Raw genomic sequence first — 72,089 nt, forward strand, 5'->3', positions numbered from 1 at the left:
TTTTGTCAAAAACCTAGATCTAATTTACAGTCACAAAATTATCCTAAAGTCTCACCTGCAGCCATAGCCCTAGCACAGGAAACCTTTATTTTATTTTATTTTATTATATATATATATATATATATATATATATATATATATATATATATATATATATATATATATATTAAAATAAAATCCTCATTCCAAATAAAATAAATCTTTAGAAATATTCACAGGCCCCTCAAGGGCACAGCAGGAGCCGGCATGAACCAGATTCAACGTCCACCATATTCTTCTAATCCAAGCCAACCAATCAAGTCCAGCCATGTTATCCACCCACCAACCTTCGCACTTGGCAACTGTTGCCAAGTTATCCACTGCTCTTACATGGGCCCACTTCTCAAGCGTGTCTATCATCTGTACCTTACACGTTATCTTTGCTGAGATGGCAGAGGACGTGATCTTCGCATATTATAATAATGGCAGATTGTGGATGGCGGCGGAGACTTGTTCAATGATCTCATGCTGATTTTGAATGCTCTTTTTGGTGGAGGGTGAAAGTAACAAATTCAGCACCAGCCGCCAGCTGCAAGCCCGATCGTCCATTTCGTCTTTTAAGGAAATTAATTCATCAACTACTTTAAGAATTTTTGTGTAGATTTTAAACTCATGAGAAGGACACATTTATGTAATTACAGCAATGTCTTTAGCGGAAGTTTAGATAAAATTATGTTTTTAGTCTTAATTATAAAGCAAAATTTGAATTTTTTTTAATCAAGAAGTTGTCGGATTTTTGTATTCTGAAATTTGTTTGTTTATTTGTTTTATTTAAAAAAAAAAATGTCGGATTTTCGTATAATGAATATAGAATTAGTCTTGCATATGTCTCTGTCTAATAGGACTTATGAAAGGTAATATTTTTCTTACAGCATTTTCAGGTAAGGGTGATAGTGCAGCTATAGACGTCACCCATGTTAGAGTACCCCACCTGAATTCCACTCATTTTACATATTTTTCAAATTAGCAACATATGTTGAAAATTTTCTTGTATGCTTAACAAAAACTCGGATATATTCTTCCTTCATTTTGATAACATACACAATAATAAACAATGACTTTAACTTGAGGTCTTTGAGGAGGTCCTCCAACAATCGTAAAATAACAATTCAATATCTTTACTACCTTTTATTTGATTAATAAAAAATGACTCATGAATAACTTTTCCCATCATTTCACCTAGTTTGAATCTGTACCAACGCTATGGAGCACAACGGTCTCAATGGTTAGGCCTGGCCCAAAGCCAAACAAGACACCCCAATCCAATCCTTCACCTGTTGTCGTTTTGCCTTCCTTGAGCGATTTCTTTCTCATCTCGTCCAAAATAAATAAGACACATGCACTTGACATGTTCCCATATTCACTTAGAATATGCCTTGTTGCTTTGAGTTTCTGTTTATCTAAACCGACTTTTGCTTCAACTGCGTCGAGAATAGCTGGGCCACCTGGATGAGCAATCCAGAATAAGGAATTCCAATCACTAATACCAATTGGGTCAAAAGCCTTAGTCAAACAATTCTCAATGTTTTCAGAGATCAAGGTAGGCACATTAGGCCACAAATGAAAGGTGAGACCCACTTCACGTAAGTTGCCTGCAATAGCACCTGCTGAATTAGGAATAAATGTTTGGGCTGCTGAAACAAGTTGAAAGAGTGGTCGTTCAATCGAGATATCTGGATCAGATCCAACGATTACAGCTGCAGACCCATCACCAAAAAGGGCTTGGCCAACTAAAGAGTCCAAAGCATCTTCGGAAGGACCACGAAATGTAACAACAGTGATCTCAGAGCACACCACAAGAACTCGTGCTCCTGCATTATTCTCTGCAAGATCCTTAGCAGTTCGAAGGACAGTTCCACCCGCATAGCACCCTTGATGGTACAACATCACTCTTCTGACAGATGGTTCGAGGCCTAAAAGATTAGCGAGTTTATAATCTGCACCAGGCATTTCTACACCTGAGGTGGTACAAAATACAAGGTGGGTGATCTTCGATTTAGGCTGACCCCACTCTTTAAGAGCCTTCAATGCTGCTTCCTTACCAAGCTTGGGTACCTCAGCAGTGATAATCTCTTGACGTATGTTAAGAGATGGAGCCATATAAGCACCAATGTTTGGGTGCTCCTCAAGCATTTCTTCGGTCAAATGAATGTAACGCTTCTTGATCATGGATTTGTCACCTGTATATAAATTAAATAACAATAATATGTAAGCTCAAGGCACACTAGTGAAACAAAATCAATTCAATGGGTAGATTGATTGTTCAAGATGATCAAACATTGTTCAACTGAGTGTAAAAAGATTCATCTTAATACAATATAAAAGCTTATTTTTTATTGCATCAATTAATAACGTGATCCCATGCATTATACCATGTGATTCAAAGAGCACCTGCTCATACCATCACTCATAGATGCGTTGTATTAATTTAAAATGAGTACACAGAAAGCTTGAAAAAGATGTTTCAGTGGTCGTAGGGGAATTATATGTATATGAAGGATGTTAAAATTATACTTACAAATGCGGTTGAACTTCTTCTTGAGCTCGGTCATGTGCTCGCTTTTAGTGACCCGAAAATAGTAATCAGCGAAATCAGACTGGTACAGACAGTTGTCCGGGGTAGCTGTGCCAATGGCTAGAACGGTGGCCGGACCCTTGGCACGCTGAGCATTTCTAATTTCCTCCACAGACGCCATGGATAGTGTGTGATGACTACTGAAATGGAAGCTTCAAAGTTGAAGAAGGAAAGAGAAATGAAATCTTAGGAGCACAAGTGCTTGGAGCTGTCTGGCCAAAGTTGTGTCTTGAGGTTGGTATTTATAATGACCACAAATGCTGTCTCACCAACTCTCAGCCACTTCCATGTAGGTAGGCGTGCATTTGAATAATCCAGTGCCATGGGGTTTGATTTCCAACTTGGTAGGCTTCGGTTTTCATTCTTTATTTTATTTTTCTGTCTTTCTTCTTCCTCTAAAACTCTTTTGGTCTTTTTAACGCACGTAAGGCGGTTGGAAGCTTACCCTTTTTGACTCCAAGTTGGTAGCATCACTTTCATATCCCCCGAGTACTATTTGACAAAAGACCCAAAATTTTCACGTGCTGGGCCAGCTGCTGCCGGCTGGACCAAGCAGCTGGACCAAGCCGATGATCAATATTAATGCAGAACGTTAGGAAACCTGTAATATTTCAAGTCATAAATTTAGATGTTGAATAAATAAATTTATTGTTTAACAACAATGAAGGTAAAAATTAGTTGCTATTAACGAACATAAATATTCGTTAATTAATGAGGATATTTGTTATGAAAAATATTTTTAAAAGTTTTTATATTTGTTATTATTTAGTTTTTTTTTTTTTTTTTTTGTTTTTGTTTTTAAATCCTTAATTTTTGAAGGCAGAAGCTCACCTTTTTTTACTCCAAACTGGTAGGGTCATTTTCATATTCCCAAGTACAATAATATTTGACCATTTAGTTGGGATTCTTTACTTGATCTTCCACATCACGTTGGGCCAAGCTAATTATCGGTATTAATACAGAAATTTAGGAAATCTGTAATGTGGCAGATTATATATTCAAGTCATAAATGAATATATACTTATAAATATCATTTTATAGATCAATTAAAATGTTCCTAATCACTCTAGAAGCAGTAACCTCAAAACTTAGGTGGTACACTTATTTGCCAAATCTATAATAAGATTAATCACTCTATATTGGATTGTTATAACAGATTTTATTACTCCTATCAATCAAAAGAAATCCCTCAAGCATTGGTTGTTATGACACTAAATGAAGAAGGTGATCCCAACTTCTATGCTGACTTAGGAGCCACAACCCACACAATAAGCAATCCTGATAAGATATCCAAAGTTGTTCCATATGAAGAAAATAATAATTTTTTTTCTCCTTTGTGTGCGCGTGTGTTGGGAATGGAGAATCCTAAAGGATTTCGCATATTGATGATGCTAAATTTAAAACTGGACATGGAAACTAAGATCTTAAGAAAGACTTAGTTGTTCTAGAGATCAAGAAAAATTTGTTACTCATTGGATAACTTACATATGATAATTTTTACATAGCCTAATATACCAAAATATACTAATTTTATGTCTCCTAAGCCTTTTAATATATCCAAATAAAAAAAATAAAATATTAAAAAGGAAAGAATTGAAGTAAGAGCGATAAGTACTATTTGTTTAAGTCTGACTCTTGAAATAAAACACAATGTTTTGAATGAGAAATCTCCTTGTGATTCATTGGAGAAGCTAGAAAAAATTTATATGTAAAAATCTCTAAAAAATGGGTTATATTCAAAGAAACAACTATTTGAATTGAAGATGGATGAAGAATAGATGGTAGGGATCATATAAATAAATTTAATAAGCGCATTGCCCAATTATTAAGTGTAGAGGTTAAGATTAATGAGGACGACTAACATATTATTTTTATCGGTCTCCCTACCAAAATAATATGAGACAATGGTAACTATGCTTTTAGTTGGAAAGATGATGTTAATAGTGGATAAGCCATCAATTGCTCTTTTAGAGACAAAAAATTATTAAGTAGCCAAGTAGTTCATCTCATGCAGAACAAGCTCTTGTGATGAATTTTAAATCACATCGTGGTAAGAGCAAGTCACGATAGAGATATTATGATAGAAGAGATTATCATTCCTAAATCACACTTCTAAACTGATATGGAAATTTATTACTACCCAAGAAAAGGACATTAAAAGGCACTATGAAGAATTGACAAAGCACGTAGAAACAATGAAAAATCTTGAATCCCATGAGACTCTACTAATATTGTTGATGAAATTTTTGTGGGCTCTTGGATTTTTGGTTTTGGTGTTCTTTTCATATGTGCCCATAAAAGGAGTGGTTTGATATCTATAATGAATGTGATGCTAGTACTATTTGAATGGATAATGAATCAAGCTCTAAATTGATTGGGATTGACACCATGATAGTGAAGATGTTTGATTGTGTTGTGAGGATATCATCTAATGTTAAGCATACATGTTCCTAATTTAAGGAGTATAATTTTTTGGGGGGCTTTGGGCTCTTTGGGATATGATTTTTCAGCAAATAACTAAGTAAAAAAATTAATCAAGGTACTTTGATATCTATGAAAGAGAAAAAGGTCAAATATTTATACACCTTGCTTGAGAAGATAATTTTAGGTGAAGCCACACCATGAAGAGTATTTTGCTAGTGATAAAGAAGTTATCAAAGTAGAAGAGTGCAACAAGATGATCAAGACTCCATTTTCAACTAAGGGTACTCAATGGCATAAGGATGATACTAATTGCAAAGGAATGAAGTTATATATATATATATATATATATAATAAGTTTCTCGAGTCTAGTTTGACGAGAATTTGAACTTGATACATGTTTATTATCATTAATTATGCAAGATTGAGAGAATTTGAGTCAAGGTGGAGGTTTATGGCACTTGGTTCAAATAATTTGTTCTTTAATTTTAGGATAGTCAAATATTTATAGAGTTTGTATTTTAGTAAATTACCCTTTTAAGTTTGACTAGGATTAGGAAACTATTAATTTAGATTTAAACCATAGGGCTTTGTAAATATGTGGTTTTATATATAATTTCAAGAGAGAGTGAAAAGGTTAACAAAGAGTTAGGAGAATTAGGCAAAAAGTGTCTTAGGTTTTGGGTAGATAGAGGTTGACGGTGTTTGAGTTTGTATTTATGAAGTTTATTAATAAATTTAATCTCCTTGTGTAGTGGACGTAGGCAATTAGGCCAAACTATGTAAATCTTTTCTCTTCTCTAATTTAATTTTTTTACCAACTTCATTTGGGTCAAACAAAAGGAATACAACAAGGAAGCCCCATTTCCTTGGTTTTTATGAATATATTTTTACACTAATTCAATATCAAAATGGTTTCCTTTCAAATGTTGCTTAAATCCATCCTTTTATGTAGGAATCACAAAGCTTATCTATTAAGTATGCAAGCCCATTAATGAAATTCAAGAAGGAATAGCACAATTGGTTTTAGGTTATGATGAAGCCCTTGGACCTAATGGACCTGAAACTCGCAAAAATCATACATTGAGATAGTGGATGAATTGGCAATAGATACATCTCAAACTAACGGTTCTACCCATAAGGGGTGTAAAGGCGGGTATCAAAGAAAGATAACCTTACATGTGGATTGCGATAACTTGAGTCAAAGTGAATATTGTTGGAAATTTTGACTCAAATTATTTATTTTTTAATTTTAGCAAAGTCAATATTTGTAGAGTTTATGTTTGAGTAAAATCAATTTTTAAGTTTGGCAAGGATTCATGAGCTTATCATTTAGGTTAGCCTTTAGGACTTCATAAATATGTGGTTTTTTTCATAGGATTTCAAGAGAGAGTTCGAAAAGTGAATGGAAAGTGAAGAGAAATAGGGAAAGTTGTTGGGAAAATCACAATACCCAAATACAATAGGAAAAATAAAATAAATTAGAAAAGATAAGAGATTTACATGGTTCGACCTAATCATCTAGGTCTACTATAAAGGAAGATCAAATATATAATAAAATTAAAAATGGAAAAATCACAACACCTAAATACACACAGGAAAAATAAAATAAATTAGAGAAAATGAATAAGAGAGCAATTCTTTTAGCATAGGAGTCCTGGTTGAAGAAATAAAAAACGGTTTTAGAAAATCTCATGATAAAGAGTTTATTTTAATAAAGGTTACCAAAATTGAGATAGAACCTAGGATGGCGTTGTAATGATGGGAGTGTAAACTGAGTAAAACCTAGCTTGGTGTCACAATGACGAGCGTCCAAAGAAACTAAGGATAAACTAAGATAAAAACTAGGATGGTGTCGAAATAACAAGAGTCTAAAGTAGCTAAGAATAAGCTCAGATAGAACTTAAGATAACGTTGTAATGATGTGAATTCAAAGGAACTAAGGATAATCTGAGATAAAACCAAGGATGACATCGTAATCATGGGAGTGAAAAGGAGTTAAGCATACACTTAGAAAGAACCTAGGATGGCATCACAATGATATGAGTTCAATGGAACTATGGATAAACTGAGATAGAACCTATGATGATCTCACAATGATGAGAATCCAAGGGAACCAAGGAAAAACTGAGATAGAACCTAGGATGATGTCACAATGATAGGAGTCCAAATGAACTAAGGACAAATTGAGATAGAGTCTAGAATGACATGGAAATGATGGGAGTCCAAAGGAGCTAAGAATAAACTTATATAGAACTAGGATGGAGTCATAATGATGGGCATCCAAATGAACTAAGCATAAATTGAGATAAAGCCTAGGATGGCATCATAAATAGAACATAAGATGGTGTCACAATTGTAGGGAATCAAGTCGAATTCCCAACCTGTGAGATCCAAAAATAGAGAAAACACATGCCAAAGAAAAACAATCACACACACAAGACAGTATTTACGTGGTTCGACAATTTGCCTATGTCCACGGAGTTGCAGGGATATCACTATTATCAGGGAAGAATACAGAGTACAACCTACGGCTACAATCTTTTCTCTCTATATATAACACAACAACCACACCACACTAAAAAACCCTAGTTACAAAAGGCGATTCCACAATGGGCTAAACAGGTCTATCGACCCAAGCCTTCACTCCATGGACTGAGCCTCAGTAAATCTCCCATAAAAAAAAACCATGCAATATTATTCGGGTCGGGTCATAAACCGGATCAAACAAAACTAGGCTCCACAAAGCCCAATTTTGCCCTAAATGTATGTTGTTCATGGCTTTTATCTCTAGAATCTCTTCACTTCGCATGCTGTGCGTGACTTTTATATGGAGAATTATTAGTGTTGTAGCCTTTATCGAATACCTGATTGTGAACCCTAAAAAAAAACCTTCCCCAAAAATCCTATCATTTTCCTAATTTTTCCATTCTCATTTTTTAAAAAATATTATCGTCCCACATTTTAAAACTTATCATCTCTTTTTTAAATAAATATTTTTATTTTCCAATTAATTTTTTTTTAAAAAAAAAATCCGATTCCTCAATTAAAAAAAAAAAAAAAAAAACTAATGTCAACCATTTTTTTCCATTGGTAATTTTTCTTGCAAAAACATCAAATTTATTAAATTAAATAATTGAATGAATAAATAAATAAATAAATTAGAAAACGATAAAACAATAATAAATAAATAAGTTAATTAATTAAATAAATACATAAATAAAAAAAGAAGATAACAAATGAAAATAAAAATAAATAAATAAATAAACATAGAAAAAAAATGAGCCACGCAAGCCATGCAACAATGCAAGTCATACAAGTCACACAAAGAATGCCTAAAAGATGACCTAAGTGTACTTAAGGTGGACCTATGTGAACCTAAGTGTACCTAGATCAACCTAGGTGGACCTAGGTGAATATAGGTGGGTCTAATTGGGCCTAGGTGGACTAAGTGAGCTTAGATGGGCCAAATGTGCCTAAATGGGTCTAGGTAAACCTAGGTGTGCCAGGTTTGCCTCGGTGAATCTAAGTGTGCCAAGTGTGTCTAAGTGAACCTAAGTAGCCTAAAAGTGCTTGGGTGACCTAAAAAAAAAGCTAGGGTGATCCTAAATGAGCCAAACGTGCCTAAGTAGGCCTAAGTGACCTAGGCGAGCCTAATGAGTCTTAATAGACCCAAGGGTGTCCAAATGGGCCTAGGGGTACCTAAATAAGTATAAGATGCCTAAATGGGTTAGGGCATGCCTAAGTGGGCCTAAGTAACCTAGATGGGCCTAGGTGAACTTAAATGGGCCTAAGGTGTTGCCTGATTGCGGACCTAGGTGGGCTAAGTGAGTCTAAATGGGACTAGGTGAATCTAGGTGAAATATGATGTGCCTAAGTGACCTAGGGTGAGCCAAGTGACCTAAGGTGATCAACAAGGTACCTAAGTGACCTAGGGTGAGTGTGTGTAATCTGAAAGGTGCCTAAGTGACCTCGGGCGAGTGTGTGCAAGCTAGAAGATGCCTAGGTGTGCTTGAGAAGTGTTTTAGTGAATCTAGGCAATTTAGGATGCATCTAAGTGACCTAAAAAGTGTACCTAAATAGGCCAAAATATGCTATCTTAATGGTGTACCTAAATAACCTATCATAAAAAGGAAGGAAAAACCTAAGTCTAAATCATGATTGCCAAGGTCATAATAGGGGGCCAGATAAATCCCTCAACCAGAGTCTCTAAGGTGATTAAAAAAAATAAGCTTGTGTGAGTATCAATGGACCACTAAGGAACATGCTATAGAATACTAAAAGAACACTTCAGGCATGTGCTAAGAGACAAAATGGAGGGTTTACATCGTGATTTTAATTAATCAAATAGGATTTATTTTAAGTTAGATTAAGTGACCCAACCTTTTGGTGGGCTCAAGTTACTTAAGCTCAGTTAGAGAACCTTATAAATACCTCTTTAAGGGTTAGAGTTTTCAAGATAACCGTCTTCTACCATCAAAAGAGAGAGCCATAGTCTCCACTCTCTCATACCTCTTATCAATTGTGTGTACCGGTTGTGTGTATCGGTTGTGTGCCAAGTGTAAGGTTGAGTTATCATGGTGGAAGATTGTGGGTCTACAAGACAACCTATGACTTTGTTCAAATTCTTCACTGCATGGCTTTGATTTGGTAACATCCAAATCAAGGTAATGTTTTCTAATGAATATTTTAAATCTTATTTTTTTATAAATACATGTTTTTGTTGTGCGTAGTATTTAAAAGAAAGTTGAGGAAAGTTTCACATGCACCTTGTTGGGAACCTCAAATTACTCCGTTTTGATAGCCTAGAACTTGTAGGATGCATTCATCTATCTTTAGGGATCTCTAAATCTAACATAAAAAAAAAATGGCTTAAAAAATAATAGAATAATATAAATCTAGAGATTAAAACTCATACCTATGATCTGGATATTCCCAGATCGAAATCTATTCAATGAATAGTGTGCTTGAATGATTTAAAAGTCTCATACACCCAATGTCTTTTGTCCGATGACTCGAACCATGCCCATGACACTCAAGAGTGGCATTTGGAAGAGTGGATGCCTAGACTCTCACTTTCTTTCTAGATCTAGAAGACACCAATTACAAGGCCATTCGAAAACCCTAACCTCATAAAAAGGTATTTATAGAGTTTCCTTACTAGGCTTAAGTGATTTAAGCCCACATGGGCTTGGCTTACTTAATTTAACCTAAAATAGGTCTTAATTGATTAATTACCCATATTGGGCCATCTAATTGATCAATTAGCTTAATCTAGAGACCTTATTCACTATCTGTTGTATAATATTACATAATTAACAAAATACCCTTATGCATAAGAGTTAATTAAGAGCCAATCTAACCCTCATAATTTGTGCTAGCATGGTATATGAGTTCAAAGTGGGGACTATTAGGACCCATAAGAGTATTGAATCCCTCATAATCTAATTTTGAAGTTGATTTAACATCCTACTATAGAGAATCAATTGTACTTCAATACCATATGTAAATAACGAGACAAAGTTCGGGTTTATGACCTACTATCCACTATATGCAGATCCCCATGAACTGGTATTTATAATCTAACAAGATAGAGCTGTCACCTATCAAGATTACATCTCAAATATTTGAGTTACAAATACCACTTATTATATGATCAATTGACATATTCTAACTTTAAGGAGCATATGTCAAATCTACTAAAGGAATTACTATGACCACATATTTCATAATCACATATCATTTAGATCACCAAAAAGGGGACATACTGTCTCAAACCCATGAGATATCAAGGTGCCTTTATTAATAATACCTGTTGCCACCAACCTTTATCAATAGTGACCTAATCTACAAGGATATATGACCTCTTTAGAATCTCACCTATATGTCAAAGCCTTTTGATGATTTTTAACGTATGTTCAATATCCTCTCAAGGTTGAGAGTTTATGTAGTATAGTAGCTTGGTAAATCGCTATAACTAATAGCCTTACATCATGATTCACCATAGGTCCTATCTAATATGCATCACATCACTAATACATTCACTATGGGAAACTCATCTCAACGGCCAAGACAAACCATCCTTTTAATTATGAGGTATTGCACTACAATCTCTATTGGATTTCTTAAATCTATGAATTGATTGTGGATAAATTATCTACTTATAAGAAATCTATGACTTGTATTCTTTGTGCAACTCTTAATGCACCTATGTTGTGCATAATGTAAGAGATATGAGCTGAATGCTTAAATCAATGTCAATGTATAAAAATGATAGCAATGAGATAGTCAAGTATGACTTTGTTGCATCATGTCTTATTTTTAGTGACTCAATCCTTACAAACCTAACTTGGTCATGGATAGAGACAAAGAGATCCGGGATTCCCTACACCTCATTTGTCTGTTACCGGGGGAGGGGGTAACATACTATTGACCTATTAGTTTCATTTTGTAATCCATAAATCTCACTTGATCCCTTACTACATGTTTTGTTGCTCTTAAGTCTACACTCCACTTAAGAATAGAATGAGAAACTAATACATGTATTCAAATATATGAAAAGAAATATTTGGGATTAAGGTGTACCTTCTTTGGCTCAATGCGCTTACGAGCATAGTGACTCAACTTTTCAAAGTTGTAGCATTTCATTTTGGCCTTATCCTTATTCCCATCACATTAGCCTCTCTAATGTTTTTTTTATTGCCTTTCTTTGGACCTAAGTTACCTAGACTACCATGTTTTCCTTATCTATCATGCTTAGGCTTGTTAACTTGACATTATCTTTCTTGGGTAATAAGTAAGGTGAATTGCACCCCTAGACATTTTTTTTCTAACTCAATTAAGTGAGAAACATCGTTGTCCCATGTGAGCACAAGTTTCATTTGGCCACATGATTCATGCAAGAGCATATAACAATTGTGATATGTTGCTCATTAGTGGATTTAATTCATGAATTAAGGTTTACATTGTCCTCAAATGCTTAACCATTATGAGTTTAGGATCCATGACCTATTGCTCAAACTTCAAAGTGATTGCACACATTACAGTTGCAAATATCAAACCATAGAAAATTTGGACTTATTCCATATCGCATGAAAAGTGAGGTAGTGCTCAATTTCCTTATCAAGTCGTTATAAATACCACTCGACTTGTTAAAATGTGCACAATGGTCTTTCTTAACCTAGAACTGATAAGCTTTCATATCACGATGTTGTTTGACTAAATACCTTTTCCTTAGGTTGGATCATGGGATCAAGTTAGGACCTTTAAGGCCCTCTTGTTCATTTAACAAGTATTGGGTTTTTTGTGCCACATCGTAATTATTGTTGTCTAATTCGTCTCCTATAATGAAATCATCAATGGTGTTCTTAGTGGCCATTTTACAACATTTGTTGCATAGAGTATGACTGTAGCATATATTTCTTAATTTTATACACATTGATGTTTGATATCATTACACATTCAAGACATGGTTAGCTCTAAACGAAGTGATTGTGGATCACATTTCCATGAGTCTCATGAAATCCTTTGACTAAGCCCATAGTTTGAGATGTTTATCAGGCTCATATTAGCAGTTTATGACTCCATAGATTATGATTTCAACACTTAGATTGTATTTGATAAATTAATTTAATGATTTAATTTAATTTGATTTAATAACCTAATTTAAATTATTAAATAGATTAAGTATATTTGGTAAAATAACTTAATACCACAACTTAAAATAAAAATAATTTTAAATATTAAGTCAAAATAGTTAATTTATTCTTATTTTCAAATTTATTTTTATTTTTTGTCTCATTTGCCCATGTTAGTAAGAACATATTTAAGAATTATGATTCCACGTTCATGACTCGTTTTTATAATAATTTTTTTAATATATATATATAACACTTTAAATACAAATATTTTATAAATAAATTTATTGTTTAAAATTAATGAGAATAAATATAGCTAAAATCAATGAGGATAATTATTAATTAAAATTAATTATGATAAATGTATTAATTTAATAATTTGGAATAAATTTTAAGTTAACTCTCCTTAATAGTAAAAAATAAGTATTAAGTTTAAAGTCAATAATTAAAAATAATTTAATTTAAAATCAATTTAAATCATTAATTAATAAATACTCAGTTTTAAGAACTACACACTTATTTCATTAAAAATATAATTATATATAAATTTAAAGTTTCAATTAATTAACGTGTTCAAAAAATATTTTTAAATTTTTGTTAGAAGTAAATTATTATTTAAAGCTGTTGAATGTTGGAATTAGACTCATTTCGTAAGGCAAGTGAAGTCAATTATTAACGCTCACTTATTATTAAAACCTTTACCCGATGAACGACACCTGCGCCTACTTTGAACGACACCTAGCCTCCCAAAGTCAAGTTGTTTCGTGGATCACTTAAATATTTACTTTTCCTTCTTCAATTATTTTTGGGAATCAAAGGAGTGGCCCAACTTGGATGACGAAACAGGTCAAATAAACTAAAATGAGATATTTTTGTTAAATGACATGTTACGTATTGGCTATTGGGTTGTTGAGGTTTGAAATTCGGACATTGAGTGACTTTGATTTCATTAACATTACGAAGGTTGGTAGCAGCTTCCCTCCCGTGGGATTGCCTCCTTTTCAAAAGTCAAGTGGAAAATGTATTAATTTCCAGTCAAGGGGCTGGAAAAGTCTTTATCTCTCTATATAAAAAAATGTTATAATGAGAAACCGTAAGCAGATTGATTGCTCTCTCCTTCCTGTGGGTTGCATTCATCATATATGGGTAGGTGAAGAACAGAGAGCAAAACAAATACATTAACACATGCATACATGTCTGAAAATCCAAAAATAAACTCACACACAAACTTTGAAGCCACTTGATCATTGACTGCCGATGGATGAGAGTTGGTGAGACACAGCTTATAAATACCCAACACTCACACCCAGCTTTCTCAAGCCAGCTCCAAGCACTCTTCTCTTTCCTTCCTCAATCTTCAGCTTCGATTTGAGTTCGTAGCTAGGATCAATGGCTTCAATTGAGGAAATTAGAAACGCTCAACGTGCCAAGGGTCCGGCCACCATCCTAGCCATTGGCACAGCTACTCCCGACCACTGTGTCTACCAGTCTGATTATGCTGATTACTATTTCAGAGTCACTAAGAGCGAGCACATGACTGAGTTGAAGAAGAAGTTCAATCGCATATGTAAGTATATATATTCATGCATTAATTCTTACATTCACAACATTTCTATACATATACGAGTGTGCTATTAAGTGAGGGTCACCTCCAAGTGAATGAATGTTTCAAGCTTAGAGAATAGCTTTTAGATAAATTACTTTAGGAAACTTGAAAATCATTTTACTTCAGTAACCGATATTCCTTTCATTTGACTGTAATGGCTTGAAGAGCTGTTCTTTGAATCATGTAGCATTGCTAGCTATAATTAAGAATAACCTTTTATACTTTCTTCAATGTTAAATGCATGTTGATCATCTTGAACAATATACTATATGACTAGTCGATTGGTAAAACTAATGTGTTCATGTTACTTCTTTTACAGGTGACAAATCAATGATCAAGAAGCGTTACATTCATTTGACCGAAGAAATGCTTGAGGAGCATCCAAACATTGGTGCTTATATGGCTCCATCTCTCAACATACGCCAAGAGATTATCACTGCTGAGGTACCTAAACTTGGTAAAGAAGCAGCATTGAAGGCTCTTAAAGAATGGGGTCAACCAAAGTCCAAGATCACCCATCTTGTATTTTGTACAACCTCCGGTGTAGAAATGCCCGGTGCAGATTACAAACTCGCTAATCTCTTAGGCCTTGAAACATCGGTTAGAAGGGTGATGTTGTACCATCAAGGTTGCTATGCAGGTGGAACTGTCCTTCGAACTGCTAAGGATCTTGCAGAAAATAACGCAGGAGCACGAGTTCTTGTGGTGTGCTCTGAGATCACTGTTGTTACATTTCGTGGGCCTTCCGAAGATGCTTTGGACTCTTTAGTAGGTCAAGCCCTTTTTGGTGATGGGTCAGCAGCTGTGATTGTTGGATCAGATCCAGATGTCTCGATTGAACGACCCCTCTTCCAACTTGTTTCAGCAGCCCAAACCTTTATTCCTAATTCAGCAGGTGCTATTGCGGGTAACTTACGTGAGGTGGGACTCACCTTTCACTTGTGGCCTAATGTGCCTACTTTGATTTCCGAGAACATAGAGAAATGCTTGAATCAGGCTTTTGACCCACTTGGTATTAGCGATTGGAACTCGTTATTTTGGATTGCTCACCCTGGTGGCCCTGCAATTCTTGATGCAGTTGAAGCAAAACTCAATTTAGAGAAAAAGAAACTTGAAGCAACAAGGCACGTGTTAAGTGAGTATGGTAACATGTCTAGTGCATGTGTCTTGTTTATTTTGGATGAGATGAGAAAGAAATCCCTAAAGGGGGAAAAAGCCACCACAGGTGAAGGATTGGATTGGGGAGTACTATTCGGTTTTGGGCCAGGCTTGACCATTGAGACCGTTGTGCTGCATAGCGTTCCTATGGTTACAAATTGAGTGGAAAACGGTAAGAGAAATGATATAGGGGACATGTCCTATTGTACTACAGAGGAGGTGCTACGAAAGATATGTACATGTATCTTCAAAGTTAATAATAGTACTCCTAAATCTTTTATTCCTATCCTAACATTGAGGGATTGTAATTTAGTGATTGTTGGAGGGTGCAGTCACGTCAGGCAAGTGGATGAAACTGCAAGTGCTTGTCATTCTGTTATCGCGAAGTTTCCTGAAAGTTGTAATTTTTTGTTCTCATAAATGCCACTGAAAAGAAAGAATGAATTAGATATACAGCACCAGTTCGAGTTTTGCTTGTGTAAACCAAGAAAATTTCAATGTAACGTTTTTACTTTCATTAATTTGAATTTTGGTTAAATACAAATATGATAAAAAAAAAATATATGCTAATAATCCAAAGCGTCATTTCCCTAAGTACAAAGAATTAGTTGTAGTGTAATTTCCCGCTGAATCGGGTGTCAAAGCACAGGGAGATGATCATCAAGGTGCAAGGGAGATAATCTCGTGGATGAATAGAATTTTTTGAGGTAAATTCTCGCTCAATTTTTTGAAAATGGGGTTGATGGATTTTGTTGAAAATAGGCCAGCAATTGAAATGAGCAACAGCTGAAATTTAATCAACAAGGCTTTTGCAAAATTGTTGAGGCTTAGGGATCCCTTGGGGCGTCTTTTTTTCCTTGAAATGACCCTCAATCAAGTTAACACAGGTGCTGTGAGAAAAATATTACCGAAGGTTTAAGATTCCACTTTTCATAAGTCTTATTAGACCAAGACATATACAAGAATCATTCTGTATTAATAAAACTGTGGATTATTAATAAAAATTTTAATTATCACCAACAAATACGACATGCTGATGAGTTATTCTTTTCTAAGATTACCCTTTTAACCTAAAGTTTTTACATAGCATAACATAACTCAAAATAAACTTCTTGCACATGAATGTCATCCTAAAGTGTAAGCACCAAAATTTGTATCACTTCACAAGTTAATTTTGGAGCTGAGGAAGATTTTCACCTAAAAGAAATTTGCATATTAATTACTATCATATACGAAATTTAGATAAAAATAATGCCGCAATTATAAAATAAAAAAGGGTTGGTTATTGTTGAATTCTCCTTCTCATAAGTCTAACACAAAATCTCTTAAGTGGATGAATTAATTTCATTAGAAGACGAAATGGACAATCGGCTTGCAGTTGGAGGTTGATGTTGAATTTGTCATTTTCATCATAAAAAAAACCCATGTGATTGAACAAGTCTCCGCCACCATCTATGACTTCATCAGCCTACCAGCTGCAAGTGGATTGGAAGTTGGTGAAAGTGCATGAATCAATTACCCATTAAAAATTTGAGTTAAGATATTGCTTATTAAATGTAAGCATCCTTAACGTTTACATTGATTTACTTTGTTGAGTTGTGGGTTAGTGAAAAAAGTGATTTGTAAGTTGAGTTTGTGAAACTTAATGTTTTTAACTTGATGATTTAAATGGGATTTAAGTTATTCTTAAATTGTAAGTTGTAAATAGGGGTTTCCTCTTCATTTGTAAGTTGTAAGCACCTTTGTCAAAAATTAGTTCAAAGCTTTTTGAGAGGAATCTAGGGTTTTTAATTCAATCCATAAGGTAGAGAGTATTTGATTAATAAATTTAATGACTTCATATAATTTGTTAATTTAATTTAAGTAATTAAAAATTGATTAAATATGTTTAATAAAATAATTAAATATTACAACTTAAAGTTAAAAATAATTTTTTATATTAAGTTAAAATGACTAACTTATTTTAAATTTCAAATCCCCTTTTGCCGATGTGGAGCCGATGACTCCACATCTCTAATTGATATTTCATGATAAATACTTTATAGTTATTTTATGTGTTTATAAAATTTTGAATATGGATGTTTAACAAATAAATTTATTGCTTAAGGTTAATAAAAATAAAAATTAGTTACAACTAATCAAAATGTGTTGTAAATACAATGGTGAATGACCACATTGATGGTTATTTATGAACTCCATTTACTCATCTTTAAGATGAGTAATGGGAGTTCATATTGTGAAGCCTATAAAAGGCTTCTTACACCCCATGTAAGATCCATCCTGAGCAAAAGAAAGATATTCTCTTCCTCTCATTCTCTTTCTCTCTTTCTTTCATTCTCTCAACATTTCTCTTCTTTGATTTCTTTCTCCTCTCTCTCTCTCTCTCTCTCTCTCTCTCTCTCTCTCTCTCTCTCTATATATATATATATATATATATATATATATATATATATATATATATATATATTATTAAAGTAATACATAGCTATCTCTACTTTTATTTGAGTCACATTTATTTTCATTTTATAACACATTATCCGCACGAATTACTCTGAAGGTAAATTGATAGTCAGACCATCTTTTACTAAAATCATATCTGAGTCACCGGTCTTTTTAGAAATAATACATGGGGACATATGTGGGCCTATCCATCCACCATGAGGACAATTCCGTTATTTTATGATCTTAATAGATGCTTCTACTAGGTGGTCATATGTTTGTATCCTTTTTACATGTAACGTTGCCTTTGCTAGACTCCTTGCACAAATAATCAGATTACGAGCACAATTTCTAGATTATCCAATTAAGACAATACGTTTTGATAATGCTGGCGAATTTACTTCTCAAACATTCATTGACTATTGCATGTCAGTAGGGATAAATATTGAGCATCCTGTTGCTCATACTCATACCCAAAATGGTTTAACAGAATCCTTCATCAAACATCTCCAATTAATAGCTCGACCATTACTAATGAAAACCAAATAACCTACTTCCGCTTGGGGACATGCTATTATGCATGCTACAACTTTAGTCCGTATTCGACCTACAACTTACCATGAATGCTACCCTTCACAACTTGTGCTTGGAAAACAACCAAATATCTCTCACTTACGAATCTTTGGTTGTGTAATATATGTACCAATTGCACCTACACAACACACTAAAATGGGTCCCCAATGAAGACTTGGGATTTATGTAGGTTTTGATTCTCCATCTATCATAAGATATCTTGAACCTTTGATAGGCGATGTTTTTACAGCCCACTTTGCGGATTGTCATTTTAATGAGAGTGTTTCCCGTCATTAGAGAGAGAAAAGTCGATTCCTGAAGAACGACAAGAAATTAGTTGGAAGGCATTTACTATGACCCATCTTGATCCTCGTACAAATCAATGTGAACTAGAAGTTCAAAGGATCATTCATTTGCAAAATCTTGCAAATCAATTACCAGATGCATTCATTGATACAAAGAAAGTGACAAAGTCACATATCCCGACTACAAATACTCCAGCACGGATTGATGTTCATGTAGGACAGTTAATAAATGAATCTAAGATACGTCTGAAGTGTGACAGACCTGTCAGCTCAAAGGATGTAACTCCCCAGAAGAGGAGAACCCAAGAAAAACTTGACACTCTAGAAGAGGCCATCAAAATGACTGATCAGTTTAAAATTAATAAATCTATAGCCCTAAAAGAGGCACAAATAATGCAGAAAGCCCCTGAAGAGGCACATATTGAACAAGAAGCCCCTAAAGAGACACATATTGAACAAAAAGCCCCTGAAGAGGCACATATTGAACATGAAGCCCCTGAAGAGGCACATATTGAACAAGAAGCCCTTGAAGAGCCACATATTGAACGAGAAGCCCCTGAAGAGACACAGGTACCTGAAAATTGTGAGATCTCAATAAGTTATGTACACATAGGAGAAAAATGGGATTGAAATAACATTGTTATTAACAATATTTTTGCTTTCTAAGTGGCCTTTGATATCATAAGAAATAATGAAGATCCCGAACCACAAAATGTGGAAGAATGTCGGCATAGAAATGATTGGCCAAAATGGAAAGAAGCTATATAGGCAGAGTTCAACTCATTAACAAAACGAGAAGTTTTTGGACCTGTAGTCCAAACACCTAAAGATGTAAAGCCTGTTGGGTATAAATGTGTATTTGTACGAAAGCGCAATGAAAATAATGGGATCATAAGATATAAAGCGCGATTAGTAGCACAAGGTTTCTCGCAGAGACTTGATATTGATTACGAGGAAACATATTCTCCTGTCATGGACGCAATGACATTTTGTTTCTTAATTAGTTTGGCAGTCTCAGAAGGACTGGATATGCGTCTCATGGATGTTATTACAATATATTTATACGAATCCATGGATAATGATGTATACATGAAAATCCCTGAAGGATTTAAATTGCCTGAAGCAAATAGTACAAAGCCTCGTAGCATGTACTCAATCAAGTTACAATGATCCTTGTATGGATTAAAGCAATCTGGACGCATGTGGTACAATCACCTTAGCGAATACTTGCTAAAAGAAGGGTATGTGAATAACCCTATATGCCCATGCATCTTCATTTAGACATTAGAAACCGGATTTGCAATTATTACAGTGTATGTTAATGACTTAAATCTTGTTGGAACTCCTAAAGAGCTCATTAGAACAACAAATTACTTGAAAAAGGAATTTGAGATGAAAGATTTTGGAAAAACAAAATTTTGTCTCGGCCTACAGGTTGAGCATTGTCCAAATGGAGTTTTAGTACATCAATCAACATACATTAAGAAAGTTTTGAAACATTTTTATATGGATAAAGCACATCATTTAAGTTCTCCAATGGTTGTCCGATCACTTGATGTGAAAAAGGACCCATTTCGTCCTTAAGAAAAATATGAAGAGTTACTTGGTCCTGAAGTACCATATCTTAGTGCTATTGGTGCACTTATGTATCTTGCCAATTGTACACGTTCAGACATTGCTTTTTTCTGTCAATTTATTAGCAAGATACAGTTCCGCTCCAACTCGAAGACATTGGAATAGTGTCAAACATATATTGTGTTATCTTCGCGGAACTACTGATATGGGTTTATTTTACTCAAAGGAATCAAAGCAACAATTGCTTGGATATATAGATGCAAGATATCTTTCATATCCACATAAAGGTAGGTCACAAATAGGGTATGTGTTTAATTGCAATGGTATTGCCATTTCACGGAGATCTGTCAAACAAACAATGGTGGCCACATCATAAAATCATTCAAAAATACTGGCAATTCATGAAGCAAGTCGTGAATGTATATGGCTAAGATCTATGATCCAACATATTCGGGAATCATGTGGACTCTTCTCTATCAAAGGTGACCCGACAATATTATTTGAAGATAATGCTGCATGCATTGCACAAATAATAGGGGGTTAAATTAAAGGAGATAAAACTAAACACATTTCACCAAAATTCTTTTATACACATGAACTCTAGAAGAGTGGTGAAATTGATGTGCAACAAATACGCTCAAGTGATAATCTAGCAGATTTATTCACAAAATCATTGCCAACCTCAACATTCAAGAAGTTAATACACAGGATTGGAATGCGTCAACTCAAGGATATCGACATGAGGAGGAGTATGCTTGTAAAAAGGTGTTAGTGTATTGTACTTTTTTCTCCTTCGTCCAGCTTTTGTCCTATTGGGTTTTACTGGCAAGGTTTTTAATGAGGCAGTCCTAACATACCAAGAAAAGAATATTGTACTCTTTTCCTTCACTAGGTTTTTCCTATAAGGTTTTTCACTGGCAAGGTTTTAATGAGACATATTCTTTTAATATGGTGGTCATATAAGAGGGAGTGTTGTAAATACAATGGTGAATGACCACATTGATGGTTATTTATGAACTCCATTTACTCATCTTTAAGATGTGTAATGGGAGTTCATATTGTGAAGCCTATAAAAGGCTTCTTACACCCCATGTAAGATCCATCCCGAGCAAAAGAAAGATATTTTCTTCCTCTATGTCTTAGTCTAATAAGACTTTTGAAAGTGGATTCTTAAACCTTAGGTAACATTTTTCTTGCAACATGTTCAGGTAATGGTGGTATCAAATCAGCAATCCTCCACTTTTAGCCCCCGAGTTGGATGAGATTGTATCCAAAAAAGAAAGGAAAACTCAGGCACGTTGGTTTTCAAGCCGAATTCAAAGTAGATCAGCACGAGAATATTTGTTGAAAATTTTCTTACATTCACCCATAAGAAAAACTCAAATCCATTCTTTCATTTTATTTTCTTTTGATAGCATACACAAGAATAAACAATGATTTAACTGACAATAACTTCATAGATGTATATTTTTCATATAGCGCATGCCCCACCAATCATACTTCCTACCTTTTCATTCAATTTGAATCCATAGGAATGTTGTGCAAGACAACCGTTTCAATGGTTAGGCCTAGTCCAAAGCCAAACAAAACACCCCAATCCAATTCTTCACCTGTGGTTGTTTTTTTTGTTCCTTCAATGATTTCTTTCTCAACTAGTCCAAAATAAACAGGACACAAGCACTTGACATGTTCCCATATTCACTTAGAACATGTCTTGTTGCTTTGAGTTTTTGTTCATCCAAACTCAAAATAAACAGGACAACAGTTTCAATTTAATAATATTAAGTATTAAATTGTTAGTTTTTCTATTATTTTATTTTTGTTGAGTATTAAGTATCAATAGGGGTGAGAGTCATGTTAAGGTTATATTTTGATTGTTTTAAAAAATTATTTTTAGCGTTCAATAAAATGCCAAATATTTTATTTTTTAAATTTAGTAAAAAAGCATTTTAAAAAAGTAATAAGTAAAAAAAAAAAAAAAATATTAACAAACTATCTAAAATATGAAAATAAATTGCACTTAACATTAAGTTTAAAAAATAAACATAATTTGGATTTATATCAATCGAACCAAATTTTGATACAATATTGAACTATCAATTTTCATAAAAACTTAAGCTTCCTAGATTTAGGATCAATATGAATATCAACCTCCTTCACATGAATATGATAGATGATTAAACTTTCTTTAGAACTTTTTTTTTTCTAAAGCATTTTTTATTGTTTAAATATTTTACAAGTTTAATTAATAAGGAATCTCAACTTGAATTCCTAATTTTTGGCAAACAATTATATTAATAAGAAATAATTATGTTTGTATTCTTATTTTAAACCAATTTTGTTTTAATATTCAAGAAGTCATCGAGATTTTTGTACTCTGAATTTTTTTCTTCAAAATTTGGCAACATTATTTTGAGGATACACTAGTCTAAACATGTTTATTTAAATTTTTTTAGAACTTTTTAAATATTTGAAATAAAATAAAAAAGTATAACATTTTCCAAATGGTACCTTGATGTAGAGGTTTATTGTGCATCCATTGGTAAAAGTTTAAATTTTATTGGACTTATAAAAGAATCCATAGTCTTTTTAGTTTTGGTTACTTTCTCAGAAAAAAAAAAAAAAAAGAAAAAAAAAAAGGCTTGTTTGACAACTATTGTTTAGAACAAATTTTTTGTTCTTCAAAACAAAAAAAATTAGGAAAACATGTTTGCCAATAAAAAATTTAATATTTTATATTTTTAAGAACAAAAAATAAGGTGTTTTCAAATAATATCTTTTAATTATTTTATACTATTTTTACTTGTTTTTTAAATGTTATTTTAAAAAAAAAAAAAAATAGAATGATAAAAAATAAAAAGTAGATATAATTTTTTTAAAAAAATAATTAATATTAAAAATAGATTAAAAACATTTTAGGCTTTCAAACAGGATTTTATTTTATAAAACATTAAAGAACATATTTCAAAAACTATTCTCATAAATTGTTTTTAGAACTGTTTTTTAAAATAGTTACCAATAATCCCAAATAAAAATTTTGAAAAAAAAAAACTATAATTATCAATACAAAAGCAATTTTCTTGATGAAGTGTGGTCAGATAAATATTGATGTTTGGATAAAAGTTATGCAAGCTCTGGATGTATTCTAGTGCAGCCAAACTAGACGTCACCCATGTTCTGGTGGTGGCTATCTTAATTAATTTATATATACTTTAGACCCCACATGGTCTCCACCCATTTTATGTATTTTTCAAATCAGCAATACTCAACTTTTAGCCCGTGGGTTGGATTAAGACTATTTGAAAAAGGAAAAGAAAAATGGGGCACGTTGGTTTTCAAGAAAAATTCAAACTAGATCAGCAGGGGAAAACGCCATATGTCGAAAATTTTCTGACTTACACTCATAAGCAAAACACAGATCCATTCTTTCATTTTATTTCCTTTTGATAACATACACAAGAATAAACAATGATTTTAATTTAAGGTCTCCAAGGAAATCCTCCAACAATCCATAAATAACAATACATTAATTTAAATTTCGATAACTTCGTTATTGTATATCTTTTTCTACCTTTATTTGATTAATAGCACATGGCTGATGAATCATATTTTCTACATTTTCACTCAATTGGAATCCCTAGGAATACTATGGAGGACAACAGTCTCGATGGTTAAGCCTGGTCCAAAGCCAAACAAGACACCCCAATCCAATCCTTCACCTGTTGTTGTTTTTTCTTCCTTCAATGATTTCTTTCTCATCTCATCCATAATAAACAAGACACAAGCACTTGACATGTTCCCATATTCACTTAGAACTTGTCTTGTTGCTTTAAGTTTTTGTTTATCCAAACTCAATTTTGCTTCAACTGCATCAAGAATAGCTGGGCCACCTGGATGAGCAATCCAAAATAAGGAATTCCAATCGTTGATTCCAATTGGGTCAAAAGCCTGAGTCAAACATTTCTCTATATTTTCGGAGATCAAAGTTGGCACATTAGGCCATAAATGAAAGGTGAGACCCACTTCACGTAAGTTGCCTGCAATAGCACCTTGGGTATTGGGGATGAATGTTTGGGCCGCTGAGACTAGCTGGAAGAGTGGTCGTTCAATCAAGAGATCTGGATCTGATCCAACAATTACAGCTGCAGAACCATCACCAAAAAGGGCTTGGCCAACTAAAGAGTCCAAAGCAGTTTCAGAAGGCCCACGGAATGTAACAACGGTGATCTCAGAGCACACCACGAGAACCCGTGCTCCTGCATTATTCTCAGCAAGATCCTTAGCGGTTCGAAGGACAGTTCCACCTGCATAGCACCCTTGATGGTACAACATTACTCTTCTGACTGATGTTTCAAGGCCTAGGAGATTAGCGAGTTTATAGTCGGCACCGGGCATTTCTACACCCGAAGTTGTACAAAATACAAGATGGGTAATCTTGGATTTGGGTTGACCCCACTCTTTAAGAGCCTTCAATGCCGCTTCCTTACCAAGCTTGGGTACCTCAGCAGTAATAATCTCTTGACGTATGTTAAGAGATGGAGCCATATAAGCACCAATGTTTGGGTGCTCCTCAAGCATTTCTTCAGTCAAATGACTATAACGCTTCTTGATCATTGATTTATCACCTGTATATAAATTATTAATAATACTAATATGTTAGCTCAAGGAACCAGTTTGATTGTTCAAGTGAGTATATGGATACACAATTATATGTATGAAAAGGATGTTAAAATTAGACTTACAAATGCGGTTGAACTTCTTCTTGAGCTCGGTCATGTGCTCGCTCTTAGTGACCCGAAAATAGTAATCAGCGAAATCAGACTGGTACAGACAGTTGTCCGGGGTAGCTGTGCCAATGGCTAGAACGGTGGCCGGACCCTTGGCACGCTGAGCATTTCTAATTTCCTCCACAGACGCCATTGATAGTAGGATGACTGCTGAAATCGAAGCTTAAAAGTTGAAGAAGGAAAGAGAAGTGAATGTTTCGGAGCACAAAGTGCTTGAAGCTGGCTGGAAAAAGTTGTGTCTTGAGGTTGGTATTTATAATCATAAGGAATGCTATGTTTCACCAACTCTCATCCACTTGGACGCTATTGAAATTGAATGGTGTCCTGCCCAGTCAATGGATACTTGATGATACATAAAAGGGCAGGGACTTGCATGTATAGGCGTGCATTTGAATAATCCATGCTGCAGTGACATGGGTTTTGATCATTTCCAACTTGGTAGGCTTCGGTTTTCATTCTTTAGATCTTTCTCTATAACTCTAATCCTTTTGTCTTTAGCCCATGTAAGGTTGTTGGAAGCTTACCCTCTTGTCTTTAGCCCATGTAAGGTGGTTGGAAGCTTACCCTCTTTGACTCGAAGTTGGTAGGACCACTTCCTTATCCCCCGAATGCTATAATTTGACCATGGAGTTGGGCTTCTTGACTTGCAATAATAAAAGACCCAAATCTTTCACATGCTGAGCTACCTGCTGCCGGCTGGACGTTCGGAAATCTACAATGAAGTAGATTATGTAGTCAAATTTACTATTTAAAATAACGAATATAAAAATGTTAATTTAGTCATTTAAAATAAATTTTAACTTAACTTTATTAAATAAGTTAAGTGCTTAAAGTAAAATTTTAATAATGAGTTTTAACTCAATAATTTAATTTAAATACAACTTAAATCATCAAATAAAAAACATTAAGTTTTAACCGGTCAGCTTGGGAATCACTTTTTCAATTGACCCACAGCTCGACAATTTAAAACTTATATTAAGAATTTTACATTTCATAATTAATATCTTAACTCAAATTTTTAGTAAGTATGGATTCATACACTTTCACCCGCTCCCAATCCACTAGCAGCTGGTAGGCTGATAAAGTCAGATGGTGGCGGAGACTCGTTCAACAATCTCATGCTTATTTAAATTATATCAGATGGTTTTTTAATGCTCTTTTGGGAGGAGGGGGAAAGTGACAAATTCAGCATCAGTCGACCGGGGCTGCAAATTAATTCATCAACTTAAGAAATTTTGTGTAGAACACATTTCTACATTTTAAACTTATGAGAAGGAGAATCCACACATTTCTATGATTAAACATATTTATTTATTAAGTAAAATAATTCATAACTTTTTCCCTTTTAGTTGGCTGCAAAAGACGATGAAGTCATATTCAACAAAGGAAGATTTTTCTATTGAAATTACTCAAGTCTGAATTATACGGAGTCAAAGTTCTCTGGAAATATGTATGAAAACTTCACTGAAAATTGGGACTTAAAAACAGGCTGCAAAACACAAAAAGGAAAAAGAAAAAGAAAAAAAAAAAGAGTATAATTCTTAAATATTTTTAATTGTTTGAAAAAATTTTGTTATTTGATTAAATGAGCTTTCTCAGCTCCAAAAGTGACTTCTAAACAAAATTTAGGTTATGTTATCTTATGTAAAAAGTTAGGTTTAAATGACATAATTGTAACAACATCATAAGATTTTGAATAATAATTGAAATTTTTGTTAGTATAGAACCAGTCTTGTATATGTCTTAATCTAATAGGACTAATGAGAGGTAAGACATCACCCTTGTTTCGATGGTGGCTATCTTATTTAATTTATATGCACTGTAGAACCCAACTGGTTTCCATATTATTCAAATTCCTAGTCTGTCACTTTTAGGCCTTGAGTTGGATATGATTTTTTGGAATTTTCAAGCAGAACTAAGACTAAATCAGCGCAGGAAAAGGAATATGAAAATTTTTCTCACTTGCATGCCTAAACAAAATAGAAATCCATTATTTCTTTCATTTTGATAACATACACAAGGATAAACAATGATTTTAACTTGAGGTCTCTGAAAAAGTCCTCCAACAACGATAAATAACAAATAATAAATTCTGAGTAAAGATGATTTCATGGTGATATACCTTTACTACCAATATTTGATTAATAGAACATGGCTCGTGAATTGTTTTTCCTATCATTTCACTTAGTTTGAATCCATTTGAACGCTATGTAGCACAACGGTCTCAATGGTCAAGCCTGGCCCAAAGCCAAACAAAACACCCCAATCCAATCCTTCACCTGTGGTTGTCTTTCCTTCCTTGAGCGATTTCTTTCTCATCTCGTCTAAAATAAACAAGACACATGCACTTGACATGTTCCCATATTCACTTAGAATATGTCTTGTTGCTTTGAGTTTCTGTTTATCTAAATTGAGTTTTGCTTCAACCGCGTCAAGAATAGCTGGGCCACCAGGATGAGCAATCCAGAATAAGGAATTCCAGTCACTAATACCAATTGGGTCAAAAGCCTTAGTCAAACACTTCTCTATGTTTTCAGATATCAAACTAGGCACATTAGGCCACAATTGAAAGGTGAGACCCACTTCACGTAAGTTGCCGGCAATAGCACCCGCTGAATTTGGAATAAATGTTTGCGCTGCTGAAACAAGCTGGAAGAGTGGTCGTTCAATCGAGATATCGGGATCTGATCCAATGATTACAGCTGCTGACCCATCACCAAAAAGGGCTTGGCCAACTAAAGAGTCCAAAGCATCTTCAGAAGGACCACGAAATGTAACAACAGTGATCTCAGAGCATACCACAAGAACTCGTGCTCCTGCATTATTCTCTGCAAGATCCTTGGCAGTTCGAAGGACAGTTCCACCTGCATAGCACCCTTGATGGTACAACATCACTCTTCTGACAGATGGTTCGAGGCCTAAAAGATTAGCGAGTTTATAATCTGCACCAGGCATTTCTACACCTGAGGTGGTACAAAATACAAGATGGGTGATCTTTGACTTGGGCTGACCCCACTCTTTAAGGGCCTTCAATGCTGCTTCCTTGCCAAGCTTGGGCACCTCAGCAGTGATAATCTCTTGGCGGATGTTAAGAGATGGAGCCATATAAGCACCAATGTTTGGGTGCTCCTCAAGCATTTCTTCGGTCAAATGAATGTAACGCTTCTTGATCATTGATTTCTCACCTGTATATAAATTAAACAGCAGTAATATGTGAGCTCAAGGCATTCATTGTTCAAGATGATCAACATCGTTCAAGTGAGTGTAAAAAAATTCATCTTAGTACAATATAAAAGCTTATTCTGCTCATACCATCGCGCACAGATGCATTGAACTAATTTAAAACGAGTACACAGGATGTTAAAATTGTACTTACAGATGCGGTTGAACTTCTTCTTGAGCTCGGTCATGTGCTCGCTCTTAGTGACCCGAAAATAGTAATCGGCGAAATCAGACTGGTACAGACAGTTGTCCGGGGTAGCTGTGCCAATGGCTAGAACGGTGGCCGGACCCTTGGCACGCTGAGCATTTCTAATTTCCTCCACAGACGCCATTGATTAGTGTGTGATGACTACTGAAATCGAAGCTTCAAATTTGAAGAAGGAAAGAGAAATGAAATTTGAGGAGCTTGCTTGGAGCTGGCTGGCCAAAGTTGTGTCTTGAGGTTGGTATTTATAATCACCACAAATGCTTTGTCTCACCAACTCTCATCCACTTGCATGTATGTGGGTGTGCATTTGAATAATCCAGTGACATGGGGTTTGATTTCCAACTTGGTAGGCTTCCGTTTCCATTATTTTATTTTTCTTTTTGTCTTTCTTCTTCCTTTATAACTCTTTTCTCTTTGTCTTCAGCTCATGTAAGTAGTTGGAAGCTTTCCCTTTTTGACTCCAAGTTGGTAGTGTCCATGTGGGCCCCAAGTACAATAATTAATACTTGGTCATTGAGTTGGGATTCTTGACTTGCCGGGACAAAGACCCATATTTATCACATGCTGGGCTAGCAGCTGCCGGCTGGACCAAGCTAAAGATCGATATTAATACAGAATTTTAGAAAATCTATAATGACGTAGATTATATATTCAAGTCATAAATTAATAATTTTTTAATCAAAGTTATTAATATCGGAACTTCTTTGAATAATGTTGATATCAAATGCCACTTGAGAGAAAAATATGATTGATAAAAATGACACTTTCTAATTAATTTTTAATTTCCTACATTTTGAATGAAAGTTGTTTTAGTGTATAATTTTTTAAGCCATATAATACCTATTTGAATTTTCCTTTTTAAATTATGATTTTTCACCAATTATGATTTTAAAAGAATTATGAAAATCAGATCAAATATGTAATCCAAGAGGATACACTAATTACTGAGTTGTAATTATGGAGAATCTTTGGCGATGATGGCCTTTGTCACAATCAAAGATCCATTTAAATAAATAAAAAATCAAAATTTATAAAAATATTTAAAAAAAAAGCTTCAATAAATTATAAAATAAATAATAATACAAATATTAAAGTTACTTTATTAAAAAAAAAAATTTACAATAGTACTTGAAATAAGTTTATTTCATTTATTACTAAAATAATGATCTATGTAGTTTAAATGTATTTAAAGATATAAAAGAAATTATGATATATGTATAATTATTATTATTTGTTTGAAAAATATATATATTTTATTTATTTATTATATAAAAAGATATAAAAAAATATTAATTTATTAAGAAAATTACCATGATTGCTTTTATATTTTCAATAATGAGTCAAATGAAATGTAAAAATAAGATAATTAAAATTAATCTATTTACTAAAATTAAATTAGTATATATGAAACCTAAGTACATATGGGCCTCCCTGTAGAGATGGCAATAAGGTGGGTTTTTTCGGGTACCTACCCCTAATGGGACGGGTTTTAATTTTAATAAACGGGTTTGGAACGGGTATGAGATTTTTTTTTAAACCAGGGGCGGGTTCGGGTATTGCCCCATCCTGTCCCACCCCGCACTAATTATATATAAAATTTAATTTTACTATTTTTAATATATAGATAATAATAAAAAAAATTAATAAAATAAGTTATAAAAAATATAATAATTTTATTATTTATAAAATATATTTATTTTAATGTAATTAAAAATTTTAAAAGTAATTTAAAAAAAAAAAAAGTTAAACTGGGCGGGAATGGGAATTGTTTTTAATAAACGGGGTGGGGTTGGGATGGGGGTGATCCGTCCCGAACCCGCCCCGTTTCCGTTCCTACCTCCCTGCTTGGTGAGGGTCATACTAATGACCCCTTTCCCTTTTATGCCTTAAAAATAGAGTTTAGGTGTTGTGCCAATGTGATACCATGGAAATCCTGGAAAAAAAAAAACAATGAAATTATTCCAAAATTCACCTCTCCACCAATTATCTCTTCCTTGTATCATAATCGTCATAGTCGATATACTTAAAAATATTTGATATTTCAATGACTTTTTGTGATATTTTAATCTATGATCAACTACATTATTTCTTATTGATATTTAGATTGAATTGAGACAATGTAGGAGTATTAACTTAATTAGATCAAGAGTTTTATAACGAGCAATACTTTGTTGATGTCGTTTATAAATTAATAAGTTGGATCATCTCTCTTATTCATACATAATATTCACATACATTTACCTATATATTATTTTGGGTTAATTATGAACTCAAGATCTAAAGTAAAGAAAGAGATATAAAGAATTTGTTTAGAAGCATTTGAGAATACACTTGCTATATTATTTGAAAGTCAATAGAATGGGCCTTATGTGTTGGTAATTTTGACTCAAATTTTTTATTTTTTTATTTTTACTAAAGTCAATATTCATAGAGTTTAGGTTTTAGATAAATTATCCTTATAACATTGAGTAGGATTCGAAAACTTATCGTTTAGGATTAATCTATACAACTTTATAGATATGTGGTTTTATATAGGATTTCAAGAGAGTGAAAAAGTAAACGAAAAATGAACAAAGATAGACAACGTGTGTATCAGAGTTTGGGTAGAAATACGTTCAGAGAGTTTGGTTGTGTATTTTTTAACTTTATTAATAAATTTGATTCCTCTTTCCCATAGATGTAGGTGATTATGTAGAACCATGCATATCTTTTGACTTTTCTATTTCACTTTATGTTTCTTAGTGTGTTTGGGTGTTGTGATTTCCTAACAAGTGGTACAAGAGTCATGTTGTGAAGATCATGGGAAAATTATTTAGAAAATGATGTTTGACATAATGTATGATATTGAGTACTTTGATGGAAAGAATAATTTTAGTATCTAGCATGGTACTGTTAGAGATAGTTATAATCACCATGGAAATCTATTTAGAAAATGATGTTTCACATAATGTATGATATTGAGTATTGATTACTACTCAAAAAGTGCTATTTCATAGCTTGTAATTAACTCTTATAAACACTTTTGAGTAGTAGTTATCACCTTTTAACCCAATTAACATATTAAGGACCCTTGCAATCAATTCTAATCAAATTGTGTTAAGTTTTGGTGTTTTGATAGCTTTTTGATCACCAAAGCAATCAGAGATTGAGGAGAGTTCTTTGGAATCCATGGCAAAGCAATGGAAAGCTCAGAAACATGAAGAATCGAAGCTTTGAAGTCCTTTGCCATAAGCAAATCTGGAATGCAAGGAGTAAAAGATGTCCGGACAGTCCATCCGGACAGGATGGCGGCGGAACATGGTCTGTGGTAGGCTGTCCAAATGACGTAGCAAGGCTTGCTCACTTTAGTCAATGATCCGGACAACACATCCGGATAGGATCTGCTATCGTCCGGGTGTGATGTTCACAAGTGTCGTGTGCTTCTCCATGAGAGAGTCCGGATAGGGTAGCGCGCCACATGTCCTCTGGGGGAATCCGGATGGAGTTGATCCAGATAGCCTTGCGCTCTCCGTGTCATCCGGGAGAGGGGTCCCTACACCTTGCACACGCAGACGGTCCCCCTTGCGACATAGCTCAGTCCACCCCGGGGAAGAATTCAATCCGGCCGACATTCCACCTCCGCCGATATTTCACATCCGGAATTTTGTCCTCCGACATTTCACATCCGGATATCTCACATCCGGATGGGAGAGGAGGATGTTTCAACTTCTCCAGTCAGACATATCCAGATCCTCTGATAGCGCTTACCCGGAGAGTTTTTCTCTCGGTATACAGTGCCGCGGAGTTCTCCTGAAGCTTCCTGATATTTCCGACCGACATCTTGAGATATTTTGCTTTAGATATTTGATGTCTAAATCCCCAAACTCTCCTTGTAATCCACCTATCATAAGATTCCTTAGTCTTTAAGCAAGAACAAAAGGGGTGAATAACCTCTTATATATAGTTTGTAATTCTCTTTACAATGGATATTATGTAATCAGCAGAAGGAAGAAATATATTTTACAGAGCACTTGCTCTGTTTTTCCTTCATATATTTGTTTTCTCGTTAGTTTTCTTTCTAGCCAAACAAGGTCTGAGGAAGTTTCCTCAGAGAATGAGTGGCTAGACTTTTAGTTCCTTGGAGCTAAGGTTCCAAGTGCAAGAATTAGTAGCTTTGTGGTTTCAGTCATTAAAGAAGAGAAAGTGTGATCCTTTAATGATTTCTATGTTTTTAGTTAACTTAAAACACTTTCAATTCACTTGAGCCAACACTTGGTAAAGCAAGTGATCTCCATCCATGGAGATGCACTAGTTTTCCTCTTGCGAGCTTTTGGGAAGTGACTTGAAGGTAGGATTTTCTAGAATTACCAACACTTGGTAAGCTTTTGGACTCCAAGGAGACATCCATTAGTTATCTCTTACGAGCTTGAGAAGGGAAGTCCAAAGTTAAAGATCACCTTGAATGGCAAATGCTAGGTGAGAGGCACGAGCCATTGCAAGTTGCATCAGTGAGAGGAAATTAGAGCTGAAATCCATTTAAAGGGTACCTTTGTACATCACTGGTTAGAGAATTGACTATATGTTAATTCTCTAATTCGAGGAAATGAACCAAATGACCGGAGCTCTGTTTTTGCATAAGGAACCTCCCCTGTGAACCCAAACCTCCAAGGAATGTTTTTCTTCATAAGTAATTTCCATTACTTTCTTTTTAGTCAGCTTTAAACAAAACCTCATTTAAACAAAGTTTGTGTTTTATTTCTTAAGCTAACCTTGAAATGAAAAATCACCAATTTAACTTTGAATTGGTATCAGTTATGAGTTGAAAACCCTTCCCAGTGAACGATCCTAGAGCCACTATGCTATATTAGCTAAAGCTATCCTAATGCATGGTGATATAGGTTATAAATTTTGTTGATCACTCCCTCAGTCAAGGAGCACCAGCTGGACATGAATCAGTTGAGATGCCAATTGGGAACGAATCAAGTACTTTGATGGAAATAATAATATTAGTATCTAGCATGGTACTGTTAGAGATGGTTTGGTGCAACAAGGACTTCTCAAAGTGTTACTAGGTAAGAAACTAGAGAACATGATGAATGAAAAAAGAGAAGAATTATAAGAGCGGTAGGTACTAGTCGTTTAAGTTTGACTCATAAAATAAAATATATTGTTTTGAATAAGAAATATCTTTCTCATTTAAGGGAGAAGTTAAAGAAAATTGATATATCAAAATCCCTTAACAAATAGGCTATATTTGAATAAACAATTATATAAGTTGAATATGGATGAAAGAACTGATGTTCACATTTATATAAATAAATTTAATAAGTGTATGACTGTAGACCTTCAATTTTGTCCTCCTAGCACATGTCTTATTAGATACTTATTCGATACTTTACAGTAGCTCCTTGGTGGCCCATATCTACTCACGCTACTTACCTTTCTTGAGTCACCTTGGAGACTCTGGTTAAGGGATTGCCTAACCCCTTTATTATGACCCTTGGCAGTTTTGATTTAGACTTAAGCTTTCCATTCCTTTTTAGAATAATTTTTAAGCATGTTTAGGTCACTTAGACAATATCCCAATTACTTTGAGACACCTAGTTCATTAGGCACCCACTTAGGCCCACTTGGTCCACTTCGTTCGCCCTAGCGCACTAAGACACACCCTAGGTCACCTTTAGATGTTTTTGCATGGTTTGCATGGTTGCATGACTCGTATTTTTGCATAGTTGCATGGCTCGTGTTTCTGCATGGTTGCATGACTCATATTCTTTTGGTGGTTACATAGCTCGTATGGCTTGCATGTGGTTGATTTTTATTTTTTTTGTTTTAATTATTTTTTATTTTTTATTTTTAGGTGCGTGATTTAAATTTCTTTTGATTTTCAATTTCATGATATTTATTGATTTTAATCTTTATTTTATTTTTCTTTTTATTTTTATCTTTATTTTATTTCTTGCATGAGGAAATGGTTGCCATCTATTTGGAGGGAAGATCACCAAAATTTTAGGAAAAGGAAGAGATTGTTGCCCATAGAAGAATATATGGAAACTTCCATACAGAAAAGGATTTTTAGAGAGATGCAATCTCCATGGAAAGACAGATACATGGAAAGAAAGGCGAGATTTTATGATTTTTTAATGGGAGGCACGAATAGCAAGGGGATTCAATACCAAGATCTGACACTAAAAGGAAGGCATGCATTGCATAAAAAGGAAAGAGAAAAAGGGGATTTTGGGAGGAGACCAGCAGATTGGGAGGATTCTTGGATTGTCAAGGGCAGAGAGAGAGGTTGTCAAGGGAAGAGGAAGAAAGCACGGAAAAGACCAGTGGGAAAAATTTGAGAACGCAAAAACCAAAGGAGATTTTCTCACCGAAAGGAAGTGTTTCCAGGTATGTTTACTGTAGACCCCTTCTTGATTCCGATTATCCTTTTGATGTATGAATTTTTGTTGGATTTTGAGTCTCGTTTAGATGCTAGGGGGTAGAATGACGGAGGTCATATGTTTGTCTACATTGGTACTTGATTGCTTCTATAGATGTTGTTGATTTGTCTCTTTGGAGTTCTCTAATTTTGATTTAGGGGTGAAAGTTTCTATTTTTTTAATTTCCTTTGCATTACATGAGAACTATGGCTATACTTGTTCGCTGGAATCTGCTCGTACTTCTCTCACCATTCCAAGCCCATTGACAAAGCAATGGAATGTGGCTTGGCTTGGTTATTCTTTTTTTTTTTTTCTTATCTCTACTCTGTTTTCTGGAGCTCTTTTTCTTTGTATTTGTTTCTTCTTTTTCTTTTCTTTTTCTAGTTTCTTTTTTTTTGGGTACCTTGTCTCCGTTAGGCAGCAATTTCTAGAACTCTTGGAATGGAAAGAATTCTGTCCGGCCAACGTTCCACCTTCTCTGGATATATCACATCTGGAATTCTGTCCGGCCCAACATTCCACCTTCTCTGGATATCTCACATCCGGAATTTTGTCCCGCCGACATTCCACCTTCTCCGGATATCTCACATCCGGAATTATGTCCCGCTGACATTCCACCTTCTTTGGATATCTCACATCCGGAATTCTGTCCCGCCGACATTCCACCTTCTCCGGATATATCACATTCGGAATTCTGTCCGGCCCAACGTTCCACCTTCTCTGGATATCTCACATTCGGAATTCTGTCTCGCCGACATTCCACCTTCTCCGGATATCTCACATCCGGAATTCTGTCCCACCGACATTCTACCTTCTCCGAGTATCTCACATCCGGAAATTATGTCCTGCCGACATTCCACCTTCTTCGGATATCTCACATCCGGAATTCTGTCCTGCCGACATTCCACCTTCTCTGGATATCTCACATCCGAAATTATGTCCGGTCCCAACGTTCCACCTTCTCCGGATATCTCACATCTGGAATTCTGTCCCGCCGACATTCCACCTTCTCCGGATATCTCACATCCGAAATTCTGTCCGCCGATGTTCCACCTTCTCCGGATGTCTCACATCCGGAATGTCCGGCCAACGTTCCACCTTCTCCGGATATCTCATATCCGGAATTCTGTCCGGCCAACATTCCACCTCCTCCTCTATTTGCTTCTTTGATTGGGAATTTATTGTTTTTAAATTGAATTTTTGAATCATTTTTCAACTAAATATTCTCAGCATTAAAAAATCCATCTTTAATAATCCCTTGCTGCCATTTTTCCTCTCGGCATGCACTTTCACTATTTTCTTTGACTTTCAACCATTTTCTTGATCTTCTTGATTTTTCACAAACATGAATAACTTTCATGATTCCAAACAATGGAATTCATAGAATCAACTCATGCGAAATTGATTAGGGCTTTGGAGAGGGCCCGACATTCATGATATCTTCTTCGATAGTGTTTGTCCGATATTTGATTAATTGTGCTTTCTCTTTGAGATACGTGAGATTATTATGCACCTATCATTAAGCAATCTTGTTTCCCATAGACGTTTTAGCTTGCTATCCAAGTACACTCCTTCACACCTATTTTTGAGAATTCTATAAACACATATGTTACTGATGACTATATCCATACATGATGCAATTCTTGGGTGTTTTGATATATGCTTGACTTGCTTGGATAAAACACTTTGTGTGATATATCATCTACACTAAGCATTGATGCTTTATAATAGCGCTCAAGAAGCGATTCAGGTGCGCACCCTAACTCTCCTTTATTGTGTTCTTATCTTGTTTAGCATGCAATTTTTTTTTAAATCAACCTTGCTTACTTAGGTATCCATGATCAACTATTTAATTGCCACGTTTCCCTCAACTTAGTCAATAGAGACCTTTATAGGGTTTAGAGGGGTGCTACCTTTTAGAGGTACCTTCCCAATAAGTAACCTGATCCTCGGACCTAGACTCAGGTTTCCCAAAGACATGCTTTTTCCAAAACTAAGGAGTCACTTTTAGGGTTTTTCTTTCTTGTTTTATTTTCCCTTTAAAATAAAAATAAAATAGGTGGCGGCTCCAATTTTTCCAAAACTAAATATTTTTTCACAAATAAAAAGCGAGTCTCGTCGATCGAGTGTGGGGACGCACGTGAAAAATGCGGGTCCACAATGACCCATTGGTTGAGTGTAAAGGTCAACATTGATGAAAAACTATCCTTTTATTGGCATCCCTACCCAGATCATCTAAGACATTGGTAAGTATGCTTTTTAGTTGGAAAGATAATGTTTACTATGGATGAGGTGTTAACTGCTCGTTCAGAGACAAAAATTATTAAGTAGTAAGTAGTTTGTTTCATACTGAACAAGCTCTTATGATGAAGTCTAAATCACATTGTGATAGGAGTAAATCATGAAGGAGATATTAAGATAGGAGAGTTGATCATTTCCAATCAAACTATTAGAGGGATGTAGAGGGTTATTATTTCCATAAAAGGGATGTATCACGAGGTATTGTGAAAAAATGACAAAGCACCTAGAAGAAAAGAAAATTCTTGAATTTCAAAAGACCTTGAAATCTACTAATATTGTTGATAAAAAGTTTGATAAGTAAGGTGATGTTCTTTCTATTATAGTTGATGAAAGTTTTTGTAACTCTTGGATTTTAGATTCTTGATGTTCATTTCATATGGGCCCATATAAGAAGTGGTTTGATACCTATTAGGAATGTAATGCTAGTAATGATTTAATAGAAATTGGTTCAAGCTCTAAAACCATTAGGATTGGTACTAGGAAAGTGAAGTTGTTTGATAGTGTTGTAAGGACATTATTTAATGTTAAGCATGTTCTAAAGTTGAGGAGGGAGTTTAATTTATTTGACAACTCCAAGCATTGTGGGTTATAACTTTTCTACAAAAAAATGATATTATAAATATTAATAAAGATGTTTTGATAGCTATAAAAAGAAAAAAGGTGAAACATTTTATACACTTAGATTGGGAAGGCAATGTTAGTTGGAGTTGTGATGGTGGAGTAATGTCATGGAGAGCTTTATGATAAAGAAGTTATTGGACTAGATTTAGAAAAAATGTGACAAGATGTTAGTATTATATGAAAACACAATGATAAGATGATCAACACTTCATTTTCAACTAAAGGTACTTATTGGCACAAAGATGAGACTAATTGGAAAACAAATGAAGTTATGAAGAAGGCAAAGGTGGTATCTTGAGTTAAGCTCAACAAAAGTTTGAGCTTGACACATTTATTCTAATTGTGTAGTGGTAGCACCTTACTCATTAAGGGTGCAAAGGTAGGTATCAAAGAGAGATAAACCTGTCTTGGATCTCTCAATTCCATATCCTAGAATCAAATTAACTACATGCAAAACATTTTAGGCTTTTCTAAATCCCATGAACAATATAAAAATTGCAATTTTAAACATTAATAGGATTCAAAATGTTCATTAGAAAACATCACTTGAGATTTGGACATTCCCAAGTCTAATCCATACAATAAAGATGAAAATAAAAGTTGTTAGAGGTCTTGAATATACCTAAGATCTTTGCTTGATGGCTCTTCCTTAAACTTGGTGCACAACTGGTTGGGAGAAAGTGAGGATGAAGGCTATGACTCTCTCTCTAGATAGTGGAAGATGACTCACATCTGAAAAAGTGATAGACCTCTAAGGGGTATTTATAAGGTTCTCCAACTCGACTTAAGTGACTTGAGCCCATTAAGGGCTTGGGTCACTTAATCTATCTCAAAATAGGTCCTAATTGATTAATTAACCTAATATAATAATCTAATTAATCAATTAGCCAATTCCAAAGACTTTGTTCACTAACCCCTATGCAACTTTGTATAATTTTCAAAACACCCTAATGTCCAAAAATAAACCTAGAGTCAATCTAATCGTCATAAACCATGCCAACAAGGTATATGAGTTTGAGAACGGACCATTAAGACCCATAGGATAGTACTAGCTCCCATAGAATCCAATTTCGGACTTGTTCAACGATCTCATGCTGATTTAAATTATATCAGAATGCTCTTTGGGGGGGGGGGGGGGGGGGGGGGGGAGTGACAAATTCAGCATCAGCCGACCGGCTGCAAATTAATTCATCAACTTAAGAAATTTTTGTGTAGAACACATTTTCACATTTTAAACTTATGAGAAGGAGACTCCACACATTTCTATAATAAACATATTTATTTAAGTTTTTTAAATAAAATAATAAGGAAAATAATTCATAACTTTTTCACTTTTAGTTGACTGCAAAGATGATAAAGTCAGTGTCTTCTGAAAGGATTGCTAGACTAGAAGAAACGAAAACTAAATGAATAAAAAATAAAAAATATTGAAATCATTTTCACCAAAGGAAGATTTTTCTATTCAAATTACTCAAGTCCGAATTATATGGAGTCCAATTTTTCTGGAAATTTGTATGAAAACTTTACTGAAATAGGGACTATAAAAAAGGCGCAAAACAAACAAAAAAAGAGTATAATTCTTAAATTATTTTTAATTGTTTGAAAAATAAAATTCTATTTAGGAGTTTAAATATGAAAAAAAAATGCTATTTGATTAAAAGAGCTTTCTCAGCTACAAAAGTGACTTATGGAATAGGACATATGAAAGGTAATATTTTTCTTACAGCATGTTCAGGTAGCAGTAGACGTCACCCTTGTTGCTGTGGTGGCCATCTTATTTAATTTATATGTACTATAGACCCAACTTGGTTTCCATATTTTTCAAATGAATAGTCCGCATCACTTTTAAGGCTTGAGTTGGATAAGATCTTTCTGGAAAGAAAAGAAAATTCTTACATGGGGTTTTCAAGCAGAACTCAAACTAAATCAACACGGGAAAAGGAATATGTTGGAAAATTTTACTTGCATGCCTAAACGAAACAGAAATCCATTATTTCTTTCATTTTGATAACATACACAAGGGTAAACAATGATTTTAACTTGAGGTCTCTAAAAAAGTCCTCCAACAACGATAAATAACAAATAATAAATTCTAAGTAAAGATGATTTCATGGTGATATATCTTTACTATCTATATTTGATTAATAGAACATGGCTCGTGAATCATTTTTCCTATCATTTCACTTAGTTTGAATCCATTTGAACGCTATGTAGCACAACGGTCTCAATGGTCAAGCCTGGCCCAAAGCCAAACAAAACACCCCAATCCAGTCCTTCACCTGTGGTTGTCTTTCCTTCCTTGAGCGATTTCTTTCTCATTTCATCCAAAACAAACAAGACACATGCACTTGACATGTTCCCATATTCACTTAGAATATGTCTTGTTGCTTTGAGTTTTTGTTTATCTAAACTAAGTTTTGCTTCAACCGCATCAAGAATAGCTGGGCCACCTGGGTGAGCAATCCAGAATAAGGAATTCCAGTCACTAATACCAATTGGGTCAAAAGCCTTAGTCAAACACTTCTCTATGTTTTCAGATATCAAACTAGGCACATTAGGCCACAATTGAAAGGTGAGACCCACTTCACGTAAGTTGCCGGCAATAGCACCTGCTGAATTTGGAATAAATGTTTGTGCTGCTGAAACAAGCTGGAAGAGTGGTCGTTCAATCGAGATATCTGGATCTGATCCAATGATTACAGCTGCTGACCCATCACCAAAAAGGGCTTGGCCAACTAAAGAGTCTAAAGCAGTTTCTGAAGGCCCACGAAATGTAACAACAGTGATCTCAGAGCACACTACAAGAACTCGTGCTCCTGCATTATTCTCTGCAAGATCCTTGGCAGTTCGAAGGACAGTTCCACCTGCATAGCACCCTTGATGGTACAACATCACTCTTCTGACAGATGGTTCGAGGCCTAAAAGATTAGCGAGTTTATAATCTGCACCAGGCATTTCTACACCTGAGGTGGTACAAAATACAAGGTGGGTGATCTTCGATTTAGGCTGACCCCACTCTTTAAGGGCCTTCAATGCTGCTTCCTTGCCAAGCTTAGGCACCTCAGCAGTGATAATCTCTTGGCGGATGTTAAGAGATGGAGCCATATAAGCACCAATGTTTGGGTGCTCCTCAAGCATTTCTTCGGTCAAATGAATGTAACGCTTCTTGATCATGGATTTATCACCTGTATATAAATTAAAGAGGAGTAATATGTGAGCTCAAGGCATTCATTGTTCAAGATGATCAACATCGTTCAAGTGAGTGTAAAAAAATTCGTCTTAGTACAATATAAAAGCTTATTCTGCTCATACCATCGCGCACAGATGCATTGAATTAATTTAAAACGAGTACACAGGATGTTAAAATTGTACTTACAGATGCGGTTGAACTTCTTCTTGAGCTCGGTCATGTGCTCGCTCTTAGTGACCCGAAAATAGTAATCGGCGAAATCAGACTGGTACAGACAGTTGTCCGGGGTAGCTGTGCCAATGGCTAGAACGGTGGCCGGACCCTTGGCACGCTGAGCATTTCTAATTTCCTCCACAGACGCCATTGATTAGTGTGTGATGACTACTGAAATCGAAGCTTCAAATATGAAGAAGGAAAGAGAAATGAAATTTGAGGAGCTTGCTTGGAGCTGGCTGGCCAAAGTTGTGTCTTGAGGTTGGTATTTATAATCACCACAAATGCTTTGTCTCACCAACTCTCATCCACTTGCATGTATGTGGGTGTGCATTTGAATAATCCAGTGACATGGGGTTTGATTTCCAACTTGGTAGGCTTCCGTTTCCATTATTTTATTTTTCTTTTTGTCTTTCTTCTTCCTTTATAACTCTTTTCTCTTTGTCTTCAGCTCATGTAAGTAGTTGGAAGCTTTCCCTTTTTGACTCCAAGTTGGTAGTGTCCATGTGGGCCCCAAGTACAATAATTAATACTTGGCCATTGAGTTGGGATTCTTGACTTGCAGGGACAAGGACCCATATTTATCACATGCTGGGCTAGCAGCTGCCGGCTGGACCAAGCTAAAGATCGATATTAATACAGAATTTTAGAAAATCTATACTGACGTAGATTATATATTCAAGTCATAAATTAATAATTTTTTAATCAAAGTTATTAATATCGGAACTTCTTTGAATAATGTTGATATCAAATGCCACTTGAGAGAAAAATATGATTGATAAAAATGACACTTTCTAATTAATTTTTAATTTCCTACATTTTGAATGAAAGTTGTTTTAGTGTATAATTTTTTAGGCCATATAATACCTATTTGAATTTTCCTTTTTAAATTATGATTTTTCATCAATCATGATTTTAAAAGAATTATGAAAATCAGATCAAATATGTAGTCCAAGGAGGATACACTAATTACTGAGCTGTAATTATGGAGAATCTTTGGCGATGATGGCCTTTGTCACAATCAAAGATCCATTTAAATAAAAAAAAAAATCAAAATTTATAAAAATATTTAAAAAAGCTTCAATAAATTATAAAATAAATAATAATACAAATATTAAAGTTACTTTATTAAAAAAAAGTTACGATAATATGCCGAACTTGAAATAAATTTATTTCATTTATTACTAAAATAATGATCTATGTAGTTTAAATGTATTTAAAGATATAAAAGAAATTATGATATATGTATAATTATTATTATTTGTTTGAAAAATATATATATTTTATTTATTTATTATATAAAAGGATATAAAAAAATATTAATTAATTAAGAAAATTACCATGATTGCTTTTATATTTTCAATAATGAGTCAAATGAAATGTAAAAATAAGATAATTAAAATTAATCTATTTACTAAAATTAAATTAGTATATATGAAACCTAAGTACATATGGGCCTCCCTGTAGAGATGGCAATAAGGCGGGTTTTTTCGGGTACCCGCCCCTAATGGGACGGGGTTTAATTTTAATAAACGGGTTTGGAACGGGTATGAAATTTTTTTTTAAACCAGGGGCAGGTTCGGGTATTGCCCCATCCTGCCCCGCCCTGCACTAATTATATATATAATTAATTTTAAAATTAAAATTAATTTAAATTTTAAAATTAATTTAATTTAAAATTTAATTTTACTATTTTTAATATATAGATAATAATAAAAAAATTTAATAAAATAAGTTATAAAAAATATAATAATTTTATTATTTATAAAATATATTTATTTTAATGTAATTAAAAATTTTAAAAGTGATTTAAAAAAAAAAAGTTAAACTGGGCGGGAATGGGAATTGTTTTTAATAAACGGGGTGGGGTTGGGATGGGGGTGATCCGTCCCGAACCCGCCCCGTTTCCATTCCTACCTCCCTGCTTGGTGAGGGCCATACTAATGACCCCTTTCCCTTTTATGCCTTAAAAATAGAGTTTAGGTGTTGTGCCAATGTGATACCATGGAAATCCTGGAAAAAAAAAAACAATGAAATTATTCCAAAATTCACCTCTCCACCAATTATCTCTTCCTTGTATCATAATCGTCATAGTCGATATACTTAAAAATATTTGATATTTCAATGACTTTTTGTGATATTTTAATCTATGATCACACTACATTATTTCTTATTGATATTTAGATTGAATTGAGACAATGTAGGAGTATTAACTTAATTAGATCAAGAGTTTTATAATGAGCAATACTTTGTTGATGTCGTTTATAAATTAATAAGTTGGATCATCTTTCTTATTCATACATAATATTCACATACATTTACCTATATATTATTTTGGGTTAATTATGAACTCAAGATCTAAAGTAAAGAAAGAGATATAAAGAATTTGTTTAGAAGCATTTGAGAATACACTTGCTATATTATTTGAAAGTCAATAGAATGGGCCTTATGTGTTGGTAATTTTGACTCAAATTTTTTATTTTTTTATTTTTACTAAAGTCAATATTCATAGAGTTTAGGTTTTAGATAAATTATCCTTATAACATTGAGTAGGATTCGGAAACTTATCGTTTAGGATTAATCTATACAACTTTATAGATATGTGGTTTTATATAGGATTTCAAGAGAGTGAAAAAGTAAACGAAAAATGAACAAAGATAGACAACGTGTATATCAGAGTTTGGGTAGAAATACGTTGAGAGAGTTTGGTTGTGTATTTTTTAACTTTATTAATAAATTTGATTCCTCTTTCCCATAGATGTAGGTGATTATGTAGAACCATGCAAATCTTTTGACTTTTCTATTTCACTTTATGTTTCTTAGTGTGTTTGGGTGTTGTGATTTCCTAACAAGTGGTACAAGAGTCATGTTGTGAAGATCATGGGAAAATTATTTAGAAAATGATGTTTGACATAATGTATGATATTGAGTACTTTGATGGAAAGAATAATTTTAGTATCTAGCATGATACTGTTAGAGATAGTTATAATCACCATGGAAATCTATTTAGAAAATGATGTTTCACATAATGTATGATATTGAGTATTGATTACTACTCAAAAAGTGCTATTTCATAGCTTGTAATTAACTCTTATAAACACTTTTGAGTAGTAGTTATCACCTTTTAACCCAATTAACATATTAAGGACCCTTGCAATCAATTCTAATCAAATTGTGTTAAGTTTTGGTGTTTTGATAGCTTTTTGATCACCAAAGAAATCAAAGATTGAGGAGAGTTCTTTGGAATCCATGGCAAAGCAATGGAAAGCTCAGAAACATGAAGAACCGAAGCTTTGAAGTCCTTTACCATAAGCAAATCTGGAATGCAAGGAGTAAAAGATGTCCGGAGAGGCCATCCGGACAGGATGGCGGCGGAACATGGTCTGTGGTAGGCTGTCCAAATGACGTAGCAAGGCTTGCTCACTTTAGTCAATGATCCGGACAACACATCCGGATAAGATCTGCTATCGTCCGGGTGTGATGTTCACAAGTGTTGTGTGCTTCTCCATGAGAGAGTCCGGATAGGGGAGCGCACCACATGTCCTCTAGGGGAATCCGGATGGAGTTGATCCAGATAGCCTTGTGTGCTCCGTGTCATCCGGGAGAGGGGTCCCTACACCTTGCACACGCAGACGGTCCCCCTTGCGACATAGCTCAGTCTATCCCAGGGAAGAATTCAATCCGGCTGACATTCCACCTCCGCCGACATTTCACATCTGGAATTTCGTCCGCCGACATTTCACATCCGGATATCTCACATCCGGATGGGAGAGGAGGACGTTTCAACTTCTCCAGTCAGACATATCCGGATCCTCTGATAGCGCTTACCCGGAGAGTTTTTCTCTCAGTATACAGTGTCGCGGAGTTCTCCTGAAACTTCCTGATATTTTCGACCGACATCTTGAGATATTTTGCTTTAGATATTTGATGTCTAAATCCCCAAACTCTCCTTGTAATCCACCTATCATAGGATTCCTTAGTCTTTAAGCAAGAACAAAAGGGGTGAATAACCTCTTATATATAGTTTGTAATTCTCTTTACAATGGATATTATGTAATCAGCAGAAGGAAGAAATATATTTTATAGAGCACTTGCTCTGTTTTTCCTTCATATATTTGTTTTCTCGTTAGTTTTCTTTTTAGCCAAACAAGCTCTGAGGAAGTTTCCTCAGAGAATGAGTGGCTAGACTTTTAGTTCCTTGGAGCTAAGGTTGCCGGGAAAGGTTCCAAGTGCAAAAATTAGTAGCTTTGTGGTTTCAGTCATTAAAGAAGAGAAAGTGTGATCCTTTAATGATTTCTATGTTTTTAGTTAACTTAAAACACTTTCAATTCACTTGAGTCAACACTTGGTAAAGCAAGTGATCTCCGTCCATGGAGATGCACTAGTTTTCCTCTTGCGAGCTTTTGGGAAGTGACTTGAAGGTAGGATTTTCTAGAATTGCCAACACTTGGTAAGCTTTTGGACTCCAAGGAGACATCCATTAGTTATCTCTTGCGAGCTTGAGAAGGGAAGTCCAAAGTTAAAGATCACCTTGAATGGCAAATGCTAGGTGAGAGGCACGAGCCATTGCAAGTTGCATCAATGAGAGGAAATTAGAGCTGAAATCCATTTAAAGGATACCTCTGTACAGCACCGGTTAGAGAATTGACTATATGTTAATTCTCTAATGCGAGGAAATGAACCAAATGATCGGAGCTCTGTTTTTGCATAAGGAACCTCCGCTGTGAACCCAAACCTCCAAGGAATGTTTTTCTTCATAAGTAATTTCCATTACTTTCTTTTTAATTAGCTTTAAACAAAACCTCATTTAAACAAAGTTTGTGTTTTATTTCTTAAGCTAACCTTGAAATGAAAAATCACCAATTTAACTTTGAATTGGTATCAGTTATGAGTTGAAAACCCTTCCCAGTGAACGATCCTAGAGCCACTATGCTATATTAGCTAAAGCTATCCTAATGCATGGTGATATAGGTTATAAATTTTGTTGATCACTCCCTCAGTCAAGGAGCACCAGCTAGACATGAATCAGCTGAGACACCAATTGGGAACGAATCAAGTACTTTGATGGAAATAATAATATTAGTATCTAGCATGGTACTGTTAGAGATGGTTTGGTGCAACAAGGACTTTTAAAAGTGTTACTAGGTAAGAAACTAGAGAACATGATGAATGAAAAAAGAGAAGAATCATAAGAGTGGTAGGTACTAGTCGTTTAAGTTTGACTCATAAAATAAAATATATTGTTTTGAATAAGAAATATCTTTCTCATTTAAGGAAGAAGTTAAAGAAAATTGATATATCAAAATCCCTTAACAAATAGGCTATATTTGAATAAACAATTATATAAGTTGAATATGGATGAAAGAACTGATGTTCACATTTATATAAATAAATTTAATAAGTGTATGACTGTAGACCCTCAATTTTGTCCTCCTAACACATGTCTTATTAGATACTTATTCGATACTTTACAGTAGCTCCTTGGTGGCCCATATCTACTCACGCTACTTACCTTTCTTGAGTCACCTTGGAGACTCTGGTTAAGGGATTGCCTAATCCCTTTATTGTGACCCTTGGCAGTTTTGATTTAGACTTAAGCTTTCCATTCCTTTTTAGAATAGTTCTTAAGCATGTTTAGGTCACTTAGACAATATCCCAATCACTTTGAGACACCTAGTTCATTAGGCACCCACTTAGGCCCACTTAAGCACACTTGGTCCACTTCGTTCGCCCTAGCGCACTAAGACACACCCTAGGTCACCTTTAGATGTTTTTGCATGGTTTGCATGGTTGCATGACTCGTATTTTTGCATAGTTGCGTGGCTCGTGTTTCTGCATGGTTGCATGACTCATATTCTTTTGGTGGTTACATAGCTCGTATGGCTTGCATGTGGCTGATTTTTATTTTTTTGTTTTAATTATTTTTTATTTTTTATTTTTAGGTGTGTGATTTAAATTTCTTTTGATTTTCAATTTCATGATATTTATTGATTTTAATCTTTATTTTATTTTTACTTTATTTTTCTTTTTATTTTTATCTTTATTTTATTTCTTGCATGAGGAAATGGTTGCCATCTATTTGGAGGGAAGATCACCAAAATTTTAGGAAAAGGAAGAGATTGTTGCCCATAGAAGAATATATGGAAACTTCCATACAGAAAAGGATTTTTAGAGAGATGCAATCTCCATGGACAGACAGATACATGGAAAGAAAGGCGAGATTTTATGATTTTTTAATGGGAGACACGAATAGCAAGGGGATTCGATACCAAGATCTGGCACTAAAAGGAAGGCATGCATTGCATAAAAAGGAAAGAAAAAAAGGGGATTTTGGGGGGAGGCCAGCAGATTGGGAGGATTCTTAATTTGTCAAGGGCAGAGAGAGAGGTTGTCAAGGGAAGAGGAAGGAAGCACGGAAAAGACTAGTGGGAAAAATCTGAGAATGCAAAAACTAAGGGAGATTTTCTCACCGAAAGGAAGTGTTTCCAGGTATGTTTACTGTAGACCCCTTCTTGATTCCGATTATCCTTTTGATGTATGAATTTTCGTTGGATTTTGAGTCTCGTTTGGATGCTAAGGGGTAGAATGACGGAGGTCATATGTTTGTCTACATTGGTACTTGATTGCTTCTATAGATGTTGTTGATTTGTCTCTTTGGAGTTCTCTAATTTTGATTTAGGGGTGAAAGGTTCTATTTTTTTAATTTCCTTTGCATTACATGAGAACTATGGCTATACTTGTTCGCTAGAATCTGCTCGTACCTCTCTCACCATTCCAAGCCCATTGACAAAGCAATGGAATGTGGCTTGGCTTGGTTATTCTTTTTTTTCTTTTTTTTTCTTATCTCTACTCTGTTTTCTGGAGCTCTTTCTCTTTGTATTTGTTTCTTCTTTTTCTTTTCTTTTTCTAGTTTCTTTTTTTTTTTTGGGTACCCTGTCTCCGTTAGGCATCAATTTCTGGAACTCTTGGAATGGGAAGAATTCTGTCCGGCCAACGTTCCATCTTCTCTAGATATATCACATCTGGAATTCTGTCCGGCCCAACGTTCCACCTTCTCCGGATATCTCACATCCGGAATTCTGTCCCGTCGACATTCCACCTTCTCCGGATATCTCACATCCGGAATTCTATCCCGCCGACATTCCACCTTCTTCGGATATCTCACATCCGGAATTCTGTCCCGCCGACATTCCACCTTCTCCAGATATATCACATCCGGAATTCTGTCCGGCCCCAACGTTCCACCTTCTCCGAATATCTCACATCCGGAACTCTGTCTCGCCAACATTCCACCTTCTCCGGATATCTCACATCCGGAATTCTGTCCCACCGACATTCCACCTTCTTCAGATATCTCACATCCGGAATTCTGTCCTGCCGACATTCCACCTTCTCTGGATATCTCACATCCGAAATTCTGTCCGGCCCCAACGTTCCACCTTCTCCGAATATCTCACATCCGGAATTCTGTCCCGCCGACATTCCACCTTCTCCGAATATCTCACATCCAAAATTCTGTCCGCCGATGTTCCACCTTCTCCGGATGTCTCACATCCGGAATGTCCGGCCAACGTTCCACCTTCTCCGGATATCTCACATCCGGAATTCTGTCCGGCCGACGTTCCACCTCCTCCTCTATTTGCTTCTTTGATTGGGAATTTATTGTTTTTAAATTGAATTTTTGAATCATTTTTCAACTAAATATTCTCATCATTAAAAAATCCATCTTTAATAATCCCTTGCTGCCATTTTTCCTCTCGGCATGCACTTTCACTACTTTCTTTGACTTTCAACCATTTTCTTGATCTTCTTGATTTTTCACAAGCATGAATAACTTTCATGATTCCAAACAATGGAATTCATAGAATCAACTCATGCGAAATTGATTAGGGCTTTGGAGAGGGCCCGACATTCATGATATCTTCTTCGATAGTGTTTGTCCGATATTTGATTAATTGCGCTTTCTCTTTGAGATACGTGAGATTATTATGCACCTATCATTAAGCAATCTTGTTTCCCATAGAGGCGTTTTAGCTTGCTATCCAAGTACGCTCCTTCACACCTATTTTTGAGAATTCTATAGACACATATGTTACTGATGACTATATCCATACATGATGCGATTCTTGGGTGTTTTGATATATGCTTGACTTGCTTGGATAAAACACTTTGTGTGATATATCATCTACACTAAGCATTGATGCTTTATAATAGCGCTCAAGAAGCGATTCAGGTGCGCACCCTAACTCTCCTTTATTGTCTTCTTATCTTGTTTAGCATGCAATTTTTTTTAAAATCAACCTTGCTTACTTAGGTATCCATGATCAACTATTTAATTGCCACGTTTCCCTCAACTTAGTCAGTAGAGACCTTTATAGGGCTTAGAGGGGTGCTACCTTTTAGAGGTACCTTCCCAATAAGTAACTTGATCCTCGGACCTAGACTCAGGTTTCCCAAAGACATGCTTTTTCCAAAACTAAGGAGTCACTTTTAGGGTTTTTCTTTCTTGTTTTATTTTCCCTTTAAAATAAAAATAAAATAGGTGGCGGCTCCAATTTTTCCAAAACTAAATATTTTTTCACAAATAAAAAGCGAGTCTCGCCGATCGAGTGGGGACGCACGTGAAAAATGCGGGTCCACAATGACCCATTGGTTGAGTGTAAAGGTCAACATTGATGAAAAACTATTCTTTTATTGGCATCCTTACCCAGATCATCTAAGACATTGGTAAGTATGCTTTTTAGTTGGAAAGATAATGTTTACTATGGATGAGGTGTTAACTGCTCGTTCAGAGACAAAAATTATTAAGTAGTAAGTAGTTTGTTTCATACTGAACAAGCTCTTATGATGAAGTCTAAATCACATTGTGATAGGAGTAAATCATGAAGGAGATATTAAGATAGGAGAGTTGATCATTTCCAATCAAACTATTAGAGGGATGTAGAGGGTTATTATTTCCATAAAAGGGATGAATCACGAGGTATTGTGAAAAAAATGACAAAGCACCTAGAAGAAAAGAAAATTCTTGAATTTCAAAAGACCTTGAAATCTACTAATATTGTTGATAAAAAGTTTGATAAGTAAGGTGATGTTCTTTCTATTATAGTTGATGAAAGTTTTTGTAACTCTTGGATTTTAGATTCTCGATGTTCATTTCATATGGGCCCATATAAGAAGTGGTTTGATACCTATTAGGAATGTAATGCTAGTAATGATTTAATAGAAATTGGTTCAAGCTCTAAAACCATTAGGATTGGTACTAGGAAAGTGAAGTTGTTTGATAGTGTTGTAAGGACATTATTTAATGTTAAGCATGCTCTAAAGTTGAGGAGGGAGTTTAATTTATTTGACAGCTCCAAGCATTGTGGGTTATAACTTTTCTACAAAAAAAATGATATTATAAATATTAATAAAGATGTTTTGATAGCTATAAAAAGAAAAAAGGTGAAACATTTTATACACTTAGATTGGGAAGGCAATGTTAGTTGGAGTTGTGATGGTGGAGTAATGTCATGAAGAGCTTTATGATAAAGAAGTTATTGGACTAGATTTAGAAAAAATGTGACAAGATGTTAGTATCATATGAAAACACAATGATAAGATGATCAAGACTTCATTTTCAACTAAAGGTACTTATTGGCACAAAGATGAGACTAATTGGAAAACAAATGAAGTTATGAAGAAGGCAAAGGTGGTATCTTGAGTTAAGCTCAACAAAAGTTTGAGCTTGACACATTTATTCTAATTGTGTAGTGGTAGCACCTTACTCATTAAGGGTGCAAAGGTAGGTATCAAAGAGAGATAAACCTGTCTTGGATCTCTCAATTCCATATCCTAGAATCAAATTAACTACATGCAAAACATTTTAGGCTTTTCTAAATCCCATGAACAATATAAAAATTGCAATTTTAAACATTAATAGGATTCAAAATGTTCATTAGAAAACATCACTTGAGATTTGGACATTCCCAAGTCTAATCCATACAATAAAGATGAAAATAAAAGTTGTTAGAGGTCTTGAATATACCTAAGATCTTTTGCTTGATGGCTCTTCCTTAAACTTGGTGCACAACTGGTTGGGAGAAAGTGAGGATGGAGGCTATGACTCTCTCTCTAGATAGTGGAAGATGACTCACATCTGAAAAAGTGATAGACCTCTAAGGGGTATTTATAAGGTTCTCCAACTCGACTTAAGTGACTTGAGCCCATTAAGGGCTTGGGTCACTTAATCTATCTCAAAACAGGTCCTAATTGATTAATTAACCTAATATAATAATCTAATTAATCAATTAGCCAATTCCAAAGACTTTGTTCACTAACCCCTATGCAACTTTGTATAATTTTCAAAACACCCTTATGCCCAAAAATAAACCTAGAGTCAATCTAATTGTCATAGACCATGCCAACAAGGTGTATGAGTTTGAGAACGGACCATTAAGACCCATAGGATAGTACTAGCTCCCATAGAATCCAATTTCGGACTTGTTCAACGATCTCATGCTGATTTAAATTATATCAGAATGCTCTTTGGGGGGGGGGGGGGGGGGGGGGGGGGGGGGTGGGGAGTGACAAATTCAGCATCAGCCGTCCGGCTGCAAATTAATTCATCAACTTAAGAAATTTTTGTGTAGAACACATTTTCACATTTTAAACTTATGAGAAGGAGACTCCACACATTTCTATAATAAACATATTTATTGAAGTTTTTTAAATAAAATAATAAGGAAAATAATTCATAACTTTTTCACTTTTAGTTGACTGCAAAGATGATAAAGTCAGTGTCTTCTGAAAGGATTGCTAGACTAGAAGAAACGAAAACTAAATGAATAAAACATAAAAAATATTGAAATCATTTTCACCAAAGGAAGATTTTTCTATTCAAATTACTCAAGTCCGAATTATATGGAGTCCAATTTTTCTGGAAATTTGTATGAGAACTTTACTGAAATAGGGACTATAAAAAAGGCTGCAAAACAAACAAAAAAAGAGTATAATTCTTAAATTATTTTTAATTGTTTGAAAAATAAAATTCTATTTAGGAGTTTAAATATGAAAAAAAATGCTATTTGATTAAAAGAGCTTTCTCAGCTACAAAAGTAACTTATGGAATAGGACATATGAAAGGTAATATTTTTCTTACAGCATGTTCAGGTAGCAGTAGACGTCACCCTCGTTGCTGTGGTGGCCATCTTATTTAATTTATATGTACTATAGACCCAACTTGGTTTCCATATTTTTCAAATGAATAGTCCGCGTCACTTTTAAGGCTTGAGTTGGATAAGATCTTTTTGGAAAGAAAAGAAAATTCTTACATGGGGTTTTCAAGCAGAACTCAAACTAAATCAACACGGGAAAAGGAATATGTTGGAAAATTTTACTTGCATGCCTAAACAAAACAGAAATCCATTATTTCTTTCATTTTGATAACATACACAAGGGTAAACAATGATTTTAACTTGAGGTCTCTGAAAAAGTCCTCCAACAACGATAAATAACAAATAATAAATTCTAAGTAAAGATGATTTCATGGTGATATATCTTTACTATCTATATTTGATTAATAGAACATGGCTCGTGAATCATTTTTCCTATCATTTCACTTAGTTTGAATCCATTTGAACGCTATGTAGCACAACGGTCTCAATGGTCAAGCCTGGCCCAAAGCCAAACAAAACACCCCAATCCAGTCCTTCACCTGTGGTTGTCTTTCCTTCCTTGAGCGATTTCTTTCTCATTTCATCCAAAATAAACAAGACACATGCACTTGACATGTTCCCATATTCACTTAGAATATGTCTTGTTGCTTTGAGTTTTTGTTTATCTAAACTAAGTTTTGCTTCAACCGCATCAAGAATAGCTGGGCCACCTGGGTGAGCAATCCAGAATAAGGAATTCCAGTCACTAATACCAATTGGGTCAAAAGCCTTAGTCAAACACTTCTCTATGTTTTCAGATATCAAACTAGGCACATTAGGCCACAATTGAAAGGTGAGACCCACTTCACGTAAGTTGCCGGCAATAGCACCCGCTGAATTTGGAATAAATGTTTGCGCTGCTGAAACAAGCTGGAAGAGTGGTCGTTCAATCGAGATATCGGGATCTGATCCAATGATTACAGCTGCTGACCCATCACCAAAAAGGGCTTGGCCAACTAAAGAGTCCAAAGCATCTTCAGAAGGACCACGAAATGTAACAACAGTGATCTCAGAGCATACCACAAGAACTCGTGCTCCTGCATTATTCTCTGCAAGATCCTTGGCAGTTCGAAGGACAGTTCCACCTGCATAGCACCCTTGATGGTACAACATCACTCTTCTGACAGATGGTTCGAGGCCTAAAAGATTAGCCAGTTTATAATCTGCACCAGGCATTTCTACACCTGAGGTGGTACAAAATACAAGGTGGGTGATCTTCGATTTAGGCTGACCCCACTCTTTAAGGGCCTTCAATGCTGCTTCCTTGCCAAGCTTGGGCACCTCAGCAGTGATAATCTCTTGGCGGATGTTAAGAGATGGAGCCATATAAGCACCAATGTTTGGGTGCTCCTCAAGCATTTCTTCGGTCAAATGAATGTAACGCTTCTTGATCATGGATTTATCACCTGTATATAAATTAAAGAGGAGTAATATGTGAGCTCAAGGCATTCATTGTTCAAGATGATCAACATCGTTCAAGTGAGTGTAAAAAAATTCGTCTTAGTACAATATAAAAGCTTATTCTGCTCATACCATCGCGCACAGATGCATTGAATTAATTTAAAACGAGTACACAGGATGTTAAAATTGTACTTACAGATGCGGTTGAACTTCTTCTTGAGCTCGGTCATGTGCTCGCTCTTAGTGACCCGAAAATAGTAATCGGCGAAATCAGACTGGTACAGACAGTTGTCCGGGGTAGCTGTGCCAATGGCTAGAACGGTGGCCGGACCCTTGGCACGCTGAGCATTTCTAATTTCCTCCACAGACGCCATTGATTAGTGTGTGATGACTACTGAAATCGAAGCTTCAAATTTGAAGAAGGAAAGAGAAATGAAATTTGAGGAGCTTGCTTGGAGCTGGCTGGCCAAAGTTGTGTCTTGAGGTTGGTATTTATAATCACCACAAATGCTTTGTCTCACCAACTCTCATCCACTTGCATGTATGTGGGTGTGCATTTGAATAATCCAGTGACATGGGGTTTGATTTCCAACTTGGTAGGCTTCCGTTTCCATTATTTTATTTTTCTTTTTGTCTTTCTTCTTCCTTTATAACTCTTTTCTCTTTGTCTTCAGCTCATGTAAGTAGTTGGAAGCTTTCCCTTTTTGACTCCAAGTTGGTAGTGTCCATGTGGGCCCCAAGTACAATAATTAATACTTGGCCATTGAGTTGGGATTCTTGACTTGCAGGGACAAGGACCCATATTTATCACATGCTGGGCTAGCAGCTGCCGGCTGGACCAAGCTAAAGATCGATATTAATACAGAAAATCTATACTGACGTAGATTATATATTCAAGTCATAAATTAATAATTTTTTAATCAAAGTTATTAATATCGGAACTTCTTTGAATAATGTTGATATCAAATATCACTTGAGAGAAAAATATGATTGATAAAAATGACACTTTCTAATTAATTTTAAATTTCCTACATTTTGAATGAAAGGCTTTTTAGTGTATAATTTTTTAGGCCATATAATACCTATTTGAATTTTCCTTTTTAAATTATGATTTTTAACCAATCATGATTTAAAAAAAAATTATGAAAATCAGATCAAATATGCAGTCCAAGGAGGATACACTAACTATTGAGCTGTAATTATGGAGATTCTTTGCCGATGATGGCCTATGTCTCAATCAAAGATCCATTTAAAAAAAAAATCAAAATTTATAAAAATATTTAAAAAAAAAAAAAGCTTCAATAAATTATAAAATAAATAATAATACAAATATTAAAGTTACTTTATTAAAAAAAATTACGATAGTATGCCGAACTTGAAATAAATTTATTTCATTTATTACTAAAATAATGATCTATGTAGTTTAAATGTATTTAAAGATATAAAAGAAATTATGATATATGTCTGATTATTATTTTTTGTTTGAAAAATATTTTTTTATTTATTTATCTATTATATAAAAGGATATAAAAAAATATTAATTAATTAAGAAAATTACCATGATTGCTTTTATATTTTCAATAATGAGTCAAATGAAATTCAAAAATAAGATAATTAAAATTAATCTATCTACTAAAATTAAATTAGTATATATGAAACCTAAGTACATATGGGCCTCCCTACTTGGTGAGGGCCATACTTATGTCAAGTTGCACTTAAGGAACTATTCTGACCATAGTTTACATGAACACACCTCCTAAGGATTATCTAAGAGGACACTTTGTCTCAATCTTGTGAGATATTATGGTGCCTCTGTTGAAAATAACTATTACTACCGATTTCCGTCAACAGTGACCTAATCCATAAGGAATAAATGATCAACTTACGATTTTACCTGTAGGTCAAAGCCACTGCTAACTTTAAGTTCAATATTCTCTCAAGGTTGAGAAATAACACAATGAATCAGCATAAGGAAGTCACGACTACTTGATAATCTTAAGTCATGACTTAACATAAGTCCTGACCAATGTGTAACTATACACACTAGCGCATTTACTATAGGAAGCTTATTATTTAGGATTAGCCTATAGAACTCTATAAATGTATGGTTTTACGTAAGAAAATTGTTTGAGAAAGGTCATTTATTTTTTATGGATAAATTACTTTTATAACAAAGTATATAAGTCGATTTGCAATGGTTTAAATCCATCACAATAATACTCTTTTGTCAACGGATATTTACCACTGCAATTACTATTGATAAAAAAATTGCATGTATAAGCAATGGGTAATTTAATTTGCAATGGAGTAGGTGTCTTAGAAATTTGTATAACAACTAAAATCCATTACAAAAGTAGACTTAAGTGGGTTGACAAAACTCAATATATATATATATATATATATATATATATATTTGGTAGTGAACAATTATATGAGTTTGAAAATGAATGAAGGAATTTATATTCATATAAATAAATTTAATAAGTGTATAACCTATTTATTGAGCATAGAGGTCAATAGCGAGGAGGAAGGTGCAACTATTATTTTATTGGCATCCCTATCAAAATCGTATGAGACATTGGTGATTATGCTTTTAATTGGAAAGAAAATGTTTATTGTGGATGAGGTGTCAATTGCTCGTTTAGAAAAAAAAAATTATTAAGAAACCAAGTGGTTCATTTCATATTGAATAAGCTCTTATGGTGAAGTCTAAATCACATCGTGGTAGGAGTAAATCATAAGAGAGATATTAAGATAGAGGAATTGGTAATTTCCAATCAGACTATTAGAGGGATGTGGACTGTTATTATTTCCACAAAAAAAGACACGTCATAAGGTATCATGAAGAAATGACAAAGCAACAAGAAAAAAAAGAAAATTCTTGAATCTCAAGAAACTTCAAAATCTATTAATATTATTGATAAAAAGTTTGATAAGGTAATGTTTTTATTATTATAGGCGATGAAAACTTTTATGACTTTTAGATTTTAGATTCTTGATGTTTATTTCATATGAGCCCATATAAGGAGTTGTTTGATACCTATATGGAATGCAATGCTACTACAACTTTAATAAGAAATTGTTCAAACTCTAAAATCATTAGGATTGGTACTATAAAAGTGATGATGTTAGATGGTATTGTAAGGACAATGACAATTGTTAAACATTTTCTAAAGTTAACAAAGATTTTAATTTTTTTTGGAACTCTAAGAATTATGGGTTATAATTTTTCTACAAAGAACAATATTATGAATATTAATAAAGGGGCTTTGATAGCTATTAAAAGAAAAAAAGTGAAATGTTTTTAAAACATTGATTGGGAAGACAATGTTAGGTGGAGTTATGGTAATGGAGCAACCATGAATAGTTTTATCCTAAAGAAGTTATTAGATTAGATTTAGAAGAACATGATAAGATGTTGATATCAGATAAAAAAACACTAAGGCAAGATGATAAAGACTCTATTTTCAAGAAAAGGTACTTATAGGCATAAAGATGAGACTAATTGGAAAACAAATGAAGTTATAAAGAAGATAAAGGCGATTTCTCAAGACAAGTTCAATGAGCATTTGAACTTGACACATGTTTGTTCTCATTAATTGTGTAGTAGTGGCTTCCTACTCATAAGGGTGCAAAGTTAGGTATCTAGGAGAGATAAATATACATATAGATTGAGAGAATTTGAGTTAAGGTAAAGATTGTTTTTCAATTTTGAATCAAATTATTTATTGTTTATTTTTAGGAAAGTCAATATTTGTAGAGTTTATGGTTGAGTAAATTACCTTTCTAAGTTTGACTAAGATTTGAAAACTTATCCTTTAGGGTTAGCATATAGGACTCTATCCATACGTGGCTTTACATAGGATTTCATGAGAGATGGAAAAAAATGAATGAAGTGTGGAGAGAAATAGGAAAAGGGTGCATTGGGTTTTGCGCAGAGAGAGGTTGATACAGTTTGAGTCTATGTTTTTTAAGTTTATTAATAAATTCAATCTCCCTCTATAATAGACATAGGTGATTTGGTTGAACCAAATAAATTGTTTCTCTTCTCTAATTTATTTTATTTTTCCAATTGTATTTAGGTGTTGTTATTTTTCCATTCTAAAGTTTACTATAAAATTGATCTCTTTCTATTGCGGGCATAGGCAATTAGGTCAAACCATGTAAATATTTTATTTTCTCTAATTTATTTTATTTTTCCCATTGTATTTGAGTGTTGTGATTTTCCTAACAACTTTGTCTATCTTTCTTCACTCTTCATTCTCTTTTTGACCTCTTTCTTGAAATCTTATGAAAAAAAAAAAACCACATATTAATAAAGTCTTATAGATTAACTATAAGTTTTTTAATCCTTATCAAACTTAAAAAGCTAATTTACTCAAACATAAAGTCTACAAATATTGACTTTCATTAAATTAAAAAATAAATAATTTAAGTCAAATTTACCAACAGTCTCCACCTTGACTCAAGTTCTCTCATTCTACATGTAAGGTTATCTTTTTTTGATACCCACCTTTACACCCCCCCTATGAGTAAAACTATCAGCTTGAGATGCATTTATTGCCAGTTCACCCATTGTCCCATCATATGATTTTTGTAAGTTTTAGACCCATTAAGTCCAAGGGCTTCCTCATAGCCTAAAACCAATTATACTCAATAAGCTTTGTGATTTGTACATAAAAAGGATGGATTTAACCAGTATTCAAAAGGAAATTGTTTTGATATTGAATTGGTGTAAAACTATATTCACAAACATCGAGAAAATGGGGCTTCCTTGTTCTATTCCTTTCGTTTGACCTGAATGAAGTTAGCAAAATAAAATAAACTAGAGAAGAAAATATTTGTGTGGTTTGGCCTAATTGCTTATATCCACTACACAGAGAGGTCAAATTTATTAATAAACTTCATAAATACAAACTCAAACTCTCTACCTCCCTTTACTATAAACCTAATACATTCCTTGCCTAACTTTCTTAACTATTTGTTAACTTTTTCACTCTCTCTTGAAATCTTATGTAAAACCACATATTTATAGAGCTCTATGGTTTAAACCTAAATCAATAGTTTCATAATCCTAATCAAACTTAAAAAGGTAATTTATTAAAATACAAACTCTATAAATATTGTCTTTCCTAAAAATGGAATTGATCTGGGAACATCTAAGTTAGGGTATGAGTTTTTCTTTTTCTTCTCTAAATCTTTATCTTAATATGGTTTTTGTAGCCATATGTTTCCCTTTTGGTAGATTTAAAGAAGCCCCAGGATAATTTACATGCACATTACAATATTCAAGTTTAGGGAATGGAGATATCCAGATTTCCCAACATCATTAAACTACTATACTGCATGGACTTTCAACCTTGAGAGGATATTGAGTTTGTGCTAAAGTCAATAAAAGGCTTTAATCTATCAGTAAGACCTTGAGGTGGTCACATGTCCTTATGAATTGAGTCACTATTGATGGAGGCCGACAGCAATAGGTATTGTAAATAAAGACACCATGATATCTTATAGGTTTGAGACATTGTGTCCATTTGGGTAATCAAAGGACATGTGATCTAAAAGACTATAACCATAGTATTTCTTTTAGTAGAAATTTAACATATGCCCATTGGAGCTAGACTACGTCAATTGATCACATAATAAATGAGAACTATAACTCAAATATTAGAGAGGTAATTTTAATAGGTGATAGCACTACCTTCTTCGATTATAAACACCAATTCATAGGGAATCTACATGTAATGGATAATAAGTCACAGACCCAAGCTTTGTCCCATTATTATTTACATAGGGTATTGAAGTGCAGTTGAATTCTCTGTAATGGGATGCTTAATCAACTTCATAATTTTATTTTAAAGGAGCAAGTACTCTTATGGATCCTAGTGGTCCCCACTCTAAGCTCATATACCATGATGACATGGTTTATGAGAGTTGGATCGACTCTCGATTCACTCGTGTATAAGAGCAGTTTGATAATTACATAAGGTTGCATAGGGGATGGTGAATAAGGCCTCTAGATTGGGCTAATTAATTAATTAGATGATCTTGTGTGATTAATTAATCAATTAGGACCCCTTTTGGGCTACATTAAGTAACCTAAGCTTATGTGGTTTAACTCACTTAAGCTTAATAGGGAAACCATATAAATATCCCCTTAGGGGTTAAGGTTTCATAATCACTTTTCAAAAAGTCATCTTTCATTTTTAGAGAGAGAGAGAAAGGTACGAGACCTTCAAAGTTTTCAAGCATCTTCTTCACCGCATAGATTTGATTTAGGAACATCCAATTCTAGACAGTTTTTTAAAGCTTTGTTATTCCATATCCTTATATTATTATTATTATTGTTATTGTTATTATTTTGCTTCATTGCTAGGATATAGAAGCCCTAGGGAAAGTTTCATATACTTAACCTGAGTCTGGGTTAGGGTTAAAAAATATATGGGGTTTCCTACAATTGGTATCAGAGCCTTAGGTTAGTAAAAAGCATAATATAACCTTTCTAAGGTATGCTAATGGTTGTTTTACCTGGATTTTTGTTTATCCCATGGCCTTAGGGATTCTTCTTAAAATAAAATAAATTTCATGAGAAGTATTTTCCATTGTTATTTTTCTAAAACTGGTTGTTAAAAGTCATATTGTTATTTCTTTTTGAGACTATCCACTTGGTTTGGATAGGTGGTTCTCCAAACTCTTCCCCCTAAGAGAAAGAAAATGACACCTCTAGTGATAGTGGTCCTCCTGGCTCTTTCCCCAGGAGAGAAGGACAAAACTACCAAGTTTTTTAGGCTCTCCCCTTTAAGAGAAGAAAGTCTTTTGTGGATATAGATAGTCCAACGATAAAAGAATAAGAGAGCAATTCTTTTAGCATAGGAGTCCCGGTTTAAGAAATAAATAACGGTTTTAGAAAATCTCATGATAAAGAAAGAGTTTATTTTAACAAAGGTTACCAAATTGAGATAGAACCTAGGATGGCGTTGTAATGATGGGAGTCCAAAAGAATTAAGGGTAAACTGAGTAAAACCTAGCAAAGTATCACAATGACGAGTGTCCAAATAAACTAAGGATAAACTAAGATAAAAACTAGGATGATGTCGAAATGATAAGAGTCCAAAGTAGCTAAGAATAAGCTCATATAGAACTTTGGATGACATTGTAATGATGAGAATTCAAATGAACTAAGGATAAACTGAGATAAAATTGAGGATGACATCGTAATCATGAGAGTCCAAAGGAGCTAAGCATACACTTAGATAGAACCTAGGATGCCATCACAATGATAAGAGTTCAAAGGAACTATGGATAAACTGAGATAGAACCTGTGATGATCTTGCAATGATGAGAATCCAAGGGAACCAAGGAAAAACTGAGATAGAACCTAGGATGATGTCATAATGATAAGAGTCCAAATGAACTAAGGACAAATTGAGATAGAGTCTAGGATGACATGGAAATGATGGGAGTCCAAAGGAGCTAAGAATAAACTTAGATAAAACTAGGATGGAGTCATAATGATGGGCCTCCAAATGAACTAAGGATAAACTGAGATAAAGCCTAGGATGACATCACAAATAGAACGTAAGATGGTGTCACAATGATAGGAATACAAAGGAAATAAGGATGAATTGAGATAAAAACCTAAGATAACATCGTAATAATAGGAGTCTAAAGGAACTAAGCATAAATAAAGATAGAACCTAGGATGGTGTCACAATGATGGAAATCCAAAGGAGCTAAGGATAAACTTAGATAAAACCTAGGATGACGTTGCAATGACAAGAATCCAAAGGAACTAAGGATAAACTAAGAAAGAACCTAGGATTGCGTCACAATGACAAGAGTCCAAAGGAGCTAAGAATAAACTTAGGTAGAACCTAGGATTGCGTGACAATGACGATTGAGTTGGGATTCTTTACTTGATCTTCCACATCATGTTGGGCCAAGCTAATTATCGGTATTAATACAGAAATTTAGGAAATCTGTAATGTGGCAGATTATATATTGAAGTCATAAATTAATATATACCTTTTTGTCAAAGTTATTTACATAAGAACTTCTTTGAACAAAGTTGATATCGAATATCACTTGAGAGAGAAATATGATTGATATAAAATAACACTTTCTAACTAACCTTCTAAATTTTGAATGAAAGTTGTTTTAGTGTATTGGAATTTGTTTTAAAAAATAATTATTTAATATATATATATATATATATATATATATATATATATATATATATATATATATATATATATATATATATAACTTTTTGGTTTGACCTTCCAATTTTTTCAACAAAATGACATAGGAATAATTTACTAAGTATCTAAAAGTCAATCCTCTATCTATTATTGGGAAAACAAAGAGTGGAAAAATAATCCAAAATGTATCAAAGATACTCCATTTTTCAACCTAATACATCAAAAACCAACCATGCATAAAGCTCTAAATCTTATTGATCCAACTTCTTATATTATATTTCTTTAGTGATAAAGGAAGTTCAAATCAAACCTAAAATTCTCTATGGTCATAAGGAGGTTCAAAGCATCCCAAAACCTAAAATTATTTAGGGTCACAAGGAGTTTTAAATAATTCTCTAAATTCTCTAAAATTTAAGATTGGACACTTTTGACAATCTTTTGATCGAATACCTACATACTCTTATAATTACAATTTTTAGAAAATTAAGTAATCTAGATATAATAGAGTATGAAAAACTATTTTATAGGATACAAAGAAAAAAAAATTAATTTTTAGAATTCAAATGAAGTTCAAAATTAAAAAGAATAAAACATAACTAAATAAAATAAGATTTCAATGGAACATTGGAGAAGCTATTTGTTTAAGTCTGACTCTTGAAATAAAACACAATGTTTTCAATGAGAAATCTCCTTGTGATTCATTGGAGAAGCTAGAAAACATTTATATGTAAAAATCGGTTATATTTGAAGAAACGACTATTTGAAATGAAGATGGATGAAGAATAGACGGTAGGGATTATATAAATAAATTTAATAAGCGCATCGTCCAATTATTAAGTGTAGCGGTTAAGATTGATGAGGAAGATTAACATTTTTTTTTATCGGCATCCCTACCAAAATAATATGAGCCAATGGTAACTGTGCTCTTAGTTAGAAAGATGATGTTAATAGTGGGTAAGCCATCAATTGCTCTTTTAGAGACAAAAACTTAAGTAGCCAAGTAGTTCATCTCATACAAAACAAGCTCTTGTGATGAATTTTAAATCACATTGTGGTAACAGCAAGTCATGATAGAGATATTATGATAAGAGAGATTATCATTCCTAAATCGCACTTTTGAACTGATATGGAAATTTATTACTACCCAAGAAAAGGACATTTTAAAAGGCACTATGAAGAATTGACAAAGCATGTAGAAACAAGGAAAAATCTTGAATCCCATGAGACTCTACTAATATTGTTGATGATATTTTTGTTGGCTCTTGGATTTTTGGTTTTGGTGTTCTTTTCATATGTGCCCATATAAGGAGTGGTTTGATATCTATAATGAATGTGATGCTAGTACTATATGAATGGATAATGAATCAAGCTCTAAATTGATTGGGATTGACACCATGATAGTGAAGATGTTTGATTGTGTTGTGAGGATATTGTGTAATGTTAAGCATGCATGTTCCTAATTTAAGGAGTATAATTTTTTGGGGGGCTTGGGGCTCTTTGGGTTATGATTTTTCAGCAAATAACTATGTAATAAAAATTAATCAAGGTACTTTGATAGCTATGAAAGAGAAAAAGTTCAAATATTTATACATCTTGATTAAGAAGATAATTTTAGGTGAAGCCACACCATGAAGAGTATTTTGCTAGTGATAAAGAAGTTATTAAAGTAGAAGAGTGCAACAAGATGATCAAGACTCCATTTTCAACTAAGGGTACTCAATGGCATAAGGATGATACTAATTGCAAAAGGAATGAAGTTATATATATATATATATATATATAAAATTTTCTTGAGTCTAGTTTGACAAGAATTTGAACTTGATACATGTTTATTATCATTAATTATGCAAGATTGAGAGAATTTGAGTCAAGGTGAAGGTTTATGGAAGTTGGTTCAAATAATTTGTTCTTTATTTTTAGGATAGTCAAATATTTATAGAGTTTGTATTTTAGTAAATTACCATTTTAAGTTTGACTAGGATTAGGAAACTATTAATTTAGATTTAAACCATAGGGCTTTGTAAATATGTGGTTTTATATATAATTTCAAGAGAAAGTGAAAAGGTTAACAAAGAGCTATGAGAATTAGGCAAAGAGTGTCTTAGATTTTGGGCAGATAGAGGTTGACGGTGTTTGAGTTTGTATTTATGAAGTTTATTAATAAATTTAATGTCCTTGTGTAGTGGACGTAGGCAATTAGGCCAAACTATGTAAATCTTTTCTCTTCTCTAATTTAATTTATTTTACTAACTTCATTTGGGTCAAACAAAAGGAATACAACAAGGAAGCCCATTTCCTTGGTTTTTATGAATATATTTTTACATTAATTCAATATCAAAATGGTTTCCTTTCAAATGTTGCTTAAATCCATCCTTTTATGGAGGAATCACAAAGCTTATTGATTAAGCCCATTAACAATTGGTTTTAGGTTATGATGAAGCCCTCAGACCTAATGGATCTGAAACTTGCAAAAATCATACAATGAGATAGTGGATGAACTAGCAATAGATACATCACAAACTAATGGTTCTACCTATAAGGGGTGTAAAGGCGGGTCTCAAAGAAAGATAAGCTTACATGTGGATTGCGATAACTTGAGTCAAGGTGATATTGTTGGAAATTTTGACTCAAATGATTTATTTTTTAATATTAGGAAAGTCAATATTTGTAGAGTTTATGTTTAAGTAAAGTAACTTTTTAAGTTTGGCAAGGATTCAAGAGCTTATCATTTAGGTTAGCCTTTAGGACTTCATAAATATGTGGTTTTTTTTCATAAGATTTCAAGAGAGAGTTAGAAAAGTGAATGGAGAGTGAAGAGAGATAGGGAAAGTTTTGGGAAAATCATAATACCCAAATACAATGGGAAAAACAAAATAAATTAGAAAAGATAAGAGATTTACATGGTTCGACCTAATCATCTAGGTCTATTATAAAGGGAGATCAAATATATAATAAAATTCAAAATGGAAAATCACAACACCTAAATACACATAGGAAAAGTAAAATAAATTAGAGAAAAGAAAAGATTTACTTGGTTCAACTTAATCGCCTAAGTCTATTATAGAGGGAGATCGAATTTATTAATAAACTTTAGAAATACAGAATCAAACTTTGTCAAGCTCTCTTTACCCAAAACCCAATGCTTAGAGTTTTCAAAGAAATCAGAATCCTTCTCAACTTTAGAACTTGCTTAAGATTAGTCAATGTCTTGACAACACCATAAAAAATCTTCACATTCGCAATACCAATACTAAAGGTTTTAGTGCTTGAACCATTTATCATTAAAACTATATTAGCATTGCATGCCTTATAGATATCAGACCACTCCTTATATGGAGGTCCATATGAAATAAACATCAAAGAGTCATAAAAATTTTCATCAACTATAGTAGAAAAAACATTACCTTATCAAACTTTTCATCAACAACATCAATTAATAGATTTTTGAAGTTTCCTAAGATTCAAGATTTTTCTTTTCTTCTAGGTGTTTTGTCATTTCTTCATGGTATCTTATGATACTTTCCTTTTGTGAAATAGTAACACTCCACATCTCTCCAATAGTGTGATTGGAAATGATTAGTTCTTCTATCTTAATATCTCCCTTATGATTTACCCCTACCAGATTATAATTTAGACTTCATCATAAGAGCTTATTGGATATGAGATGAACTATTTGGCTACTTAATAATTTTTGCTTCCAAATCAGCAGTTGACATCTCATCCATAATAAACGTTTTCTTTCCATAAAATAGTAGTTTCAACTACCTCATCAATGCTGACCTTTACGCTCAATATATAGGTTACACACTTATTAAATTTATTTATATGAAGATCAATTCCTTCATTCATCTTGAAATTCATATAATTGCTCACTACAAAAAATTTGAGTTTTACCAACCCACTTAAGTTTACTTTTGTAATGGATTTAAGTTGTCGCTTATATATGTAATTTTTTGTGAACAGTAATTACAAGTTCTTGAGTTAGACTGATTATGTAAGTGTAGACCTTCCATTTTATCCCCTTAGCACATGTGATACTAATTGTTTTCCCTAATATTTTTCTCTTGCCTTGTGATCATCCCTTGGTGACCCGTCAATACTCAAATAGCTACTTTTTTTTAGCCACCTTCAAGGATCCTTTGTTGATGGATTTATCTAGACATGCACTGTGACCTTGGTTGCCTTTCAAACTTAGGTTAGGTTTCATTTAGTTGCGTTTCCACTTAGTTCCCCTAGACATTGTCTTAGAGACTTAGGTCACTTAGACACCGCTTTGGGATGGATATCACTTAGCCTCTTCACTAGGCTTAGTTCACTTAGGTTTGGTTTTTGGTTTTTGGTTCATTTTTGAGTTTTAGGCTTGAGTGAGTTTTCTTTTACTTGATTCCATTTTCCATTCTTTTATTGCATGAAATGGCTTTCTAACATTTACTTGTGTGAGTGTGATATTTCTATCTTATTATTTATTGCTTTTCATTTAATATCTTGATTTCTTTTTATTATGTACATTCGATTTTTATATTTATATTTCCGCTCGTACTATTTATTTATTATTTTATAGAATATTGCATGAGATTGATGTTCTTAATAGCATAAATAGATGTTTTGATTTTTTGTGTACATATAACTGACATATTTTTTACATGACCAGAAGTTATGTATATGATCTCTAATTATTTATTTTTAATTATACGGTATAACTGGATGTTATACCAAACAATATTATATAGCCAGAAGTTATAAAATAAATAAATAAATGTTCATAGCCCAAAGTTAGGTACAAATCTACATAATGAAAGTCCATAACTCGAAGCTATGCACAAATCTACCCAATGAATAGTTCATAGCCTGAAGCTATATACAAATTTATATAAAAAAAACAGTTCATAGCCTAAGTTATGTACAAATTTAAATATTTTCTTGTTCTGAAAAAATAATCATGGTCTGAAGCTATGAAAGATATTAACTTTTCATTTCTTTAATTTCTTTTAATTATATTGTGTAACTAGAAGTTATACATAAATAGTCATAGCCTGAAGCTATGTACAAATTTGAATATTTTCTTGTTTTGACAAAATAATCATAACTCAAAGTTATGAAAAATATTGGATTTAATTTTTATTTCGTACTCATTTATTTTTCACAACAAGAATTATGGAAAACAATTTTTATTAACAATTGTTTCATAGCCAGAAGTTATGCATACAATTTCTAATTCTCTTGTATAACCAGGAGTTATTCAAAACAAAATTGTCAATGAATCTTGGAGCTATGATTAAAGAAGGAAATTAAGCATCCCCACAAGATCGCACAAAAACACTAATTTTCCTTCGTCATCATCTCCATGAAGGTTTAACAAAAATGGGATTTTGAGGAGAAATCACCAATCTTGTCCAAATTGATCGGAATCATTCCCTGAAGTGAATGCAATATTGTCCCAAACTTGTGGACGATGACGAGGACGTGGTCATGGAAGAAATCCCTGATACCATGGTTCTTATAGTAATAATTCACCAAATTCTCAGAAAAGGAAAGCCTCATTGCACCACCAGAAGTGGAATAATACTAAGGTAAAACAAGAAAATGGGAAGTATTTACAAGATAAACCTCCTAAGAATCATGAGAATAATTATTATAGATGTGGTATGAAGGGGCATTGGTTGCGTACCTATCGTACACCCAAACATTTGGCCGACCTTTAATAAGCATGAATAAAAGGAAAGGAAATTGAAATGAACTTCATTGATAGTGATGACCAAGTGGATCTAACCCATTTAGATGTTTCAGATTTCTTTGAGAATCCTAATGGGAAAATTGACCATCTAATTGATGATGGAAATGTTTGTTATGATTAAACGTTATGTTTAGTTATTTGCAAATAGGTTTATTTTGTTATCATCTTTGAACACATTGTTTATTGTTTATATTTTATAGTTTATTTCACATTTTATTATTTATCATTTAAATTCTTGGAAGAAAAAATTATAAGATTTCAATGTATTGGGTGATTTCTAAAAGTGTATAATAAAAATAAACATGTTTTGAGACGGTGTGCATAGTGGCCATAAAAATAAAAATAAAAAAACAAATGCGTGTGTGGAAGAATGAAGGATGATGGAGATAATAATATTATTATTAATAAAGAGGCATGCATGTGGAATGTGTAAGTGGGTGGATGTTTTATATATTTAAATATATTATACTGGTAGTTGTGTGAGGGTTGTTATGGTAGTTGTGTTTGGAAAATATGAAAATGATAGATTAAATTAGGTATAAATAAAAAGAGGTGAAGTACAAATTAGTTAAATTTATAGTATTATAATTAGATTAATAATAAATATTAATTTAATAAGTAGCATAAAATTTAATTAGTGAAATAAATTGTAGTTTAATTAAATTATGTTGTGTCCTAAGAAATAAATTGAAAATAAAATTTAAGTTTTTTTTAATAATTAGAACTTTATTAATTTTTCTAAAATATGAATAGATTAAATTATCTTTCATAATTAAAAAAACATTAATTTGAATACCTAAAATTTTAGGATTGTCAAACTTATAATTTTGGATAAATAGTAATGGTTATTTCTCTTATACTTTGTTAGGTAAAGAGTAGATTTTCCAGAATTATTTTTCTCCAAAGTTTTTGAGGACTTCTTTTGAGGTAAGGGAAATTAATACAGATTTTGCAAAAGAAAATAATTATATATATATATATATATATATATATATATATATATATATATATATATATATGTTGTTTGAAATGTGTAATTGTTAATTTTGTTTTTAAGCATGGATCAAATATATTTTTGTATGGAAAAATGTGTTATAATATTTATTTTGTTTATATCGAAATACTTGGGGATTTTCTACTTTTCTAAGTCGGAATAAAAAAAATAAAAAAAATTATTCTGGTTTGTTCGGCCCTTGTCAACGGGATATTATAGTTGACTTTTTAGCCCTTGTCAATGGGACATAATAATTGACCTTTACATTTTCGTGGTTGGAAATGTAATTGATTTGAACCCCAACCTCTAGAGATTTGGTTAAAGGTTACTAGTACAATAGTGTTTGGTTCCGTCCACCTTAAAAGAAACATTTGAGGCTAACCACCTATTTGTAAAGTCCTACTTAAATGGGCACTATTTGTTATTTGATAACCAGAGTGAAAACAATTAAAATGTATTTGTTTTGAAATGGATATGAAATGATTTTGATATATATATGCAAATGCTTGGTTAAACACTTTAAAATGTATTAGCATATTTGTACTCAAACGTTCTTATGAAAATGATTTTACACTAAATCTCCTATTTGTAAACATGTTTGAAACTATTTGATCCATGAAACTATATTAATATTCCTTATTGAGCTTTGAGTTCATTCCCCTTTGTTGATAATTTTCTAGGTACCCTCAATTCTGGCCAGGAGTGAAGGTTAGGAGGGGAAATTGGCTTGTTAGGACATATGTCAAAACTCTCTTTATTTTTTAGCATTGTTTAGATGTTAAAATTTGGTTTCCATTAGTATTATTTGAGTTTGGAGTTATTTGGACAATAACACTTGGTTTGATATGTTAGTTTCAAAAAAAAAAAAAATTATTATGTGGAGATTTTAGAATTTTTGCTCTACTACTCTAGACATGAATTTGGTAATTGGTAAATTTCTAGTTACAATATGAATGTTTGTATTGTTTCCGCTTTGAGTTTTTGAGCTTTTGGGCTTAAAGTGTGAAATGATCGTCACGCCCTTGGAGCGGGTTTTGGGGCGTGACAAGAACTACACACATGTTTTTCATCTTTCAACAAAGTCATTCGAGAATAAGTCACTCTAAGCATTTGATTGACTTTGTAAACAAAAAAACATCTTTATCGTCTACACACACGATCTTTGTCATTCAATGAGTTCATTTGGGAACAAGTCACCCATAACCCTCAATTGATCTTTGAAATCAAGAAAATATTTTTATCATCATCTTTCAAATTACGATCAAGGTGAAAGAATAAGAGGAAAATATTTTTTGGTAAAACAATATTACCACAAAGATTGTACCCCACAATTTATCAATTTTAATAAAAAAAAATTGTTTCACATAACCAAACAATGTTTATAGATTTAATTTTTTAAATAAATTCATTTATTTAAAACAAATCATTTTTGAAAAAAAAAATCATCAAATTCATTTACAAAAATTTTAAAAAAAAAAAAAGAAATAAATCTTATCTTAAAAAAAATAAAAGCTAGAAATCAAAATGTTTTGTATATTGAAAACAACCTTATTCTTTGGTTTTTCTCCAACTTCAATCCTCTTTTCTATGAAGAATGAAATATTACAAAATATACCTATTTTAAAATATTTTTCACTATATTTGATTCTTCATACTATATTCCATGACAAAACCAATAATGAAATTCTAATTTCTAGGTGTTTTTCTCCTTTTTCTTTTCTTTTTCTAATAAAAAATATGATCATCAAAATAATTAATGTAAATAATCTACAAAGATGGTACATATTATTAATATATTTACTCCAAATTCATTTTATTTCCTTATGTATCCATGACAATAGGAATAAATTTTCACCACACATTAAGTTGAAAAAGTCAATTTATCTAATTATTTTGAAATAAAATCAAATTTGAAAAATTAAATCATTCCATGAAGAAAAACGTGATATGTTTTTTTTTCCATTTAAGCAACATACAATATGTATATTGTTCTAACATGATGTGTAGAGGATACCTTATTAGTATGTTATTTATTTTAATTTTTTTCACTTGATCTCTAAACCATGAAGAGTCTTTTCTCCACAAGAAGCATGATAAGAGTGTGTTTCAAAAAATTCAGTGAGATCTTACGTTTAAAAGATCTTTTTTTTTCATGATCAAATTAGGTAGAAATTAAACTTTGATGATTTCTCTTTTAAACGATCAAGTTGAGTTCATGGATCAAATAAAAGTTATGGAAATATATTTTTAAGATTTGATCTTTTAAAAAACATGTTCCAAAGACTAAACCAAATTTTAGGGGAAAAACTATTTTAAGGTTTTATTGAATTGAAAACATGGTTTCAAGTGATCAAAATTTCTAAAGACAAAATGATATGGTTCTCGACCATGTTTCTTCAAAATTTTCACACTCTTGAAATATTTAATTCGAAGGATTAAGCATTAAAAATGATAATTAGGAAATCAAATTAGAACATTGTTTTTATAAAGTAATTGCTAACACAACATTATTAGGATCATAGAAAATTTAAACTGAGAATTAATTTATTTTATTTTTATTCTCGTAAATTTTAAAAGGTGAAATTTGATGAATTTTATTTTGCATTTATTGTTGAATACTTTTACTGTAAGGTCAAGGACCCACATGCTTATGAAAAGAATAGATGAACTTGGGTTAAGAAGAACATCTAAACACAAAAAGGAAATGGTGGTCTTTTATTAAATACCATCCTTTATTTCAAATTATAGGACATATTGAGAATTTTGTACAATACCTCTTTCAAACTTATTTTAGCAAATATAAAAAAATAGGATGGAGTGACACACCATGATGGAAAGGATGATAGAATTTTCCTTTCAAAAGCAAGCCTCCATAAGTTTTGTTTCATGGCATATCCTTGCCATGTCCTTGCTCAATTCCTACAATTATTTTGTTGTCCCAGTCATAGCAGAAGTAGTAACCACGGTTACCTCCATGTTTAAGCAAGCATGGATCGTCGAGGGTTACATCCCAATAACAGTATTTATTGCCACCTTAAAGATCCCTAGTTTCTCTATAAATATCAAATGACATCAACTTAGATTGTCATTGTATTTTAAAAAAGAAAAGTGTACTCGATATGAAAAAGTTGGGTTTGAAAGACCACTCAAAAGAGTTCTTGAAAGGGAGTACATGAAGGTCGAGATCATCATCTGTGGATTAACAATGTATGGTAAGGCTTGATCCCGAGCATAGAAGATTTGTAAGCCGCACATGTGCTTTTCCATAAGGAAGTAATCCCCCTTCA

The 72,089-nt window shown here is 33.5% G+C and overlaps 6 protein-coding genes across 6 annotated transcripts; 1 reads left to right on the forward strand and 5 right to left on the reverse strand.

The window, feature by feature from the left end:
* Nucleotides 1-1,089: 1,089 nt before the first annotated feature.
* On the reverse strand, nt 1,090-2,822 carry LOC117933103 (stilbene synthase 4). Its single transcript, XM_034854491.1, has 2 exons — nt 2,558-2,822; nt 1,090-2,219 (listed from the first exon to the last, which is right to left on the reverse strand). The coding sequence occupies exons 1-2, from the start codon at nt 2,733-2,735 to the stop codon at nt 1,219-1,221; spliced, it is 1,179 nt and encodes a 392-aa protein (XP_034710382.1). The 5' UTR covers nt 2,736-2,822; the 3' UTR covers nt 1,090-1,218.
* An 11,202-nt stretch (nt 2,823-14,024) lies between these two features.
* Nucleotides 14,025-15,891, forward strand: LOC117933104 (stilbene synthase 5-like). Its single transcript, XM_034854492.1, has 2 exons — nt 14,025-14,239; nt 14,598-15,891. Exons 1-2 carry the CDS (start codon nt 14,062-14,064, stop codon nt 15,596-15,598), a joined length of 1,179 nt encoding a protein of 392 aa, XP_034710383.1. The 5' UTR covers nt 14,025-14,061; the 3' UTR covers nt 15,599-15,891.
* A 7,899-nt stretch (nt 15,892-23,790) lies between these two features.
* Nucleotides 23,791-25,341, reverse strand: LOC117933105 (stilbene synthase 4-like). Its single transcript, XM_034854493.1, has 2 exons — nt 25,071-25,341; nt 23,791-24,953 (listed from the first exon to the last, which is right to left on the reverse strand). Exons 1-2 carry the CDS (start codon nt 25,246-25,248, stop codon nt 23,953-23,955), a joined length of 1,179 nt encoding a protein of 392 aa, XP_034710384.1. The 5' UTR covers nt 25,249-25,341; the 3' UTR covers nt 23,791-23,952.
* A 1,741-nt stretch (nt 25,342-27,082) lies between these two features.
* Nucleotides 27,083-28,755, reverse strand: LOC117933106 (stilbene synthase 4-like). The gene is made up of 2 exons (XM_034854494.1): nt 28,492-28,755; nt 27,083-28,300 (listed from the first exon to the last, which is right to left on the reverse strand). Exons 1-2 carry the CDS (start codon nt 28,667-28,669, stop codon nt 27,300-27,302), a joined length of 1,179 nt encoding a protein of 392 aa, XP_034710385.1. The 5' UTR covers nt 28,670-28,755; the 3' UTR covers nt 27,083-27,299.
* An 11,202-nt stretch (nt 28,756-39,957) lies between these two features.
* LOC117933021 (stilbene synthase 4-like) lies at nt 39,958-41,517 on the reverse strand. The gene is made up of 2 exons (XM_034854366.1): nt 41,251-41,517; nt 39,958-41,059 (listed from the first exon to the last, which is right to left on the reverse strand). The coding sequence occupies exons 1-2, from the start codon at nt 41,426-41,428 to the stop codon at nt 40,059-40,061; spliced, it is 1,179 nt and encodes a 392-aa protein (XP_034710257.1). The 5' UTR covers nt 41,429-41,517; the 3' UTR covers nt 39,958-40,058.
* Nucleotides 41,518-52,664: 11,147 nt separating this feature from the next.
* Nucleotides 52,665-54,338, reverse strand: LOC117932979 (stilbene synthase 4-like). Its single transcript, XM_034854319.1, has 2 exons — nt 54,070-54,338; nt 52,665-53,878 (listed from the first exon to the last, which is right to left on the reverse strand). Exons 1-2 carry the CDS (start codon nt 54,245-54,247, stop codon nt 52,878-52,880), a joined length of 1,179 nt encoding a protein of 392 aa, XP_034710210.1. The 5' UTR covers nt 54,248-54,338; the 3' UTR covers nt 52,665-52,877.
* Between the last annotated feature and the right edge of the window lie 17,751 nt (nt 54,339-72,089).

The sequence above is a fragment of the Vitis riparia genome, chromosome 16 (genome assembly GCF_004353265.1).
Source record: "Vitis riparia cultivar Riparia Gloire de Montpellier isolate 1030 chromosome 16, EGFV_Vit.rip_1.0, whole genome shotgun sequence".
NCBI classification, from domain to species: Eukaryota; Viridiplantae; Streptophyta; class Magnoliopsida; order Vitales; family Vitaceae; genus Vitis; species Vitis riparia.

Coding starts and splice junctions, on each gene's coding strand:
- LOC117933103 (XM_034854491.1), bottom strand. CDS start 2,735: ATGGCGTCTGTGGAGGAAATTAGAAATGCTCAGCGTGCCAAGGGTCCG. Junction 2,220..2,557: donor GAAGAAGTTCAACCGCATTT/GTAAGTATAATT, acceptor ATTTATATACAG/GTGACAAATCCATGATCAAG.
- LOC117933104 (XM_034854492.1), top strand. CDS start 14,062: ATGGCTTCAATTGAGGAAATTAGAAACGCTCAACGTGCCAAGGGTCCG. Junction 14,240..14,597: donor GAAGAAGTTCAATCGCATAT/GTAAGTATATAT, acceptor CTTCTTTTACAG/GTGACAAATCAATGATCAAG.
- LOC117933105 (XM_034854493.1), bottom strand. CDS start 25,248: ATGGCGTCTGTGGAGGAAATTAGAAATGCTCAGCGTGCCAAGGGTCCG. Junction 24,954..25,070: donor GAAGAAGTTCAACCGCATTT/GTAAGTCTAATT, acceptor ATTTATATACAG/GTGATAAATCAATGATCAAG.
- LOC117933106 (XM_034854494.1), bottom strand. CDS start 28,669: ATGGCGTCTGTGGAGGAAATTAGAAATGCTCAGCGTGCCAAGGGTCCG. Junction 28,301..28,491: donor GAAGAAGTTCAACCGCATCT/GTAAGTACAATT, acceptor ATTTATATACAG/GTGAGAAATCAATGATCAAG.
- LOC117933021 (XM_034854366.1), bottom strand. CDS start 41,428: ATGGCGTCTGTGGAGGAAATTAGAAATGCTCAGCGTGCCAAGGGTCCG. Junction 41,060..41,250: donor GAAGAAGTTCAACCGCATCT/GTAAGTACAATT, acceptor ATTTATATACAG/GTGATAAATCCATGATCAAG.
- LOC117932979 (XM_034854319.1), bottom strand. CDS start 54,247: ATGGCGTCTGTGGAGGAAATTAGAAATGCTCAGCGTGCCAAGGGTCCG. Junction 53,879..54,069: donor GAAGAAGTTCAACCGCATCT/GTAAGTACAATT, acceptor ATTTATATACAG/GTGATAAATCCATGATCAAG.